This window comes from Ipomoea triloba, chromosome 11 (assembly GCF_003576645.1).
Source record: "Ipomoea triloba cultivar NCNSP0323 chromosome 11, ASM357664v1".
NCBI lineage: Eukaryota > Viridiplantae > Streptophyta > Magnoliopsida > Solanales > Convolvulaceae > Ipomoea > Ipomoea triloba.
This window is the reverse complement of record NC_044926.1, coordinates 13,701,607-13,773,695: the sequence shown is the minus strand read 5'-3', so window position 1 is coordinate 13,773,695 and position 72,089 is coordinate 13,701,607. Positions and strand designations below refer to the sequence as shown.

General features: G+C 35.9%; 3 protein-coding genes across 3 annotated transcripts; 1 reads left to right on the top strand and 2 right to left on the bottom strand.

Annotated features, from left to right (window-relative positions):
* Nucleotides 1–17,497: 17,497 nt before the first annotated feature.
* LOC115996637 (protein high chlorophyll fluorescent 107) lies at nt 17,498–24,226 on the bottom strand. The gene is made up of 9 exons (XM_031235971.1): nt 24,023–24,226; nt 22,041–22,975; nt 21,805–21,948; nt 21,159–21,464; nt 21,001–21,060; nt 20,449–20,694; nt 19,324–19,434; nt 18,625–18,801; nt 17,498–18,069 (listed from the first exon to the last, which is right to left on the bottom strand). Exons 2-9 carry the CDS (start codon nt 22,647–22,649, stop codon nt 17,698–17,700), a joined length of 2,025 nt encoding a protein of 674 aa, XP_031091831.1. The 5' UTR covers nt 22,650–22,975; nt 24,023–24,226; the 3' UTR covers nt 17,498–17,697.
* Nucleotides 24,227–38,195: 13,969 nt separating this feature from the next.
* LOC115996356 (acetyl-CoA acetyltransferase, cytosolic 1-like) lies at nt 38,196–49,213 on the bottom strand. Its single transcript, XM_031235563.1, has 15 exons — nt 49,072–49,213; nt 48,752–48,805; nt 48,236–48,334; nt 47,951–48,124; nt 47,776–47,881; nt 47,194–47,332; nt 46,643–46,720; nt 46,475–46,540; nt 46,029–46,111; nt 39,975–40,074; nt 39,775–39,885; nt 39,639–39,680; nt 39,433–39,519; nt 38,909–38,994; nt 38,196–38,488 (listed from the first exon to the last, which is right to left on the bottom strand). The coding sequence occupies exons 2-15, from the start codon at nt 48,786–48,788 to the stop codon at nt 38,455–38,457; spliced, it is 1,242 nt and encodes a 413-aa protein (XP_031091423.1). The 5' UTR covers nt 48,789–48,805; nt 49,072–49,213; the 3' UTR covers nt 38,196–38,454.
* A 5,034-nt stretch (nt 49,214–54,247) lies between these two features.
* On the top strand, nt 54,248–56,394 carry LOC115997509. The gene is made up of 2 exons (XM_031237075.1): nt 54,248–54,538; nt 55,628–56,394. Exon 2 carries the CDS (start codon nt 55,630–55,632, stop codon nt 56,392–56,394), a length of 765 nt encoding a protein of 254 aa, XP_031092935.1. The 5' UTR covers nt 54,248–54,538; nt 55,628–55,629.
* Nucleotides 56,395–72,089: the final 15,695 nt, after the last annotated feature.

The following is a 72,089-nucleotide window of genomic DNA, read 5'->3' as shown; positions in this document are numbered from 1 at the left end:
ACAGAGAGACACGAAGCCCAAAATGCAAAGTGCCCTTAATATACCATAAGACACGCTTCAACATACCCCAGTGTACCGTGGTTGGAGCATGCATATGTTGACAGAGCTTGTTCACCGTAAAGGACAGATCCGGATGAGTCACAGTGAGATACTGAAGAGCACCCGCGAGGCTGCAGTACTGCGTCGGGTCAGCATAAGGGACAGAAGAATAAGCAGGATCCCGAACTAAAGACACCGGAGTAGAAACAGGTTTACAATCAACCATCCCGGAACGCTTGAGAATATCCGTCATATAGCGTTGCTGAGAGAGAAGTATGCCACCAGAAATAGGAATCGTCTGAATACCGAGAAAGAACGACGGAGCCCCCATATCACGAACCTTGAACTCCACCGCCATCTTTGCAATAAGAGCCGAGACACGACCCGGATCAGACCCCATAATGAGAATATCATCAACGTAGACCAACAGATATAACTGCATAGAACCAGCGGAATAGACAAACAGTGAAACATCCGTTTTCGACGGAACAAACCCAACAGAAACCAGAAAATCATGTAATCTAGTGAACCACGCACGAGGTGCATGTTTCAGGCCATACAAAGAGCGCTGAAGTAAACAAACATGATCCGGCTGAGTCTTGTCTTCGTAGCCTGGGGGTTGACGCATATACACCGTCTCTGCCAAAGCACCATTCAAGAAGGCATTATGTATGTCCAGCTGCCGAATATTCCATCCTCGAGACACAGCCAAAGACAAAAGAAGCCGAACTGTAGTCGGCTTGACCACCGGGCTGAAAGTGTCAAAGAAATCTTGTCCAGCCACCTGATTGAAACCCTTCGCCACAAGACGAGCTTTACAACGCTCGATAGAGCCATCCGCCTTCCTCTTAGCCCGAAACACCCATTTGCACCCCACAACATTCATACCTGGAGCAAATGGAACCAGCCGCCACGTGTGATTGTGAAGAAGCGCATTAAACTCAAGATCCATCGCCTCACGCCACTCGGGCACCTGAACCGCCTGAGAATAGCAGGTAGGCTCAGGTAAACCAACCACCGAAGTCAAAGCAACATGTTGAGTCGGCCCCATGCTACGTAATGCCATAGAGTGAGATCGAGGACCCCGTGTGACGGCTCGGGAACGAGCACGACCAGTCCTAGGCTGAGCAGTAGTCACACCAACCGGCACTGTACCTGAAGACTCACGAACCGGGCTATGGTCCGCAGCAGCCGCACCAACCGACCCATGAACCGGGACAGGATCCCCAGCATCAAGACCCGGAGCTGCCACGGAAACAACCGGAGCAACCCCCCAAGGAACAGAGACTGGCACAAAAGCTTGCAAAGAATCAGAAGCAGCAAAAGGGAAAACAGTCTCATCGAATCGCACATGGCGACAGATAAAAACCTTGTTAGTGCTGAGATCTAAACAACGATAGCCACGGAAAGAGTCAGGATAACCAAGAAAGACACAGGGAGTGGAGCGAAACTGAAGCTTATTACGATTGTAAGGCCGTAAAAGTGGAAAGTAGAGACAGCCAAAAATACGCATGAATGAATAAGAGGGTGGAGACCGATGTAAACGAAAATGTGGCGAGTCATTATTCAACACACGAGTAGGCATACGATTAATCATATAGACAACTGTCTCAAAGGCAAAGTCCCAAAAACGAGAAGGAACAAAAGCCTAGGCCGTTAAAGCCAAACCCGTTTCAACAACATGCCTATGCCTACGTTCAACGCGACCATTCTGCTCATGAGTATACGCATAGGATTGCCTGTGACGAATACCAAGAGCAGACAGAGTCGCGTGAAGTTTCTTATATTTTCCCCCTAAATCAGATTGTAGAGACACAATTTTACGAGAAAACGAGCGTTCAACTAGTGACCGAAACTTGTCAAAAATAGAATACAAATCCGATTTTGCACGCATAGGATAAAGCCAGGTAAATCGCGTGTAATCATCAACAAATAAAACAAAATAACGGAAGCCACCAAAAGAAATTAAAGGCGCAGGGCCCCAAATATCAGTATATATTAATTCCAATACATGAGAGCTAGATTGACCGACACGCGGTAAAGGAAAGCGAGAAGACTTGCCTAATTGACAAGCCGAACAAATACCAGAAAAATCACTAGACCTAAACGAACTAACAGAACACGAAGGTAAAATTTGACGTAAAACACGTAAGTGCGGATGACCAAGCCGCTTGTGCCAAATGTTAGGAGACGCACGCGCAGCCACAAAAGCAGCAGGACCACGACTAGTGACAGGCCAAGAGTATAGACCACCCGAAGTACCCCCTCTAAAAATGGTTTCCTTGGTTGATAGATCCTTCACAAGAAAATATGACGGGTGAAACTCAAAAAATACAGCATTATCACGAGCTAAACGCTGAACAGATAATAACGAAGAGGACAACCCAGGAACATGCAACACAGTAGACAACTTAAGTGACCTAGAATCAGTGGCTAACGAAGCAGAACCAACATTAACTATAGGCATACCTGTGCCATCGCCGACCCGAAGAACATCCGGGCCATCATAACCAGCAGCAGAAGACAAGGCCGAAAGATCCGGAGTTGCATGGTTGGTTGCACCTGTGTCCGGGAACCACTGATGTGAACCAACAGACGACGAGTCAGAAGCAGAATATGCTACGTGAGCCTGCGGGTCCGAGCCAGTATTGTAGCGACGGTAACAGCTCAAGGCTGTATGACCGGGAATGTCACAGATCTGGCACCGCACCTGCGAGCGGGACTGCTGCTGCCCGCGACCGCCGCCCGAGCCGCGACCACCACGGCCTCTGCTCCAGCGTCCACGACCACCGCCAGAGCCACCATAACCACGCTGCGACTGTTGCTGTCCGCGAGAATGCTGCGGCTGGCCGGACTGATAACCACCGCGACCACCACGACGAGCCGCCATTGCCACCGGCAGCTGATCCGTGGCGTCATCGGCGCAGATGAACTCCTGCGACGTCAAATAATCCGAGAGCTCCGTCAAAGAGATCGGCGCCCCTCTCGTCAACGGCGCAACTAGCGGTCTGTACTCAGGCCGCAACCCCCTAAACACATACAGATTCTAATCATTGGGGGAGACCGCATGACCGGCGAGAGCCAGACCTTCAACCAGAATACGAGCACGACCTAAATAATCCGAGATGGAGGAGTCACCTTGGCGTAACGACTGCAACTGGCTGAGAAGACGCAAGATGCGAGCCTTGGTCGACGAGCCGAGAGTCTGCTCGATCGCCAACCAAAGCTGCCGCGAGGTGGAACGACCAATCGCGAGCGGTAGCGTTTCCTCCGACAGAGAGGAGATCAGAAGCGAAAGAACAACCTGATCTTGACGGAGCCAAGCAGCACGAGCAGTAGCCGCCATCGCCGAAGCCGCCTCGCTGTCTGCCGTGGACGCCGCCGCTGGTGCCGCAGCAGTCGGTGAAGCTGTAGCCACCTCCGCTGTCGGACATGGGAATGTACAATCAACAAACCCAAGCAGACTCTGGCCACGCAAAAATGGCGTCAATTGGGTTCTCCAAAACAGGAAATTATCATTCGTCAACTTAATCGAAACATAGTGATGGGCAGACGACAAAGAACCGGTATGAAAAGTGGGAGGAGACACAAAGTCAGAAACAATCCGTTCAGATGAGGCCTGAACAGAACCGTCGTTGTTTCCCTGATTTGCCATAAAAGGAGAGTCTTGGAGACGACTGATACCAGATGAGGATTTGATATATCTGTAATCGTTCAATTGAATAACAAAACAGTACAACACATATAATAAATAACATAAACTAGAGTCCTAATGGAATACAAATAATATGCGAAATAATATATTCCTAACACATATGATACTCCAATATAATGACAATGAAGTAATGGACTTCTAATCCTAAATATATGAACTTCTAGTCTTGCAACAGTGCTTAAATGGCAATGAATTAATAGACTTCTAGTCCCAAAACATCTTCATTATCCTCACTAAATCTAAAATGGTTCCTTATTTTACTTCAAAAGATTGGAAAATCATTAATGTGATAAGTAAATGATACTTCTTCAAATAAAACATCTTTATGACATTCTTTAAGGTAGAATAACTGGTGTATAAAATTCCTTCAAGGAGATACTCGATTTGCAAATCGAGACTATACTTCATTTTCTAAGTCTTTTATTTCAAACTCCGTCTTTAGGCATGGGCTAATATCATCATGCTCTTTAAATATTTTAATAATATTTACATCATCAACATAGATTGAGATAATAAATAAATAATTTCATTAGCAATTCATTAACAAACACATAATCGTACATATTATTTCCATATTCTTTCTTCGGGAGGAAAAACACCGAATCAATAATATTCCGGTCATACAAAGACTTTTGTAATTTAATGATACACGTTGTAATTTTCACTTTCCTCATTTCAAAAGTGTTGAATCCATCGGGGATTTATAAATAAATATTAGCGTCTAATGACACATAAACCTGCGGTCATGACGTTCATCAACTGCATATCTAAATATACAATTCACTTCCAAAGATGTTAGCGAAATGTAACGCCATCTATTGTGGGAGAGTACATTTGATCAAAATCAATTCAGAGTCTCTGAGTAAATCCTTGAGCTACTAGTCTCGCTTTATATCACACCACCACATTATTTTAATTCATCTTTCATACAAACATCCATTTGTAACCTACAAGGTTAACATCTAATGGTGTACGCATTATAAAGACAATATAGTTTTAGCAAGCTGATCTCAGTTCTATATGCCTTAATTGCTCCTTTATACATTAAAATAGTCAAGGCACTACTAGTGCCTAGCTTTGAATCCAGATTATCATAAAATATGAACAATTGTAAATACAAATTGTGTTGTCGACAACTATAATATTTTTGATAAATTTCTCCAATATATATAAAATTTAATGACAATTTCTAATTCAACCAGACTCTAGTCATGATAGGGAATATTTTCCAGGTATACATACCTATACGCACTACATACTTGCTCGGTATTAAGTCTAAGTCACCGTGAGGAATTGTTCCCAACAATGACCGACCTTAAGACTGACCGGCCCGACCTAAGTGTGAAGACCATGCAAATGCTTAACTAGCAGTAGTTTTCGTCTCGCCTAGAAGGATCCGTCATGACCTATTTAGGTCGAGACAACCGATCCGACCAAGTTTAGTTGGAGATTAATAAATCTAGATTCTTGACCTCGATCAAGCCACGCGACTTAGTAGCAAGTTAGGAATGTCGCGACACATGGGCATCACTACACAACCACCAAGCTTAGTGACTGCATGCATAACACATATCAACCATGATGAGAGCCCGACATGTGTTTCCTCCCATCCCCTATAAATAGCGCATTGAATACTGGAAGGGGGGACTTCTAGGCATTTTCACCTAACTCTCATTAGTTCGGGACCCTCTAACCTACTGTCGCCCATTCCGAGCCTAAACACTTAAATCAACAAGCTAACTCATACAACTATACGTACCGAACCCGTATTTGTACGACGACCTTCGTACTCTGGTGTATTTACTCAATCAAGCCATTTCTCAAAGATATTTATATTTGGTCATTCTGCATCCCAGTATTATGATTTTTTGTGCACCTATAAAGTTACTGGGGTTTTTCGCCTTCTAGACGAATGTCTTCATGGCATACTTCTTTAAGCGTTTTAAGAGTGACGAAATTTTCTACTAGGTTTAGCTTTCCATGAATTCTTGTCTTTTATACAAACATGTCTCCGATGCTTCTAACATCAAGGAGTATCTAAGTCCAAGTTGGGGAAGATATATGAGACCTAGTCACTCTTTTTATGATCAGTATATATATTGACAAATTAACTATCTTCAGAACTTCCAATGTAGTCTAACTAGTATGTGGATTTAAATACTAAAGATCTTTTTCATCAATCATTCCATGAAATTTCTCAGCATTATATTAAATTTGGGCTCTTAACTCCCCCTAATGCTGTGAAATGATCTTTATAAAGTGTGTAGTCAGCGTACATAATTATATATTAATCCCTATCATGGTCTAAGGATTTAAATAAATGACGAATGTTGTTAATCAACATATATATACATCTCGTTTACCTTGCTAGCCCATAAAAAGGTACGCTATGGTAGTGATATAAGAAAATAAACTGCGCAATACGAATAAAACGCAGATGGGAAATGTTTGATTTTACACCACGTACTAGGTGTTAGGGTACACCGCGTACTAGGTGTTTGGGGGAATAATTGTGATATGTAGTAGGTCATATTGGGACAAAAACAATTGATACATGCCTCATAAAATATGCAATTGAATAAAGGAGGATACTTTGTGATGAATATAAATCTGACTCACCAAAAAAAAAAAAAAATTGCCAAGGTGACCCACTAACTCATGCCATACTATAAAGTAATCCAGGTCTTTAAAGCTTACCAAAAAAAATGTAGCGTAATATATGAAGTACCCAAAACATATATGCAATCATATAAGAGTGACATACATAATCATATATGAATGCATATATATCAAAAGATATTATAAGGGTACACAACAATCATAGGGAAGCTGGGAAATTTGTCAAATAAAATAAATATTCAAGATCTCCCAAAAGTCCTTATCTTCAACTTTCCAAAGAGTAACATCATTAGTTTCACTCACTAGTTTGCTTCGTGAAAATTGACATGATATAATTTACTCTTTCATTTGCTTTGGGCAAACTGATATGATATAATTTACTCATTTGTAATTATTTGCTTCAATTAAACTGATATGATATCATTCACTTCTATCTTTTAAAATCAATACCATCAAAACTAATCATATCATGTATGGCATAAATAAAAGATCATCTAATAAAAGAGTATACCACTCCTTAAATAACACATAATTGCATTAAGCCATATTCGGATAGTGATTTGACATGTTGACATCTTAAATTTAGTAAAAGGAGGATTATCATAATTTATTCGGATAGTGATTTGACATGTTGACATCTTCTAGGATTGATATAGGATTTATGGAACAAAAATAATTCGATCAATTTTGAATTAACACCCAATCAATTGAATACTAGAGCCGTCAAAACGGGCTTTGCCTGCTCGCCCGTCCCGCCCCACCCCTACTTAGATAGGGGGTGGGTTTCGAAAATAGCAGCCCGCCAAGGAGCGGGCTTTTGTGGCTCGCCCCGCCTAGGCCTGCAGGCTTAGTAGGGCGGGCTTAGCGGGTCGTGGGCTGCCTGCCACTTATTATAGACACACACACACACACACACACACATATATATATATATATATATATTTATTTATTTATTTATTTATTGTCCAAAAAAATTATGTCTAGCGCCATCGAAAAAATAAATTTGGAAAAAAAAAAAGACTTCTTGCACTCCTTTTTGTTTGAATTTTTTTTTTTTTTTGGAGAAACTACACTTATATAACTTGATATCCATAAAAAGTTTGGGTTGAAAACATGTTCCAATAATCACATAAAATTCGGTTAATTTTGTTGGCAGTGTGCTATCCAAAAAAATTATGTCTAAAGCTTTTTAAGGGAAAAATTCGAGAAAATTACTTCTAGACCTTGGATTGATATGGACTTTATCATTATAGTTATGTATTATGTAATGTCAAATGTTTGATGAACTATGTCTTATGTTATTTATGTAACAAGTTATTTTAATTATTTTTAGAGTGTACAAATGGTAAAACTTAACAAAGTAACAAACTAATCAAAACTTAAGAGTTGAAAAAAATGGGTGTGGCGAGGGCCCGCGGGCCAAGGACCGGGCTTTTTTGGCCCGCTTCGCCTAGGCTCGCGGCCTGCCAGGCTTTAGCCCGCCCCACCTCGCCAGCCTGTATTGACAACTGTATTGAATATGGGAGTCATGATTGCATGCATGTGAAAATTTTGGTAAATAAGCATGCAAACTAATAGAAGTAACTCCAAGAAATAAACTTCCTTTGGAAAGTAGAGTTCGGGAAGTGAACATTATTCGGACAATAATGTTCCGGAAAGTAAAATTTTAAGTAGTAAAATCAGCAAAGTAAGTCCCGAAAAGTAAACAAAATAATTAACTTTTTGACAGTTTATTAACTTTTTGGCACAACATTGACTTTTCAAATTGCCATGTAAATCGTTGAAACGTTCCATGAATTGCTTTAAACTAATTTTTGAATTGCCATGGAAAGTCTATCACCACAAATGGCCGAAAAGTAAAAACCATGCATTTACTTTGCATAACATTTACTTTACACATACATGGATACTTTGCGGAATATATATACTTCTCGGCCATGCAATAACTTTTCGAGTATTGCATCCATGAATTAGCTTTCCAAGTGCTTCATCAAGTATGAACTAACTTTTCTAATGCTTCAAGCATGAGCTAACTTCTCATATGCTACAGGCAGTAGCTAACTTCTCGGCCATGAATATATATTCTCATGCATCACTCAAATATTATCTTAACACCGATCATTTCAATATCTCATCGTTTTATTATCATCATTTATCATAGTATTTGCTTCAGGAAAACTAGAATCAACATGTTGACATTCAATCTTTGATGATCAAATGCTTTGGTGTGCGGCACGTAGGAACGAACACCCTTCACACCCACTTCGATAGCAAATCTGCTTCTAGCTAGAATTTTTTTCTCGATGAGCTTGGTTGTCCCTGATTGTTTGAGCACTCTGATCCTTATTATGGGTCTGGAACTCCTCTATATTTATACCACCTCCATAGTAACTTCGACTGCAACCTCAACCCCTTCTAAAGTTTCTTGACTAGGTAATATTATTTGTTTCAAGCACCAATGTAGAACCAATTTGACATGCGTTATGATTCTTATTTGTCAACAACTAGTTGTACTTCTTAGCAACAATGAGTGGTAAAATTAGCTCATAATACACCCCATAATTCTTTGCCATGTACTATGCTAGAGTACAAGGTTACCCGCATGAAAGGTTGCCATAGTCTTTTCAATTAATTCTTTCTCTGAAACTTCCTATTTTCAAAGTTTCAAGTGCGAGACTATTTTATGTATTGTGGAATTATAGTTCGTTACTGGCTTATAATCTTGAAATCAAATGGCAAGTTAGTCAAACTATACCTGAGGAAGAACAATTGATGATTGCTAGTCGAAAACAATCCTTCAAGGAATTTCATAATATAAGAGGGTCATTTTCTTTGAGATACTTACCATTTTTTAAGGTTGTGATTTAAGTGGTGGCAAGGGAAAAATGAGAGCTTGACGCCTTCTGGGCGTCAATACTCTGTGACTTACAAACAATAGTTCCATTTAATTCCTTAAGTGTCAAATATATCTCAACCAAAGTCAAGTTAAATAACCGCTCCCGTCATGAGCAAATTCAGTAAGTTTGCATTTAGCACATAATCTACAAGATCATCACTTTCATGCATACATCATCTCTTTAATTACTTTTCTTGACTCCTTTATTACTTTCTTTGTAACATTCATTATGGAATATAATTTTCCTTTAATCTATAATGTAGCTCTAAGAAGTACTTGTGCACTGAAAGTATAATTGTATTAGAGGACTGTATCCAGGGCCGGTCCAAACATTTTGGAGGCCCTGGGCGAAATTTAAAAAATGGGCCCTTATATGAAAAACTAAAATTTAAATTTAATAATACTAAAAAATAATAATACCAAATAACATGAAATACATTCATTTTCTTTAGATTGTTTCAAATTTTTGTTAGATGATTCTTATTTTTTGAAAAATTTATTTATAGTTCCTCTTTGTGATTCTATTAGTTGCTCTACTTTGGTTTTTTTTTTCCCACTTCCAGATAAATATTTTTTAGGTAATATTATATAAAACAATTTTAAATTTTGTATATAAGAAAAGAACAAAAGCACTTGAATATTTTTAAAAAGTTTTCCTCAGTCTTCTGTTGTATCACAAACAGCTACACAACCATGATTTTTTGTTCTTTTCTTTTACATATTTGTATTACTCGTTAGAAGATTATAGATTTATAGCCCTAAATCCCTAATGTGTGTAGTATGCCTGTGTGCAGTGTTGCCGAGGCAATAATGACAGAACAAATTACAAATAAAATAAAACTTACAAAAAAAAAAAAAACTTACAAAGTTACACGGACAATGGGGCCCAAACCGACAAACAAAAGAACAATTGTTCATCGTTCACGAAGATGCGAAGATGAATTGAATTGGGAAAATTTTTTATGGAAGAAGACAAATGGGAAAATTTTTTATTGAAGAAGGCAAATGGGTTAGCCGGTTAGGGTGTCGATTCTAATAGATAATTAGGTGTCGCGTGTCGATTCTATTTATAAATTTATTTAATTAAGTATCGATTCCAGCTTCTTGCAGTCTCATCTATTCTTAACTTTTTGTTTTCTAATATAACTATAACACTAATTTTTTGTTTTCTAATATAACTATAACACTAATTATAACACTATAATATATATGTGTACATATACATATATATATATATATATGGATGGGCCCTGGGCGGTCGCCCATCCCGCCCGTGCTCAGGACCGGCCCTGACTGTATCCACTACTATATGCATAAAAGTTTTGCATGTTTGTCTTTGCACTTGCTTCATGTTTCATCTTCAATCCTTCACCATATGAGAATAGACAAAAAGAATGAGAACATATTAGTGCAAGTGGAAGACTTCAAGCCTGCAGAAGAGGTTGTTGTTGCTCTCAAGAAATCCACGTATGTTGACACAACTAAATGAAAGACATAAAAAAGAAAGCTGATTATTCTGGTCATCCTAATTACATTTTGTTCTGTTTTGTGATCTCATGGATCTATATACTACTTACAAGCAGTTGATATGCATGCCCCTTTGCCATTTTCACTCTCGAGTTCATGTCAAAATGTTGGTAATGCTGTGAGATCTCATGTGAATTGGCCTAGAAGTTTTATAATAGTGCAATATGAGGCAAATTGCATAGTATATAATAATAAACAATGTGGTTTCTAGAAACAGATAGATTGTGTAAAGTTATATAGTGTAGGAACGCATTTGATTAGAACTTTGTGAGCGATATTTAGACTTGGTGCATGAGATTGGAATTGTTCATTGTATTTTGAAGTATATGGTAAATTCTTTTGTATTTTGAAATACTTTACATATTTGTAGAAGATGATTATGCTAATGAATTGATGTTTTGGTATTTATGGTGTTTGATAAATTGTTTTTTTATTATATTATGGTTAAATTGTCATTAGCCTTGTGCTCAAATGGCTTGTTGTGGCTCTCCCATATGAGAGGTCATGAGATCAAGCCTCAATGGAGGCGATACTAACTCTTTGTTCTCCAAGAGTCTTTGAGAAAGTATGTATATGTAGTTGAGTTCAACAAAAAATTATATTATGGTTAAAATCAAAATAAACTGTTGTCTATGTGCGTGACTTTCAACAACATTCAATAGACAACGGTTTTTAACTGTTATCTATGAGCATAACTTTCAACAATACTCAATAGACAACGGTTTCTTTTTCTAGAATGGTTAAAAACCGTTGTCTTTGCGCGAGACTTACAACAACACCGATTTCAACAACAGAAAATTTACCTCAAAGACCACAGTTTTTAACCGTTGTCTGCATTTTTCTTGTAGTGAATACTGAGCATTATTCCATTTGTAACTACCACAATATTTTCTATATAGGGCACATCTCATTCAACTCAATATGTAAGAGGATCAAGATTTAATCTTGAAGAAGCCCATGTTGCAAGTCTATGTGCATTTTTCTTGTAGTGAATACTGAGCATTATTCCATTTGTAACTACCACAATATTTTCTATATAGGGCACATCTCATTCAACTCAATATGTAAGATTTTCTATATAGGGCACATCTCATTCAACTCAATATGTAAGAGGATCAAGATTTAATCTTGAACATTCAACTCAATATGTAAGAGGATCAAGATTTAATCTTGAAAAAACCCATGCTATAAAAAAAAATGTTCAGCACACGCAAATCCGCAAGGTAAGTTTCAAATTCATTTTGCAGCTTCCATCTGCAAAATACGCTAGGTAATTAACCTTGCGGCATTAACCGAAAGGTTAAAGTTTAGCTTAATGCAAAGAGTCATATGTATAATGGTAAGTCTAGACATATGCGTCGTAGACATAACACCATTAAACAACTTCTCGCAACTGGTGTTGTCTCGATTGACTTCGTGAGGTCAATAGACAATATAGCAGATCCGCTAACCAAAGGGTTAAGCAAAGAAGTTGTCGAGAGGTTGGCACGAGGAATGGGTCTAAAGCCCTTGAGCTAAAACTTCCATAGTGGATACCTGGGTCTAAAGCCCTTGAGCTAAAACTTCCATAGTGGATACCCAACCTAGCTGGCACCTAGGTAAAACTTCCATAGTGGATACCCAACCTAGCTGGCACCTAGGTTCAATGTCCATAGTGGATACCCAACCTAGCTGGCACCTAGGTTCAATGAGACAACTAAATTATGGAATAGCATGTCACTGTGGGGGCCCCGGACTCCTTACCACTCCTCGTTAAAACAGTGACTCCCGATCGAGGCTAGCACATTAGTGCTTTAATGATTTGATTGTTGAATTGACATGTGCCAAGTGTGCAAAGTCAATTAACATGGGTTGAGTTGCGGGAAACTCGAGAAAGAATCACCTATGTGAGAGAGAAGTGTGGATCGCTTCAAAGGAGAATTGAACTGGGCTCAATTCTTTAGAAACTCTTGCAGAACTAGGCAGGTGTCCCACGACCAAAATGGGCACAGTCATGAGAACAGGACGTGGTTGGATGGTTCCTGTGTGAGATTTGTCAATGTCTACACAAACGGCAGTCGGTTCAAAGACATCGCATTATACCGTACAGCCAGTAGAGTATATAGATCTCACGAGGCAAGGTTCAAAGGGTTACACCTACCACTGCTATGCAGGAATCAACCGTTGAACGCAGTTGTTTCCGATTTCAAAATTCCCTTGAAAATCAATTTTCATTCATGTGGGGGATTGTTGGAAAAATAGCACAAAAATGGCATTTAAGTGGCCATTTTGTGGTACAATTTAAAGTGGGGTCCACTACCGATTTGGGTCAGGTCAAAGTGGATTCGGATTCTTCGTAGTGAGACGAAGAGATCCATATATTGTACACTCAAAATGGATAATGGGTGAATGAGAAATTGGTTCTCAAAGTAGACCCATTGGAGATGGAATTTTAAGTGAGGAAAAGCATATTAGCTTTGTCCCACATTGGTTGGGAATGAAGATTTGCCCCACTATAAATACAAGAGCCTTTTTAAGGCTAATTGACTTGTATGGCATAGAGGCTCTCTCTCGCGCGCAGGGGGGAGGGTGCAAATCAAATCTCAAAATGAGTTCGAAAAGGCTTGAACTCGTGTGCGCCGGCACCTGCGGGCACGAATGTTGTCCGGAAAAGTGGCTGGCCTTGCGGGCATAAGTTATGCCAAAATTCCGAACAAGTTTTCCATCTCAGTCCACATAAGTTCGAGACATCAAGACGAACTGACCTCTCGCGAGAGGTAGTTCGATGTCTCGAAGTTCAGCGGAGTCGATCTCTCGAAGGTCGTTCGCGTGCAAGCGCGCGCGTCCGATGTCTCGCGGACCAGTGCGATGTCTCGATGCCGGCACGATGTCTCGAAGCTTGCACTTCTTGACGTCTCGCGGCACGGGTATGTCTCGAGCGATGTCTCGATGGTTCACAGACTGGACCATGTCTCGCACGGCGACTCCAGTAACCTCTCAAACGCGACTTTTCACCTATTGTGTCTGTTCAGAGTTATTTCGTGAATAATGGACTTGGTAGTGCGTGTAAGTGTTGGTTAATGGCAGAATTAAATTTCTGCTAGTGGGATGAGGTTACAAAATGGATTATCAATGCCATGGTTAATGCTATGATCCATTTCCTCCACTATATATTCGTTGTGAGCAGCAGGTTTGGAACACACCAAGAACACACAACAATACACTGTTTTCTCCTCAAAACTCTACTCACATTTCCTTCTAGTCACCTGCGTTGAACCCACGTTCCTAGTTCGCCGGATCCAAGTTTGTGTGCTCAAACGATTGGATCGTAGTACGTTTTATCCTGGGAAACCTAGACCGCAACGCTTCAGCACCCCGGGAAGCGGTAAATAAGGTTTTAAGGATAGTGGTAACACGACTCGTGCTTCCAACCACCCGAGTACGTCCGGATTTCATCCTCAACCGTAGTTCAGGTTTTCAACCTTTTGTAGGTTGTTTTCTCCTGTATTGTTATTATCCTTCGTGGATAATTTTCTATTGTAATTTCCATTATTTCCTTGTATTTTCGAGATCACCTTTGTAACACACACATGTATATATAAATAAGGCTAAAATGTCCTTTAGCACCATGAACTATATCCAATTGTTCATGCCGCATCCTGGACTTTCATATCGTATATATCGAGCCACAAACCAAAAAAAAAAAAAATTCACCTAGAACTTTTAGCAGGTTTCCCTATCTTCCTGCTGACATGGCACAGGTTTCTTACTGATGTGGCATTTCTTTTAACCTTATGTTTCCATGTAAGCATTTACATATTAAAAATTAAAATTAAAAAAAAAAACAAAAAACATAAACAAAAATCGGAGACCAAATTTCACTATTTCGCTCAACCCTATTTCACTTGGCAGCTGTTTAGTAGTTGACAATAAGATACTAAACAAAAAAATTAGCATTTCTATAAATTTAAAAAAAATTGAAAAAATACTAAACAAAAAATTAGCCAAAAAAATATAAATTCTAAAAAAAAAAATTGAAACATTGAAATTGCAAAATTGAAAAAGTATACATTATGAAAATAAAGAGAAGAAAATTCTAGTTATTTTAATATAATATTTTTTTAATTTTTAATATGTAAATGCTTACATGAACAAAATAAGGTTAAAAGAAATGTCACATCAGTGAAAACATGCGCCATGTTAGCAGGAAGACAGGGAAACCTGCTAAAAGTTCTAGGTAAATTTATTTTTTTTGGTTTGTGACTCAATATATACGATATGAAAGTTCAGGGTGCGGCATGAATAATTGGATATAGTTCATGGTGCTAAATGACACTTTAGTCTATAAATAATAAAATAAAAAGTTAATTACCATTTTGGTCCCTCGACTATGGTGAAAGTACTAAATTGGTCATCTAAATTGAAAATTGTTTGTTGAAATGAATGGTTCATATTTTTTTTTTATTTTAGTATTTGTTATTATTTTTTCTAGTTTACCCTCTATTATATCATTTACTTTTTTAAAATGCCCCTACGTTCCAGTGATACATGTTATGGATCTAATTATAATTTTTTTGGTGATTCACTGCAATTTTAGTGCCTTGCATTTTCAGATTATATGTTTAACAATTATGTCAATTTTGATTGGGATGAGGTTCGAACATAAGAACAGAATAATCTGTTACTAAAGTTTACACTTACGGAATGTAGGGGCACTTAAGAAAAGTAATTATATAATAGAGGGTAAAGTAGAAAAAATAATAATAATAAATACTAAAATTAAAATAATATGAACCATTCATTTCAACAAACAATTATACCAACATTTTCTTGTTCCAATTAGGAACCTAACTTTATTGGCTTTTATTATTAAGTTTGTAGATATAGATGTCGTTTTCAGTGTCCATAATATAATATACCTAGAATAATTGGTTGGAGTACATCCTTAATAAATAGGATAGGAATCATAGGATGTCATAGGATTGAAACACTAATAAAGTTCTACGGAGTTATAAAAAAAATGTTTAAAATTAAAAGAAATTATAAAACTAAAAAAAAATATTTTAGGAAAAAGTAAATAAATTTGAGCTATTAGATTCAACTCCAAAAAAATGAAAGTACTGAAGTTAAACAATGTTATATTTTTATATACAACTAAATATGAGTTAATTACCATTTTGGTCCCTCGACTATGGCGATGTACCAAATTGGTCCTCAAAAGAGATGGCCCCTTAACAGCCAAACTAACGGATCACCAAATTGGATATAAAAATCAATAGTTGAGGATTTAATTGATCAAAATTGAAAGTCGATGACCAATTTGGTACTTTCGCCATTATCGAGGGACCAATGCAGTAATTAACTCTAAAATAAAATAAAAAGGGGATAATACTCATCTCGCAGAAACAAGAATGGAAGGATGCAATCCAAACTCATAGCCATACATATAATATTTATACATAAAAAAATTGTATAGTTTTCAAAAATCAAAATGCACAAGAAAAAAGGAACCAATAGTACCATTCACCAAAGATATGATGGCGAGTTGTGCTGATAACGTGTTGTAAATTCAGCCTTCTGATTAGTGCAATACCCCTGTGATCGTTGTACGATAAATGCCGGTAGATTTTTATGGTAGATAATAAAATGTAAAGAAGTAGAGAGAAGAGAAGAACACAAATGTAGAACTCAAGAACTAAAGAACTCAATCATCAACATCCTTTTATTAAGCCTTCAATATGAATATATAATAAGGCAAATGAAAGGTCTTATGATAATGACCATAATAATAATATTTATAACAAAAATCAATATCAAACTCACGAATAAATAAAAGTCTAAAAATCAAATAGCAATCCAATAAACGTATCACCTTAACCCAAAAAANAAAAAAAAAAAAAAAAAAAAAAAGAAGCCTATACACTCACAATAAATATTCAACATAAACTGACAAACTTGTCATCTTTGCTTAACTCAGCCATTCTATTCTTCAACCATCAACGTTGATGTCTCCACCTGAAATCTCAAAACCTAGAATAAAGTAGAACTCAACGTCACTATTTGCATACATAATGATTGGATTTGTAAAGCGCACTCCACTCCTCCATTTGATATACTGTTTTAATATTTTTAATGTTAAACTTTTGTAATTCTACCACTCCGATTACTCCAATATACAAAATGTTTTCTTTTCCACAATGCCTCCATCAATTCAACTTAGGTTTCCCCTCTACTATCTCCATCACAAAGTCCAAATCCAAATACCATAGATTAAAAAAATAATAAAAGAAAAAAAAAACCTTGATTAAAAATTTCTGAAAATCTTGATGTATCCTGAAAGGAGCAAGATCCATTCTCCAATTTGGATTCCCCACTAGCTAGAACCAACAAGAGAAGGGGACGTATTGAAAACCCCATTTGATAGCCTATCAAGCACTAATATTTCAAAAATTGGAGAAAAACAAAGAGAGATAGAACAGAGAAAGCTTCTCTCTCTTCTCTTCTCTTTCTCAAACTCATTGTTTCAATTGCCAAAAGATTTAATTTCTATGGTGTTGCTTAACCTCTAATCACTTTGCCAAGAAATTGAAAAGATAACCAAAGACATAAGAATTTCAAATAGAATATGCTCCTTATCTTGTTAACGTATAATACTGTGTTATAGTGATTTACTATTTATTATTTTTTGTACAATTCAAATGAAAATTTTACCCCATTCACAGTTCGATGAAGATCTAGGAGTCGGTTTCACTCGAATTTTTATACAAAGTTGATGATCTTTTGTTCCCAATGTTCATTACACCACCTTCTTACTATGAAATAATACACATTCAAATATCAATCTGCCTGTTAAATTTACAGAAGTGACCAGTGATTCATATATATCAATCTGCGGACTAACTAAGCAAATAAGAACTCAAAATCAAAGCTTTGGAGATTTCTGGGAATTACTCTCTCTCTTTTGCCAAACCTGCCTTGGAGGTCTGATGTTCTTTGGGTCTTGTCTAAGACACCATCCAAACTGACCCTCGAGTTTCGAGGGCTCCAAAGATAGATTTTCGCGGATGAATTTATCCAAGTTGAAGCCACTGGCAGTATCTAACCTACTGCCATTGGTATCTGCTTCTTCACTGATGGAATTATCATCAGTTCCCTTTACGCTTTTGGAGGAATCTGAGTCCTTGACGAAAGAATTCTGATCCAAGTTGAAGATTCTTTTTAATCTGTCAATAGTTGGATCAATGATGTCTAGGAATCCCATAACCCAGGACTCGTCATCAACCACATCGGTCCGCTGTGCCACAATGAAATCAGGTATAAGTTCGAATTTCAAGGCATATTTTTCTTGCTTCTAATTCTAAAGATGGAATAAACAATGCAAATTTGAGCGAGAGATAGTGTAATGTTCACAATATGCCACGATTAAATGTATATTTATCACCTTTCTCTGTGCATGATAGGGATTTTAGAATCCCGCTGCCCAGCCTAAATGCATATGAGTGAATTATATCACGAGAGCGCGCTGGCTCACAAATCGTGTTGAGTTCTGGAACAAATGTTCATGGCATGTGGCATAATGTTCATCGCATTTGTGCATAGTGTTCAGAGACTAACATATCCCACAAAGCTACCAATCGAGTATTATGAGTTGATGAACATTGAATTGATGTCAAGTGTGCCATGCAACAACCAAAATTCAAAGATCCACATTTTACTAGCATTATCTACCAATGAATGTCGAGTTCAATAATACGAAGAAAAAAGATCATGCAAGATTAGTAAACACCCGGAAGGTCTAAACACCAATTTCAATGAATTAAGATGATCTGTTTCTTTAACTATGTCGTACCTGCTGAAAATAGAGGTTTCGAATTTCCTCTGCACGCACAGAATTTCCTTGCTCTTCCTCTAAAGCAGCCCAAGTCATCCATGTCACATAGCTTTGAGAATTAATGTTCAAAGAAGATCTGAATAGTCTTCGAGCCGCAGAAATGTTACCAACTCTCTGCTCCAAAACACCCCAGGCCTACAAAATTTGATAGCATAGAAAATAGTAATCAGTAAATTCCCAATGTTAAGAGTCCCACTTTGAAAATATAAGAGAGAACATTTGGGTTTATAAGGCCATGAGTTAGACTAACCATTGATTAGATTCAATTTTTTAGTGTGGTTTGGCCGATGTGCATTATAGCCTAACTGAGTGACCTTGGCCCAATCATGGATTATAACATGGTATCAGAGTCTGGTTCAGTCCACTTTGTGTTCACCCAAATGTCTACCTGTGGTATTGATAAACTAGCCATTGATTGGATTCAGTGTTTTAGTGTGGGTTGGCCCATGTGCATTATGGCCAAGGTCACTCAACGAAAGCTTTAATCTAGTCATTCAAGAATCCGATGCGGAAAAGTTAAAAGCATACTTCCTCATCTAGTCTAAATAATACATTCTTCAATGCAAGCACAAGAAAAAAGGAATGCAATATATTACCATTACCAGTGACTCCAAAAGAGTGCCAGAAACCATTCTAAACGATGACAATTCACTTTACCTGAAGGCAGCGAGCAGCATGATCATTTGATGAGTTGATAGACAACACTTTCTGGTATAGTTCCCTTGCAGTGGAAATATTTCCTTCTTTCCACTCCATCCAGCCCCAAGCCTAAGTCATGCAAAATTTAGTTAGGGAGGATATTATAGAGACGTGGGTATTTTATACTGTAACATGGCTGCAAATATGGAGGTGTATAAACTACAAGATTAAGTACTAGGGCAAACAAAATGAGAGATTGATATCAATATGACTTGAGTGAACACAACATGAAATGCACTAAATGGTCAAATTTATATGTTGTTTCATTTTTTGATGTCCAAAGGAAAAGACAATTATTGACAGAATAGAAGCCGAGTCATTATATTATAAAATGATCAAATGTTTTTTTTTTAAATAAATACTAGCATTTTCTGATTATCATAGTATGGTTAACTATCTGCTGATCAGACCTACTAGTTCTAATTTACCATTTTTGCTAAATCTCCTATTTCCTGTGCGTATCAAACTTTAACACTTGAGAGTTCCTCTCATTTCAATTTTAAACAACTCATTTGAATTTTAAACATGGAAAGGTCATGTTAGGGTCAAGACTAAGCCAAAAGCTATAGCTCATAGCGAAGGCGCAACTTTATTTCCTTATACCGACTTGGCCCTTACCGGCCTTTGTCCAACATCCCCCCTCCCAACACCAGCCAGTCTTAACTGCTCTTGCTAGGACTCGAACCCGTGACCTGACTATGATACCACTTGTTAGGATTCACTATGCCAAAAGCTATAGCTCGTAACGAAGGCGCAACTTTATTTCCTTATACTGCCACACATTTTCGAGAACCAGGGTGCTAGACTTGGCCTTTTACCGGCCTCCGCCCAACAATCCCCCTAGCCACATGGTGCTGGACTTGGCCCTTACCGGCCTCCGCCCAACAGGTCAAAAGATATCTTTGGTTTTAGTTCTGTTTTCAGAACCGTTCCTTGTGAGCAATCAATGAAGAAATATAGATTTGCTAAAGAATCTGACTTATTTTCTGTCAGTCAGCAGCTATGATTATGGGTGAGATAACATCAACTACACAATGGGACATAACATAGCATCATCCAAAAGAATTAGAAATAAAAGCTTACACTCCACACTGGCTGGTGCCTTGGATCCAATTCACAAGCTCTTTGGAACAACAGTCTAGCACGATTTGCACTAGAGTATTTGTATTCTAACAAAGCAAGTGACTGAAGGAGAACTGGATCTCTAGGATTTAGAATGTAGCCTATCTGCAGAAGTTTCCGCCCATGGTCAATATTTCCAAAACTGGCTTCAAAAACTCCCCAGACATGCCATGCAAACCTATTTTTTGGACTCGCTTGGACTGCTTTCTGCACATGAGAAAGATGTTTCAAATACATGAAAGAAGTTCAATTAATAAATACCATAAGTGCAAGCAAAAATGAAAGTAACACTATTTTTTTGGGTGTAGTCCAGGGTTTCCACCGTCGGACATAGTGACTAAACCCCTCGCTGAATTGTTGGCACTTCTAAGGGTGGGACAGCTGGCCTGGAGATTTAAGGTTGCTCCATACCCAAGGCCAATGATTGATCCCTTGATGTTTGGTTAAGGATGGAGTCCCTTCCACTCAACCACACCCCCAGTTTATGAAGAACAAGTTGGGATATTTACACACCTCAAAAAGCTTCCTAGCAGCATGGTTATTCTCTAATTCTCCCTCTAGTTGAGCCCAAGCCTAGAAAAAGAGAAAGCAGATCCATCATGTGCACTTCATCAAAATAGTAAGCACAAAGCAAAATCTATGCAAATATGCATATTTCAAATGAAACTTACAAGCCAGCTAGCACAACTCTTTGGGTTACATTTTGTTGCTTGTTTGAATAAATAGCGGGCTTGCTCATATCTCTTTGCCTTAGCTTCAAGCAATGCTAAGGTTTGGTAAATGTACTCATTTCCACCACAATATTTGATGCCTTTGCCAAGAAGATTCCTTGCCTTTTTTATATTTCCCTGTTTCAGCTCTAATATTGCCCATCCATGCCAGGCTGCAATATGCTTCTTATCAGCAACTGTGGCAGCATCAAATAATTCTCTAGCTCTCCTTATATTACCCATTCTATTTTCCAGAACAGCCCAGCACTAGTCCAAAGGAGCAAATTTTGGTGAGCTTCAAATACAAAATATAAATGTTACGAAGACATACTATACCATATTTTTGGTGAATAATATGGCAGCTTCTGTAGTCTCAAGCACTACAATTCACGGTGCCAATGGCTAGTCAACCCCACTGCAGATTTATAAGTCCCATATTTTGAATCTATGGACTCGGGTAGGGTGGGACTTACTATGGGTTGAGCATTTAAATATACTTCGTTTCATCCCAGGAAGGTCTATACTTAGTTTTCTGATGTTTTCTGAATTATTCATAGAAGCAAAGGCAAAAATCAGATGGATTCAACATAGTGTACAATAAACTAACCTGCCAAATGTAGGCGTTTTCTCCTAGTGTAGCTTGGCAACCTTTTTCATAAACTGATCTGGCTTCAATCACTTTTGATTGCTTACTTAATATCCTGCCCAAGGCCACATATGGCCTCCCATCTTCCGGCCAGTAATATATACACTTCATGCACAAAGATTTGAACATCAGGAAGGACTTACAAGATGAAATACTATCTTTTAAAAATACATACAACTAAGAGTACTGGTAATTACTTTTTGAAGTATCTTTTCCGCTTCTGCATACTGGAAATTCCGTGCCAATAGTTTTGCTTTGTACAAGGCCAAGTCCAAATTCACTTTTAGTATCTTCTCTCCAGAAGTTGATTCCACCCTGTCAGGCTCAAAAATTGGCATCTTCCTAGCAAATCTTGAGAGACCAGCATCGATGGAAAATAACGAAGAAGATGACTGCTCCTCAAGGACAATAACACTTTGTTCATTTGAACTCTCGGTATCATTTGCTTGTTCTTGTTCTTGTTCTTCTTCTCCTTCTACAGGAGTCTCCATTACTGGCCTACGAACTACAGGTAACTTTTCCAGGGACTTTTTTGCAATTTTTATCTCTTCAATAATGTCATCATTGTACAATTCATTTTGGCTCCTAGCCTTTGATGAAGATGTTGAGGCTTCGGGTTTTTCTAGGACAAGTGAAGGTGGGAAGGATGATTCATGGGAACATAAGGGAGGAAGGAGAGAATGTGAAGAAGTATAGAAGAATCTAAAGGGAAAAGGAAGGTGAAATTTAATGGCATTTTGATTCTGAGAATAATTAAAGAGATGAAATTTGGAGCTCGAGAACGATGAAAAGCAACAGTGATTCATTTCTTCTCCCTATACAATTTCTATAATTAGATCAAACTCTATTTTTATAAGGCAGCTCCCTAGAAAAGCAAGTTTTTTCTAAGGGAAGAATGATGAGTTATTTCAAATTGTCACCAACCTCGTTCATGTAAGAAGGACGAAATGGCATCTATTTTTTTCCCCTTCAGAGAGACTTTATTTGCAACCCTTTTAACTAAAGAGCATACATAACTGATAGAATGCCAAGAGATGAAAATTTATCTACCATTTGAAAAGATTCTACTATGCAGAGTCTTCAGTAACAAGAACAACACGAAGAGGACTTCTCCAAAGCAAGATTATCCAATCTGTACAAATAAATTAACTTGTTAAAGATCAAGAAAAGCCAGTTTATCTTAAGCTACCTAGGGATACATTTGGCATGAGTAATGGCTAAAGGCTACTAGCTCCTTTATCTATGAATTCACAGGCGGTTACTCTAGTTTGTGTCTTTCACCTCTAACACTTCCTCGGTCTCATCTTTATTTGCCAATTTCACTTTCCTAGGGCCTAACAAGCAATACACTCTAGATAGTTTTTAATATATAAAACATTTGTATTGAATCAAGTCTATCACTATTGAAATTAAGCCAAAATAGTAGTCAAATTGACTAATACAACATTGTTGTGCCCAATAAAAGGAAACAAGGTGAGGGTAACCCCAGCCAAGATGGCAAGAGATCCACACTTATAACTACAAGGTCACGAGTTCGAATCGTTGTCCCTTGATTTGAGTAGGTCAGCTATAGGTAACCTATGCTAGTTTACTTCATTGTGGTCCTTTATTAGCTAGAATCACAAGACAGGGTTTACCTACACCCGAAAGGGCCGTGGGATTTCCCTCGTCATCCAAAAAACAAAAGAAGGCAAAGTAAGCTTCAGACATGGATTCCTCCATTCCCTTTTCTCTACTTTTATGGGGGAACAAGTATTCTTATTTAATTCTGATAACCTAAAATAGACTAATAGTTCATTGACAGAATAACTGGAAGTCATAATAAACCCATAAACCCAAATTGCTCCATAAAGGCACTCAGATATATTGAGATTGAGTTCAACCCAAACCTATCTGTTTATTTAAACAAATTATAATAAATTAAATTCAAATTCAAGAACATTTCAACTTTCATTTTCCCTTTGGCAAGCACTTAAAGCTGAGCTATCAAATTTCTCCCAAATAAATTAATTAATAAATAAAGAACATTTAATTTTCATATACAGATTGACAATCAACAGTATGAAACAGAAAATTAAAACCCAGACAGATTCAACAAAACTATCAAGATTATCAAAAAACACAGGTGAATCACCAGTCCCAGAATAGCTAAAATGAAGTGAGAAGATTCGACACTCACTGTGTTTTAGACTTTTAGCAGTCTCCGAGAAAAGAAGTTCCCGACAAACTGAAACTGCCCATCATACGAATCCTTAACTTCTGCTTTAGAAATCAAAGCGTCTCCAAAAAAATCAAATTTTCGCACAGGTAAACGTGTGCTTTCGCTCTTCTACCACAAATCAATGGCTGTGGTTCGTACGTGCATGCAATTTCTAATTTTTTGTGACTCTGCTCATCTGCTGTTTTTTGTTTTTCTTTTTATTTTTCAATTCTTATTATCTATTATTTATTTTCCATTTTCTAAATATATGAAATCAACATTTTTTTTTCTAACACCAATAGCACTACAAGTACTTTCATAATAAAATTGAGTTAATTCCCTTTTTTATCTTATATTTATAAATGACAGTCTATTTTAATCCTTTTATAATAAAATTTTGAGTTAATTCCCTTTTTTGATCTTATATTTTGAGTTAATCAGAGTATTATTGTGTTACAATCATTTTTGGTCCTCCATTAATAAAATCGTTGAAATGTCATTAAATACAAGACATTATGTTTTTAATATAAAGTGCGTTGACCCGTTATATGTTTTATGTTTATATTTTTTAAAAAGTTCATAATTGAAGATCGAAATGTCATTGTATTTAATGACTTTTAAACTATTTTGTTGATAGAGGACCAAAAATGATCGTGTTGCAATAATACTATGATCAAATAATATTTAAAAAACAAGAGTAAAAAAGAACTGCAACCTATAAATCTAAGACAAAAAATTGAATTAACTCTAAAATTTTCTTTTACTATAAATCATTACAATTTCTTGATTATCTAATTAAAATTGTTTTTATTTATCGAATAAGGTTCTAATGACATGAAGTAAACTCTCTCAAATGGGAAGTTATGAGTTCAAACTTTAGTGGGAACGGTATCTACTCTTTATATTTTAGTAGAAAAGAAGATACTGCATTATAATAGAGTTACTAGTACCCTAAAAAAAACTTATAATGAAATCTCAATTCACATGCTTAAAATTAATATTACTTGATAAAAAAAAATTTATCAAAAGTTTTACTGAATGTTAATGGTACACATTGCTATTAGCTTATTTAAAATTGTTAGTGTAACACGTCAAAATAATATATTGTAAAACATTTATTGTCTATTTAATAAAGTTTCAAAATGGACTTGTAGAGTTATAGATTCAATATAAGAGAGAAAAGTAATTTTATTTTTGTTGCTTTCTGTATAATTATAAATTTTTGTTTTTTTGAAGGACTACTTTGCATGACATCCACAAAACTTGACAACGTGTCATTGAGGCGACTTTAGCCCATTCTGGAAATCCCATCTTTCTCTGTCCATATCTATCGCCTTGGATAAGAATATCTATTCCCCTTAGCACAATAGCACCTCTCAAACTACAGTAAAATATTTTTTTTTATTCCGTATAAGAAAATTCTTTTGATTTTTTTTACAAAAATTCTTTATGTCATGCTCTTAACTTTTACTCTCACTTGTGTTCAAATTTAAATTTGCCAAAGACCTTGTGGTCTAGGGGTACCCGGTGTCCCGATTAACACTCCCACATGAATTAACATTCCCACATGCATAATGGGAGTGGGTTCGCAATTGTTGACTCTTTGTGCTTTAGTAGGTTGAGAAAGTATAACGGAGTCAGTAGTACTCAAATTTAAATTTTTTTACTTTTGGTCCCACGAATATTGTGGCACTAACAATTTTATCCACAACTTTTAAAACTTGCATAATTGGTCCACGAGTATCAATTACTTAGCGTAAATGATTCTTCTGGTGAAATTTCCGTCAACTTTTCACCAGAAAAATTATTTCCCCTTTATAGCAAGGGTATAATGGTCTTTTCCTTTTCGTCAATTTTTAGTTTGCACTTTTGTTCCGACGAGTATTGCGGCGCTAACAATGTTGATCCAAAACTTTAAAGATTTGCATAATTGGTCGACGAGTATCAATTTCTTAGCGCAAATGGTCCTTTCGATGAAATCTTCATCAATTTTTTCACTTGAAAATTTGTTTTCCCTTTATAGTAGCGGTATAATGTTTTTTTCTTTTTAAAACTGTGTTTTCTCTTTCATATGCGAAAACAGTTCTCTATATCTTATCTCGGATTATCCTGTCTTTGGCTTCACCTTGCACAGTCTGATTCTGGTTTGAAAAACATCCACCAAGTATTTTGCGTTGGTGACTTTGATTGCTCCATTGCGGGAAGGCGACGATCGAAGTTTCGATGGTAATTGCTTCCATGGATGAATTTAACTCGTAATGAGTCATGAAACATGCCACTGAAGGGTGGGCCAGCACCTGTTCTTGCGAACAAAATTGCACCATTTTAGCAAGCTCATCGGCTTAAAGGTTAAGCCTTTGCTTGGTGGCCTCATGGATCACAGGAAATGAACGCCGGAGTTCACTGACCCATGAGCTATATCGCTGATTGTTCAAGTACACCACAGAACGAGGTATTCCAATGAAAATTTAACAAAAAGAAAAGACCATTATACTCTTTTTATTAAGGAGAAATAAATTTTTCGGTGAAGATTTGATGGAGATTTCACTGGAAGGACAATTTTCACTAAGAAATTGATACTCGTGGATCAATTATGCATGTTTTGAAAGTTGTGAATCAACATTGCTAATGCCATAATACTCTTGGGGCAAAAAGTGCGATAAACTAAAAATTGACAAAAAAAGACCATTATACCCCTACTATAAATGAAAATAATTTTTCTGGTGTAAAATTGACGAAAATTTCACCAGAAGGACCATTTGTGCTAAGAAATTGATACTCGTGGACCAATTATGCAAGTTTAGAAAGTTGTGGATCAAATTTGTTAGTGCGACAATAGTCATGAGACCAAAAGTGTAAAAAAAAAAAAAAAAACTCGTTCAAATTTGATAGGAGAAAGAAAAAAAAAATTGATAAACATCTTGACCTCCTACTAAATTAAGCAATCATGGCATGCTATGTCATAGGGAGTAGGATCTGGGAGTTCATGTGGAATTACTCTTATATATATAATATATATACTCCCTCTGTTCCGAATTGGTTGTCACATTTGCTTTTTGCATGCTTTTTAAGGAACTAAGTAAATACTATGGAGTATGTGTTTTTCAATTATGCCATCACTTTTACCACTTTTGGAAATAAAAGCAACAAAGAATGCAAAGCCCATAAGAGTAAATTGGAAAAAGTGAAATGATGGTGATGTTCAATTTTGGGAAGAGAACAACATTTTAAGACAAACTAAAGAGGAAAGTAAGACAAATAAATGGGATTGAGGGTGTATTAAGTTTCTCAGCTTACGCTAAACTAATCACAGGGCACTGGATGAGATAACTTACAAGTTGCGTAAGTATTCTTCAATTACCACCCCTACATGCATGTACATCCTACGCACAATGAGTCTTAGCTTCTTTATTCATCAAAATAATAATTAATCCGTGTATTCTGTCCTTCAATTATTACTCTCTTTTTTTTTTACTTTTTAAGTTTTTATATTTAGTTTCAAATTTAATTAAGTTTTATATCTTATTTTTTAAAAAAATATTGACATTAATTTTTAGGATAATATGAAAATTTCACAAATTTAACATTCTAATTATGTTGAAAAAAAAATAATATAGCAAAAAAATCAATTTTTGCATACAAATATCAGACATCAACAAGTTCTTTTGTTTTGGTCACTTTTGGATGTGTATGTTACCTGTTGTATTATATCCTTTTGTACCTAATATTTGTGATTATTCATTTCATAATAGTGAGCTTGAATGTTACTATTAGGACTCTAGACTTATACTTTATCTATAACTCTTCTCTCTACATATTATTTATAACTACTGTACTGCAACATCATTATTATTATTATTATTATTATTATTATTTTTTTGAAAAAAAAAATCTAGTTCACCGTTAATGTCATCTAGTATCAGATTGCATTAGGACTCTTATGGCTTCCAACTTTCCAGTGTTGTTGACAGTGCCCCTTCGGAGAGGTCGATCACGGCTGGCTCGCCATCGCTGGCTACTCCCCCGTCAGTTGCTCCTATGCTATCTTCAGCGCACCACTTTGTCTCGCTGAAGCTTACCTGTCGCAATTACTTATTCTGGCGAACACAACTCATTCCATTCCTTAAAGAACAGAACCTCTTCTGCTATGTTGATGGCTCCCTCCCTTGCCCCTCGGCTACGTTGGTAACGGACGGCTCTTTGGCAACCTCTGCTGCGGTGAATCCGGCTTTCACTGCATGGGTTCAACAAGATCAAGCGATCCTTTCCATGCTCATATCTTCCTTGGTGGAAGAGGTGATGTATTTGGCGGTTTGACGGTCTACGTCTAGGCAAGTTTGGCAGGCGGTGGAGGCAGCATTCGGGTCGTCGACGTAGGCACAGACTCTTAATTTGCTTGCGCAGTTTCAGGCTCTACGTCAAGGTGACAACACCCCTGCTAAGTTTCTTGGTCGTGCTCAGCTTTTGATTGAGGGTTTAGCTCTCGTCGGCCGTCCCGTATCGTTTGACGAACAAAATGTGTACATATGGCATCATCATTAACAGTCGCCGGTGCTCCGATGACAATTCCACAGTTGGTGGACTACCTCCAGGCTCAACAAATTATCCATTTGGATGACTTTGCGGCGGAAACAGTGTCTGGTTCTCCAGCGCTTGCTGCCATGGTGGCTCGACGAGGTGACTGGTTTGCAAATGAAGGAGGTGGTTGCTGGAATGCTCGCGGCGGCCGGAACGGATGTGGTGATCATGGTGGCTCCCCCCCCCCCGCTGCCAGATATGCCGCAACTATGGTCACATGGCCATTTCTTGTTATTGGCGATATTCAGACTCTCCGCCGGCTCCTCAGGCGCATATGGCGCTGGACGGTGATTTTGCTGTTGGTTTGGCTTCTTCGCAGATCTGGTTTCCTAAATCTGGCGTGTCTGCCCATGCCACACCGAACGAGTTATTGTTAAGTTCAACCGAGGAGTACCATGGGTCAAACTCTCTACGAGTGGGCAATGTCACATGTTTGGTTATTTCTAGTGTTGGTCATACTACTATACCCACTCCTACTAAACTGTTAAAAATTTCTGATGTACTGCATATTCCGAAATTATCTGCCTCTCTTTTGTCTATTCAGCGATTTGTTGATGAATTTACACGTTATACCTGGTTGTTTCCTTTACGATTAAAATCTGACATATATAAAATATTTGATCAATTCCGTGCAATCGTTGAACGTTTGTTTTCTTGTTCCATTAAATCAATCTAGTCTGATTTAGGGGGTGAGTATCAAAAACTCCACTCTACTTTTACTACTCTTGGTATTGTGCATCGGCGTTAGTGTACTTATACGTATGAGCAAAATGGGCGGGTTGAGCAGCGTCATCGGCATGTTGTTGAAACTGGCATCGGTCTTCTCGCTCATGGTTCAGTCTCATCAAAATACTGGGATTTTATGTTTGAGACAGTCGTGTATCTCATCAATCATTTACCCCCATCTACTCTCCAGTATGACAGTCCTCATGCGTGGCTGTTTAAGGCGCCGCCTTCTTATAGTTTCTTGCATGTTTTCGGATGTCTCTGTTACCCCATATCTTCGTCCCTATAACAAACACAAGATGAGTTTCCGGTCTGCTCCGTGTGTCTTCTTAGGTTACCCTGTGTCCTTTAGGGGGTACCATTATATGGATCTCACCGCTGGAAAAATTTTCATCTATCGCCATGTTCGCTTCGATAAAGGGGTTTTTCCTTTTGCTGTGTCTTCTTCTGTGCAAGCTCCAGATTGTGCTCCTGATATTGATGATTTTCCGTGGAGCGCTATCCCTTTGGCACCGGTGGTTGGTCCTTCAATTTCTCCCGATTCATGTGTTACTGGCTTTGTGGGGCCTGTTACTCGTGTGCCTCCGGTTAGGCGGCGGAGAGCTGCTGGGCCTCCTAAACCGCGGACGCATCCAATGCTTCTTCGGCATATGCCGCATGGTGATACTCAACTTCAGGCGCTGGTGGCTTCTACAGACTCTAGGGATCCTACTTGTTATTCTCAGGCAGTCCGTCATCAAGAGTGGCATGAAGCCATGGACCAAAAGTACAATGCATTGATGCACAACCACAGTTGGACATTAGTGCCTGAGCGGGCGGGTATGAATGTTATAGGTTGCAAGTGGGTGTTCTGCACCAAACGCAAGGTCGATGGGTCCGTTGAGCGGTACAAGGCGCGTCTGGTTGCTAAGGGTTTCAATCAGGTTCCCGAGGAGGATTTTTTCGATATGTTCAATCCGGTGGTTAAGCCTACGACGGTACATTTGGTACTTTCCTTAGCTTTGTCGTGTGGGTGGACATTGCATCAACTGGACGTCCACAATGCCTTTTTGAATGGACTTCTCTCTGAAATAGTGCTTATGCGTCAGTCTCCTAGTTATTCTTATCCTACCATGCCTGATTGTGTTTGTCATCTTCAGCGGTCTTTGTATGGTTTGAAACAAGCCCCACAGGCTTGGTTCAAATGCTTGCATGATTTTCTTTTATTAGTTGGTTTTAAGTCCTCGAAGACTGATGTTTCATTATTTTATAATTTAGTGGGAGACTCCCGGGTATTTATGCTAGTTTATGTTGATGATATAATTGTGCTTGGTAGTGATGCTGCTTTGATTGAAAAACTACTTTCTCGTTTGTCGTCGGTTTTTAAGATTCGCAATATGGGTTCGCCTCGTTTTTTCTTGGCATTGAGACTGTTTCGGCAAACGGTGGTCTTGTTATTTCCCAGCGCAGGTACATGGGTGACATATTGAAGCAGGCTGGTATGACTAGTTGCAAACCTCTTGCTACTCCTGCGGCAATTTCTCGGTCTGCGCCTTCTACTTAACTCTTTGAGAATCCTACTCAGTATCGTAGTTTGGCGAGGTGTTTTGCAGTATCTCACTGTCACGCGGCCGGACCTGTCCTTCGCAGTTAATCGGCTGTGTCAGTTTATGCACTCTCGCACTTTTGAGCATTGGAGTATTCTCAAGCGGGTCTTGTGGTATGTTTAATCTACGTTGCACTACGGTTTGCGGTTGTCTCCCTCAGAGTCCATGGATCTTCATGCTTTTTCAGACTCAGACTAGGCTGGCTGCTCCATTGTTCAGAAGTCCATTGGTGGGTTCGCGATGTTTTGTGGGTCGAACCTTGTTTCATGGGTGTGTCGAAAACTAAAGACTGTAGCTCGTTCGTCCACTGAGGCCGAGTACAAGGCTCTTGCTAATGTTTCTGCAGAGGTTACTTGGGTTGTTTCGTTGTTGCGTGAAATTGGTTTCCCACCAGGTGCTCCTCCTCGTCTGTGGTGTGATAATCTTGGTGCCACATAACTCTTCTCTCTACATATTATCTATAACTATTGTACTACAACATCATTATTATTATTATTATTATTATTATTATTATTATTATTATTCTGAAATAACAATTCTCTGGTTCACCATTAATCTCATCGTTACCAAGTTAGGTGCAATAACACCACTTGATATTTCATCGTGTAAATCTAGGAATATGATGTTGCTTGTGGTGTTGTAACATTCTTCTTCTACTGAATCCAATACCAATTTTTTCTCCTTGATATTTAGTAGCATTCAGAATTTGTTCAAGACTCTCAGTAAGTGGCCTGGACTCATATTTTTACATCTTTCTTCAATTGTTCTATTTCTTTTAACAATTCTAGCTCTTTTTCTTGAGTTTCTTGAGTTCCAACTGCGTCTCCTTATTCTGAGTTTGTTCGTGTTCCTTTTCACTTTAGAGCACTCAATTGGTTTGAATTAGATCCATATTCGTCCTTATGAGTTATTCCCACTTGGCTTAAATTAGTTGTGTGTAGGCTTCGAAGAGTCCCTACATGCCTCATTCGATATTGAGTTGATAATCTATTTACTGTTATTGATTAATTCAAGGAAAATTACAAAATTGTTGCTCATTCCGTCATCGTCACTTTTTGAGTCATCACTTAGGGTGGAGACAGTGGCGGAGCCAGAAAATTTTTTTCAGTGGGGGCAAAAAATGAAACACTTAAAGGAATATAGACATAAATATTGTTGGATATGGACGAAAAATATAACACATCAATAAAAATATTCATAACAATATATGAAACATGATTAATTTGATAAAATAATTCAAATAGAAAACATTCATAACAATATATGAAACATGATTAATTTGATAAAATAATTCAAATAGAAAACACATTATAAATTAAACATCTCATTATTAAAAAGCTTTGAAGAAGATAATAAGAAGGGAATGAAAACAAGCCTACTGCTTCATAAAAAAGCAACAGGCCTTGAAGAAGCTAACAAGATTCAAACCTTTGCCTTTTTTTTAGTGAAAGTATGGACCAACCAACTCAACCAACTAATCAATTGTTTGTATGTATTTGTTTTCTTATACTTATATCTAAAAATGTACTATATATACATATATACAATAGGGATGTCAATCGGGCCAGCCCTGTCGGTTTCGGGTTAGCCCTGTCGGGTTGTCGGGCTTATTGGATTCGGGTTGTCGATTAATTATTATTTTAATCTCGGATTCGGGTTAGCCCTAACCCTAACCTTCGGGTTGTCGGGCATATCGACGGGTTAGACTATTTGAACTAAAATCGAAAATGAATACTTACATTCAATAAAACGGGTCAAGTCGTCAACCGGATCCGGATTCGTTAGAACGGGTCAACCGGATGAGCATTGAGCACATTAAAATTTAACAAATGCAATTGCAACGGTTCGATTTCGGTTCGAATTTAATTCGGTTCGGTTTAAGACCCCCAAATTTTAATATTTCCTAGGCGACAAGATGGTCAAGGGGTGTCGCGACTTAACGGGGCGTCGTAATAACTATGCATGAAACATCACATAACTCAAATCCAAAATCTAATATCTAAATATTAAAATACCAACATAACAAATTAACAATTTATAGGTGAGTTCATCTTTAGTATTTTTTTTATCACTAGGTACATTTTTAAATAAAATTTTAATAAATATATAAATATAAATATATATTACTCCGTATATATAATTAATATATATATATATTATATTATATATATCCAAACTGGAATTCATTCCAGTGAACTCACTGGAATGAATTCCAGTTTGGATTTATATATATATATATATATATATATATATATATATATATATTTATTTATTTATTTATTTATTTATTTATTAATTATATGTAATATATATTTATATTTATATATTTATTAAAATTTTATTTAAAAATGTATCTAGTGATAAAAAAAAATACTAAAGATGAACTCACCTATAAATTTCAAATATGTTATGTTTCACATAACTTCTATAATAAAGAATAGTTTTAAATTGTTCGGGCTATCGGGCTAGCCCTATCGGGCCATCGGGCTAATCGGTTTCGGGCTCATCGGGCTAATTTTTTTATCAGGCTAACCCGTTCGGGCTATAGCCCTGTCGGTTTCGGGTTTTTTCGGGCTAGCCCATCGGGTTCGGGCCCAATTGGCATAGACGTGACCGCGGTTCGGTTCCGGTTCCGAACCGCCAGTTCGCGGTTCTTGGTTTCTCTAAACCGGAACCGGAACCTTATATTAAGGTTCCGGTTCCGGTTCCTAGAACCGGCGGTTCCGATTCGAACCGCCGGTTCTAACCGGCATTTTTTATTTTTATTTTTTGGTAAATTTGTTGTATTAAATATTAATGTATTATGACTATTATGATATTAATATTATCGCACAAATTTTTAAGTTATCTTATTTTTTAATTTTAACAAATAACAATGAGTCCATTACTATCATTTTCATTTTTCAAATATCATGTTGAGTTATTGACTTGTTGTAACTTGTAACATAATTGTGTATTTGTATGGCCAAGTAGTGAAGTAGGCAAGTAGTAATTAGTAAGTATACAACATACAATTGATATAAGTTCAATAATTGGATTTCATTTCAAATAAGTGAAAAGAATACATTACATTGGTTACAAAATTCAAATCTCATATATTATTGACTACTCAATTCTTAAAATCTAGAATACATTGGTTATAATAATACATTGATTTTCTCTAAACTTTAATGTTAAACAAAAAATAATAATAATAATTTTGGGCTTGCACTTAATTTTACCAAGATTAAGTTGCCTACGTATCTTATTGAAAGTTCAATAAGAATCAAAGCCTACGTAGTTCTTTTACCTTTTTTTTGGAATTAGGACTTTAGGAGTCGGTTTGTTCCCCTTCGGTTGCAGTAGTGGTTGCATCATCGGAAAAGAAATCGTTGATGATGCCTGACTTATCATTCTCTTGTTCTCTAATTTTTGCCAATCCCCAATTGGATGTGCAAACTTGAATTTCAATTGACTGTGGCGTCATTCTTGGACGAGTCTCGTCCAACATGTTTCCATTGCACTAAACTCCTGTTCAACTGCTACTGTAGAAGCAGGAGTTCCAAAAATTTGTTTTGCAATAATAGATAAAATAGGAAAAAAAATTTCGTGGTCTTTCCACCACTGCAAAACATCAAGATTATTATCATTATCTAAAAATATAAACTTAGTATTTAAATATATCTCCGCCTCGGATAATGCTGAAGATGATGAACCAATCCCGCTCCCACTGGTCCGACGACTTTTACCTGCTCTAGCTAACAGGTTAAAGCCTCTACTTCGTAGAGATGATTGTGAGCTTTGTGAAGTACTTCGAGAAGACGTACTAATATTCAACGACGGACCATAAGCCTGTAAATATTCTTCACACAAACTATGAAATAAACTCGTTATTTCATTATGTATAGCATTAACATTAACATAGTTCGGATCATCAGGATCATATAATTCTAAACATTCATAATAAGTTTGTAAAAAAGTACTTAAACCATATAATTTACAACGAGAATCAAAACACATTGCAATTAAATAAATAATAGGAATATTTCTATAATAATCTAAAAACTTTGATCTAATGCATGCAATAGCATCACTCAAAATATCATCATCACGATATTCAAAAAGCTTACCAACAATATTTACAGCATAAATTAAAAATAAGTGTGTAGTAGGATAATACACACCGGACAAAGCCAAAGTGGCATCATTAAACTCTTTTAATAACTCACAAATCCTTTTGCAAGCATCCCAATGTTGCGTAAACAAATGAATATCACTGTTGTTTGCAAAGTACCTAAGCAAAGTATAGGTAGAATTCCAACGAGTTAGAACATCTCGAGGAAATCTTTTTGGAGGCATATTGTTTCTTTTGCAAAACCGACTAAACTCTTTTTGCGCATTGGGATGCTTCCACAAATAAACAACAGCATCTCTAATAGGTTTAATACTACTACTAAGAGAAACTAAACCAGCTTGAACACATAGATTTAAAACATGACAAACACACCTTTGGTGAAAAAATTTACCTCCAAAATACGGTAGACATAATTCCTTAAGCTCAGGGATTGCAGCAGTATTGTTGGATGCATTATCAAAACCAATTGCAAAAATTTTGTTAGTAATTTTATATTCATCAAATATACTTTGTAACTTACTGTAAATATTATGTGCACTATGTTGTTCATCAAAACACCGGAAGGCAAGGATTCTTTTTTGCAACCGTCATTCTTGATCTACCCAATGACAAGTAACGCCCGAATATGAATGTTCTCTCCAATGGTCGCTCCAAATGTCAGCACATATAGTAACACGCCCATTATGTGTTTCCAAGTAAGAAATCAATCTCTTTTTTTCATCTTTATATAATTTATAAAGATGACGTGTAGCCGTTGTACGCGGTAAATCACACATTTGTGGATTTAATGCACCCCTGCAAAATTCTTTAAAGCCAACTTTCTGTCCAAAACTAAACGATAAACTGTCAATAGCAATCATTTCAGCAAACTTGCGTCTAGTTTGCTCATCTGAGTAACGAAATAAAGCACTAGATTTAGTTGTATACCTCCCAATTTGTTGTTGTGTTTGTGTATTTACCTCTTTATCCGGATGTTTTGAAGTTATATGCTTTCGGTACGTCCCGTATCCACCAGATTTGGACCATTGGTACTCCTTGTCACAATAATTACATTTAACTGTAATTCTTCCATCAGGGTGTTCAACTTTTTTCATGTGTACTCTAAAAAGATCGGATTTTTGTTTAGCAGCAGAAGGTTGAATTTCTTTGGGTTCCTCGTCCTCGTCCTCGTTGTGGCCCTGCGAAAAAGTAGCAGTGTTAGAATCAAAAGAAGAATGAAAGGGTTGGGAACCAAAAGAGGCATGTTGAGGTTCATTTATGGTCATTTGAGGGTTTGGATTCATATCTTGGTAGTATGATTGTTGTTGTAAAAATTGGTGGTATTCATGTTCGCTCGGAAATCCATGAACCGAATGTCGGGAAGGTTAAAAAAAAGGCGCTTCGCTTGGAAATCCATGAACCGAGTGCCGGGGAGCTTCAAAAGAAGGATTTTCTCTTGAAAATCCATGAACCGAATGCCGTGGAGATTCTACAGCAGGAGATTTGCCACGATTTCCACGATTACCACGACTACCACTAGCTTGGCCTTCGTAGGAAAATGATGCTCTGCTTGAACTATCCATGTAGAGTGTAGAGATATAAAAAATGTAGAGAAAATTGTAGGCAAGAGAGTAATCAAAGTATTGAGAGGGTGAGAGAGTTGGAGAGTAAGATATTGAAAGAATGAAAGTTGCGTAAAAAAATTGTAGTTGTAGAAATGTAGACTTGTAGGTAAGAGAGTAATCAGAATATTGAGAGAGTGAGAGAGTTAAATATTGAAAGTTGAGTAAAAAAATATTTTTGAAGTCACTAATTTATAGAAGATAGAAGACTTATCAGTTGAAGTCTTGAAGGAGTTGAAGCCTCACTTGAAGGAGTTGAAGTCTTGAATGCCTGATGAAGTGATGAAGATTGAAGAGTACACAAAAAAAATCCGTTCTTACATTCTGACAAAAAAATATCCGTTCTTACAAATACGTTTATATTTTGAAAAAATTTCCGAAATTTACGGATTCAAAGCCTAAATTTTCGGAAGTTTTTGGTTCCCTTTGTGCAGATATACCTCCAAAGTAGCAAAGGGAGCCAATAATTTTAATGAAGTGCCACTTCAAAATTTGCACGTTAGAAAGCATTAAAGGAAGCCAAAGGGCCAAACAAACACCTGCAAAAAAAAGGGGGTGAAAGACAACTTAGACAAGACTCAAGTGAGTCTTTGAAACACTTGAGTCTTTGTAGCCAGTAAGGCTACTGCCAGCAGTAGCCTACTGCTGGCAGTAGCCAGTAAAGCTACTGCTGACTGGCAGTAGCCCAGTAGGCCACGCCTGGTGTGGCCTACATATTAAATTATTTTTTTTTTTAATTTTTTACGGTTCTGGAACCGACGGTTCTGGTTCCAGATTCCGGTTTCTACAGTACCGGTTCGGTTCGAACCAAACCGTGGTCACCCCTAAATTGACATCCCTAATATACATACAAGAGCTACATATGGGGTGGGGGTGGGGTGAATGGGGTGCCCCCACTGCCCCCATACTGGCTCCGCCAGTGGGTGGAGACATATGTTTTATTTTTCCTTCTCAAGGAGGTAGGGCACTTAGGTTGTATATGTCTGTGACCTTTGCGTTTGAAACATTGCACTCCTATATTAAAGATTCTTTTTCGTTTGCTGGAGTTTGTATCTAGTGGATGTATGTCTTTGAATGTTAGAGTTTGGGTTTTTGTGGAAGTTGGAAGTTTATTTCTATTTTTGAACCAATTGAATTTTCTAACAATAAGGCTAAAAATTTTGGTTAGCATGACTATGGATTCCTCCACGTTTCTCAATTCCTCATTCAGTGTATGAATTTGGGTCTTCCTTGATTTTAAACGCCTACTCCTTTTGTAGTATTCTTTTTGCTTTGGAACATGTCAAGTTCATAGGTTTGAGAGCAAGGGGATGAAACCCTTATTTTACTAGGAAATAGATTTTACTATTAAGGAGGTAATCAAAACCATAATAGTGTTCTAAAAACCTGTCAACCAAATAATAACAATAACTTTAATACTCATTCCTGATAGCTAAATATGTCAACCAAACACACCCATAGTTTGAACCTAACCGTGATCCATCCCTAGGTCGATTGTAACAACCATGATAGGAACTAGAAAGGACCGAAAGTTGCAAGAATGTAGAAAAGTAAACAAAAAAGCACATGAGGAATTTTTATTAGTTTCACCTTCTCCCAAATCTTCTAATTGCCAATATCAAGCCTATTCTCTTTATTTGCAACACTTGTTATTTAAATACAGAATTCAGCAACGCTAACAAAAGCTAAATAATAAGAACAATCTAACAGCTGAATCCTTCCTTGTTTGAACCCTTCAAGCTACATTCTTCCTGTATCCCTGGTAAGTTGTGCCAAGGAATGTATCATAAACAGCAGTGCCAGTTTTTACAGCTTTGGTCGTACCATCTTCGCTTCAGGCCTGCAATACGCAAAATACATTGACATGTGAAAAGAGCTCCATCCTCTTAAAGAAGAGGATTGAAAATGCAGACAATGAGTACATAATGCCTAGAAACAGAACTTCAGGCCAAAGTCTATAGGATCTTTTCGTTTACAACACTCCCTATAATTATGGATCATTTCACTTTGTCCATGTGTAACTGGTGTTAGAGGCATGCTTAGAATTGCAAAAAACCAGAATGGGTTGGTCAGGATAACGGAGTTCTCTATTTTGTTATGTGTAATCTATCATTATCGTTGATAAGAACAAGGGAGTTTCTGCAAGTTCTGGCCAACAATTTTTACATCACCAATGACTTTATGCGTGAATTTTTAACTCTAGAATTGTAATTGTATTAAGAAACCAATGCATTGTACGCTAATGGGGGAAAAAACTTACATGAGCTCTACAACAAGGGCAGATGCTCCTCCTCCTCCATTGCAAACTCCGGCAACCCCAACTTTTCCATTCTTTTCCCTCAGCACCTGGAAAATATTACGAGTTATATTGAGAAGCAACACGGGCACTATAAGTCAACTAATTTATCAACAGTCTCCATATAGTAAATTTGCAGATTCTTGTCTTTACGAATTACGACTTTCCCATTCAAACTGTTGTTGTCTTTTCGGGTTGTTTTTAAAAAATGAGGTCAAGTCAACTAGGCAACTACTATGTAGTGTAATGACACTTCTATTACCGTTCCAAATCGTTGGTCATAGAATAGAACCCCATGGTGAGGGCATTGATTCTTTGGGCTAAAAAAGATTGAGAAAGTATAGAATAGATACTACCTTGTAAAGAATCATGAGTATCTCAAAAAAAAAATGAGGTCAGGAAACATCAAGACTAATTGCAAAGGTAAGCAGGAAAAGAACACGAATATTCCAGAATTAGTAGACAGAATTAATAACGCTAATACATACCCCTAACAACGTTACCAAGATCCTAGCCCCACTGCAGCCCAGGGGATGTCCCAAAGACACAGCTCCTCCATGTACATTCAGTTTTCCCTGTAATAAGAACAAAGAAAAGAAGGATCATAATTGGAAGGACCATTCTGAAAGTAGAAGAAATTTTTAATTTGAAGATGATCAAGGGGTAAAGAGTTGAGGGCAGTCTTAAGACTCACAGGATCAAGATTGAGCAGTCTTAGGTTGGCAAGGGCGACAACCTGCAAAGATGGGAATGATGGAAGTCTCAAAAAAATAAAAAATAATTAAAACAAGATACTAATAACAATGATTAGATTAGACATCGATCCTTACAGAAAAAGCCTCATTTATTTCGTAATAATCTACATCAGAAGTCTTCAAACCAGAGTGTCTAATTGCTTTTGGTATCGCAAGTGCTGGAGCAGTTGGAAATAACTCGGGTGCCTATCCCAGTTTCATACCGTCAAAACATAGTACAGTACATAGGCTTTTGAGTCCTAGAAAGACAATTATAAACAAGGTTCATAAACAACCTGAGCAGCATCTGCATATCCTCTGATCTTGGCAATTACTTGCAACCCAAGTTTAAGTGCCTTTTCTCCACTCACCAGCACCAGTGCAGCAGCTCCATCACTTTTAAAGATGAGAGAAGTGTCAATATGAGGATATATTAAAATAATGGTGGCAGAATTTCAGTAGTGCTGTGCAGCAGACAGCAGTAGTGGTGTGCAGACTATTCCTGTGCAGAATAAGTGTATAAACTATTAGTTAGGTGGCAGAATTTCAGGGTGTATAAACTATTAGTTAGGTGGCAGAATTTCAGGATTTGTTTTCTTACATTGAATGTATATATAGGTGTGTATGAACAGAACCTAAAAACAGAAGTTTTCCTTCATTTTCCAGTCCTGGTCACTTGTCTCTAATTTCTATCCTAAAATTCTGTTTTGTCATGGTATCAGAGCCAAAATCCTGAGATAATCCTTGTGCCTTGTTCCTTGTCTTGGTCTAAGATCGTGGTGCTTTTTGTGATCTTGTATCACTCATAGCCAAAATCCTGAGATAATCCTTGTGTCTTGTTCCTTGTCTTGCACTCTTGCTCCAAGATCGTAGTGTTTTCTTTGCATCACTCGTATCCTACTATCCTAGTTTCTTAGACCTATTCTTGTTTCTGATCGAATCATGTCTTTGGAAAGATCTGAAAATTTTATTGTTCGATTGAATGGCAAAAATTATTCTGCCTGGGCATTCCAATTTGAGCTCTTTGTCAAGGGAAAAGAATTATGGAGTCATATAAATGGGAGTGATTCTGCACCTGACAAAGAAAAGGAGAAGGAGAAATATGCAAAATGGGAGGTGAAGGATGCTCAGATTATGTCCTGGATTCTTGGAAGTATGGAACCCTCCATACTTATCATTGTTATCAATCTCAAGCCTTATAAGACCTCTAGAGGAATGTGGGATTACTTGAAGGAAGTTTACAACCAAAACAACTCAGCACGAAGGTTTCAATTGGAGCTCGAGTTGGGACAACTCAGTCAAGGGAGTATGTCAATCCAAGAGTTTTATTCTTCCTTTGAAACTCTTTGGGTTGAATACACTGATATTGTCTATGCAAATGTTCCTCCTGAAGGACTATCTGCTGTACAACATGTCCATGAAACCAGCAAACGTGATCAGTTTTTAATGAAGTTAAGGGGGGAGTTTGAAACAATCAGGTCTAACCTGATGAATAGACAGTTAGTTCCTTCAATGGATATTTGTGTAGGGGAGCTTCTCAGGGAAGAACAACGTCTCACTACACTGGCTGTCTTGGAGCAGAAAGCTCAAAATTCTGCTCCAATTCCTGTTGCCTACGCTGCCCAAAGGAGACCTAACGGAAGCAAAGATATGACTAATGTCCAGTCTTATAGTTGCAAGAATTTTGGTCACTTTGCCACTAATTGTACTAAAAAATTCTGCAATTATTGTAAGAAAGCAGGGCATATCATCAAAGAGTGTTCCATTCGGCCTCCAAAGAAACATGAAACTGCCTACAGTGTCTCAGTTGGTCCCTCTAGTGCCTCCAATGCTGGTCAGTCTACTATTACTCCTGAAATGGTCCAACAAATGATAGTTTCTGCCCTATCAGCCTTTGGTCTTTCAGGTAACAATAATTCTGCATTTCTGCCACCTAACTAATAGTTTATACACCCTGAAATTCTGCCACCTAACTAATAGTTTATACACTTATTCTGCACAGCTCTACTGCAGTCTGCACACCACTACTGCTGTCTGCACAGCACTACTGCTGTCTGCTGCACAACACTACTGAAATTCTGCCACCATTATTTTAATATATCCTCATATTGACTGTAATTGCACGGTTCAATTTTCAAAATCTTGTTGTTTTGTGCAGGATCAACCGGGAAAATGATCGCGAAGGGGCCTAAAGTGGGACGTCTTTTTCCCTTGTTTTTGTCTCCCCCTCCAGTGTCAAATTATGTTGCTTGTAATGCTGTCCAAAGTAATAATCAGGTGTGGCATAGACGTTTAGGACATCCTAATTCTCATGTACTTCAAATCTTGCTTAAATCTGTTTTACTTGGGAATAAAAACCTTTCTTCTAATAATGATGTTGTTGATTGTGCATCCTGTAAACTTGGCAAAAGCAAAACTCTTCCTTTTCCACGACATCAAACCCATACAACCAAACCTTTTGAACTCGTGCATACTGATGTATGGGGTATTGCACCTGTAATCTCTCATGAACATTACAAATACTTTGTTACATTTATTGATGATTTCACTCGTTTTACTTGGGTATATTTTCTCAGGACTAAGAGTGAGGTTTTCTCTATGTTCAAGGTCTTTCTTGCTTTAATTGAAACACAGTTTTCTGCTAAAATCAGAATCTGCAGTCTGATTCGGGTGGGGAATGTATGTCAAGTGAGTTTCAAGTTTTTCTTTAAAGTCAGGGGATCATTTCTCAGCGTTCTTGTCCTTTCACTCCACAACAAAACGGTGTGGCTGAAAGAAAGAACCGCCATCGTCTTGATGTTGTTCGAACTCTTCTAATTGAGTCTTGCGTTCCTCCTCAATTTTGGTGTGAAGCTTTAGCTACTGTAGTTTATTTAATTAATAGATTACCATCCCCCAACTTGAACAATAATTCACCTTATTTTTATTTATTTGGACATGCACCAAATTATTCCAATCTTCATGTTTTTGGATGTGTTTGTTTTGTGCACCTTCCTGCACATGAGAGGAATAAACTTACTGCCCAATCTGTTAAGTGTGCTTTCTTAGGTTATGCTGGAACCCAAAAAGGATTTCTTTGCTATGATCCTCATGCCCGACAAACTCGTGTCTCTAGGAATGTCATTTTTTTTGAAAATCAGTCTTTCTTTAGCACTCAACAGATTTCAGAACTCCCTTCTCTATCTACTTTACCATATTTCTCTGCATCACCAACACCTGTACATCGGTTTAAATCTGATTGTGTTTATCATAGACGCACTTCTCCTGCTTCTGATCCTCTTACAGGTCTCACTTCGGCTCCTTCACATCAACCTGCGACAACTGATTCTGTTCTACCCAGTTCTAGTGATCCCCTTCCTCTTCGTAGAAGCTCTAGACCTCACAAACCCGTTGAAAGGTATGGTTTTTCAAGCCCTGTGGCTATGTCTACTGTGTTATCTTCTATCTCCATCCCCACTTGTTATAAAAAGGCTATGGAACATAAGTGTTGGCAACAAGCAATGGAAGAAGAACTTCAAGCACTTGAAGAAAATCATACTTGGGACATCGTTTCCTGTCCCCCAAGTGTTAAGCCCATTGGTAGCAAGTGGGTCTATACTGTGAAACTCAAGTATGATGGCTCCTTGGATCGATATAAAGCTCGTTTGGTCACTCTTGGAAATAAACAAGAATATGGTCTCGACTACGAAGAAACATTTGCACCAGTTGCTAAGATGACCACGGCGAGAACCATACTTGCTATTGCTTCCTCTCAGTCTTGGGCTTTACATCAGATGGATGTAAAAAATGCCTTCTTGAATGGGGATCTTAAGGAAGAGATTTACATGAAGCTTCCACCCGGGATGTCAATGACAGGTGCACATGAGGTTTGCAAGCTAAGACGTTCCTTGTATGGTTTAAAGCAGGCACCTAGGGCCTGGTTTGAGAAGTTTCGCAACACTCTTCTCACTTTTTCCTTCACACAAAGTCAATATGATTCTTCACTCTTCTTTCACAAGACAACCACCGGTATGATCTTTCTCTTTATATGTTGATGATATTATCATCACCGGTAATTATAATGGGCTGATCACTAAGCTTCAAAATATGCTGTCTTGTACATTTAAAATGAAAGATCTTGGGCATCTAACATATTTTTTTAGGGCTGGAATTTCACTATGGAGATCATGGTTTCCTCCTAAACCAACATAAATATATTCAAGATCTCATTGAGCTGGCTGGTTTACAGGATGCTACTGCTGTTGATACACCAATGGAGGTGAATGTTAAATACCGGAAAGATGAAGGCGACCTTTTGCCCGATCCTTTTTTGTATAGGCAGCTTGTTGGTAGTCTTATCTACCTAACGATTACAAGGCCCAATATCTCCTATGCTGTTCATATAGCTAGCAAATTCATGCACTCACCTCGACATCTTCATCTTGCTGCAGTTCGTCGCATAATTCGATATTTAATTGGGTCACCTACACGTGGGTTATTTTTTCCCAAACAATCTGCTCTTCCTTTGACTGCATATAGTGATGCAGATTGGGCTGGCTGCCCAGATACTAGGAAGTCTATCACTGGATGGTGCGTTTTTCTTGGAGATGCCTTGATTTCTTGGAAGTGTAAGAAGCAAGAGAGTGTTTCTAAATCCTCTACAGAAGCCGAGTATAGAGCAATGTCTGCTGCCTGTTCAGAAATTGTGTGGTTGCGTGGTCTTCTTTCTGAACTTGGATTTCCTCCAAGTGATCCTACTCCACTTCACGGTGATAATACAAGTGCTATTCAAATTGCAGCAAATCCCGTATATCATGAACGCACAAAACACATAGAAGTCAATTGTCATTACATCCGGGAGGCGTTTACACTAGGTGTTATCACTCTGCCTCATCTCACTACTGATCTTCAAGTGGCTGATGTATTTACAAAGGCTTTAACACGCCAAAGGCACAAGTTTCTAAGTAGCAAATTGATGTTGATGGACTTACACACATCAATTTGAGGGGGGATGTCAATATGAGGATATATTAAAATAATGGTGACAGAATTTCAGTAGTGCTGTGCAGCAGACAGCAGTAGTGGTGTGCAGACTGCAGTAGTGCTGTGCAGAATAAGTGTATAAACTATTAGTTAGGTGGCAGAATTTCAGGGCGTATAAACTATTAGTTAGGTGGCAGAATTTCAGGATTTGTTTTCTTACATTGAATGTATATATAGGTGTGTATGAACAGAACCTAAAAACAGAAGTTTTCCTTCATTTTCCAGTCCTGCTCACTTGTCTCTAATTTCTATCATAAAATTCTGTTTTGTCAAGAAGAGCAACAGCCAAAATAAAATAAATGACCACTTCTCCACAATGAAAAATGTGCACAATGGTAAAGCAAAAAGTGTTTTGAAAAAGTTGACAATATGTGAAGAAAGACAGGACCAAGCAGATCAAAGGCAAAGAAAATTCGGAGGTAATGCCAAGGAATAGACTTCTCCACACAGATTGGCTATAGATGTGTTAAGACAAAGGAGGTGGACCAATCAGCTCTTCGGTCTTTCAGATTTTAGGAGTCTTGTCAAATCCAGGATACTAGAGCTTATCTCTGGAATTTTACAGCTTTGTGTGTCCTTAGCCTCAGGGATCTTCCGGATCTTAAGAGAGAAGTCCAAACATACCAGCCTACTTCTAAGGTTCATTGAATTTTGTGTCAAATCCATCAAATCTCCTCCTCTAGGTGAATTTCACCATTTAAAGACTAAAAGCAGATTTCACCAGCAGCCAGTGCCAAAGTGCAAACCCTTTTTTTCTCAAATCTAGCCTAGGATCTATATGCTCATACTACCATGTGCAAATAAAGAATGCTAAAAAAAAGTGCAATTAGGTCCCTGAACTGTCCAAAATTATGCAATTCGACCAAATTTGACTTGTTCCTGAGGTCAACGCTGACGTAGTGGTCATTGTCTTCGTCTCAAGCATAGAGATGAAGTGTTTTCTGTCTCCAGCCTGGAAACCACGTCAATGACCGACAGGTCAATAAATAATTTTGGACAATTAAGGGACCTAAGTGCACCTTTTTTTTTTGAGTTGGATGGCTCAATTGCACTTTTGCATGTAGTTTGGTAGCTAATTTGAACCTTTTTACCATAAAGAATTGTACTGAAAGACCAATAGAGAGCATATATATAAAATAAAGCACCATCCTAATGTAAACCTTACTAATCTATAATAAGGCAAATAATGTTTTTAGAAGAATTGTGGTCCCGTAGGAGATCTTCCCGAAACTCGTATGATTCCAACATGCACTAGTAAACTTAACATGCAAAGCCGGATGATAGGAAACAGAGAAGTAGACATATCTGTGAAGAGAGAGAGAGAGAACCTTATGATAGAAGCATTGCCGGCAGTGACGGTACCTCCTTCTTTAAAACTAGGTCTAAGCTTTCTCAATTTAGAGGCATCAAACTAGCAAGAGGAAAGTGAAGCAGAGACTTCAATAAGCATATCATAAAAACTCAATGTTCAATGGATCACTGAAACAATATCAATTTTAGAAATTGGAGCGAAATATCTACTATGCAATTGGCAACTGTCATTACTAATGAAGCAATCAAAAGTATAAACACTAGAATACCAGATTTATTTAAAAAGAATAATACTCCCATTTAACTGAGCAATTTATGTTGCATCCAAAAGCATGAACGAGGATAGATACATAGATAAGATAAGAAATAAAGAAATTTTGAAAAATAAAAGCTCCATTTTGAATAAAGCTGACAAGAAAGAAAGATATCCATATGTTAATTTCCTTGCTCATCAATTATATACCTGTCTTAAACCATCATCTTTGTCAACAATATTAGGTGGCTTCCCTCTACCACCAGAAATTTCAACCTGCGTGTAAAACACAAATTCATAGAAGTAGAAAATGAATACACTTTCATACCAAATGTTTTTAAAAACAGAACCATAAAGAGAACAAGCTTGAAATCTCACCGGAACTATTTCCCATCCAAATGCACCACTGCTTTGTGCAGCAATTCCTCGCTCAAAGCTTTGAATAGCATAAGAATCCTACAGAATAATAATCCCAAAAATGAAGCCTGAAAGATTACCACAAATCCATGTCCAAGATGCTATTACTGTTGTGGTAACTAGTAAAATTTATAACAACAGTCCCAGAGATATATTCCGACTTTCTGTAATCTGTTTTTCACTTGTATTGCAAATATCCAAGTAAGTAGGGTCTTGTATTGTTGATCCATTGATCCAAACACGAAATATTATGGGCTACTTCCCAACAGATAAAGCAATTGTAAGGTTTTCTATGAAAGTAAAAGGAGTTTGTATTACACCCAAAAGAGAAAGCAAAACAATATGAATGATCACAGAGAACTGTTCCCTCTTTCATAGGTTAAGTAACATCAATAGCATGCTAATGCATGGTTCATAGATTAACTGTAAACATTAAATTTAGAACACAAAGGTGAATTTAGACAGACAGGACTTATTGGGAGATGATGAAGGTTCGGAATAAGAAATACTACCTGCTCTCCCCTTGTGAAACTATACTGATCAGCACACAGTTCGGCACATAACCCCATCCCGAAATCATTGTAAACATCCCATAGTCCATCCTTAATCATGCCATCAATAATAGTATCATGTCCTAACCGAGATCCTTTTCTGTAATGAAAACAAAAATGTTTGACTTTGGTTTTCTTCTATCATAAAACAAACAGCCTTATTCCTTTGTTTAACAAAATTATCCATGTTTCTCCCATACAGATTAAGTGTTCTAATTAAGATAGAATTAAAGGTAAGATAGAATTAAAGGTAGTGGTTTTCTTCTGGAATAAGCATAACCGAAAAGGAAATTGATTAATCTACAAAATAGTTAGTTTTCTGTGTTAGATGAAGAAAATTCAATTTTTAATAAGCCTTCTTCTAGTAGAAAATTCAATCAAGTTTAAAATCTGCACCTGTTGCAGATTGTAGGATGAACCATTTCATTTACCCTTTTGCTCCTTCATGTTACTAAACTACAGAGGTATTATCCTTGTGTTTTCTCCACAAATATAGAGAACAAGTAACTAGCACGGAGTTAAATGATTGATCAGAAGACTAACCTAGATTGTACTAAATATTTCGGTGCATTAGACATGCTTTCCATCCCGCCAGCCACCACAACATCATTGACACCCGATGTAATGCTAAGTGCAGCAATCATTATTGCTGAGATAAACGAAAGCATGTTAGATCACTACAATTAAAGACACCAGTATCTGAGTAGAGAGAACCAACCTTTCAATCCCGATGAGCATACTTTGTTAATAGTTGTGCAAACAACAGGATTAGGTATTCCAGCACCTAAAGCAGCCTGCCTAGCAGGGGCTTGACCTAAATTTGCACTGAGAACATTTCCAAAGAAAACCTCTTGAACAAGTGACGGATCAACATTTGCCCTTTCAAGAGCACCTAGAACAAAGTAGAGATTTGAACAGGGTAAATGTATGAACAGATGCTAACAAGGGAAATAAGAATAAAAGCATGGCTACCAAAGACTACAGGAAAAGGCATAGATCTTACCCTTGATAGCTATAGAACCAAGCTTTGTAGCAGATAAAGATGAGAGGGAACCAAGGAAGCCCCCCATTGGTGTTCGCGCAACACCAACAATGCATACATCTGGAATTTGACATTTAGAACTTGTGTTAAAATTTTGATCTTTTCAATTAGTGAATTCATAAGCAAAGACACCCTCTCCTAAAACTATTTCCTAAACTAAAGGATGAGTAAATTCACAACGAGTGATGTTCCAATGAGAACCCCTGCGAACTTGTGCATGAATGCACACAATCTATTCCAGGCACACAATACACACAATCTATCATGGAGTAGTTTATGTGTATTTGTGTAGTAGATTGTGTGCATCCATGTTAGTCCTCGCGCTCTCACCTAAGGATGGTTATCATTTGATCATTAATCATTGACAACCACAGAAAAACTTTTAAACGTCAAAACTATACTTAAACAATTCATTGGACAGGAACTTGAAAGGAACGTTGTCAAGGGTCATGAGATCCAACAAAGAGAATTTAAAACCTCGAGGCTTAATCGAATCGCCTGCTCTTGATGCCATGAAGTACACCAAATTATCTGAAGGAAGGAACAATAAAAATCTTAAGATAATAACCAAATAGAAAACAGATATACAAGCATAACTCAAAGGGCATGGAATTTGATACAATTAATATCCAAAGCAGAAAGAAACAAGTCCCACAAAAACTTAATACAGCACAAATGATTCAAGAAATAGGCTGCTAGTCCAGAAAACGAATAAAGGGTTGTTTATCTCGATCAGGAAAGTATAAGCAATGCAACAACGAAGAAACTTTTATTAGCAACCCAGAATTTTCAAATACCTCAATCTTGGATAATACAGAGCTGAAATCACCAATTCAATGGAATCAGATATGGGTCCTCCGCGTTTCTGATCAATTAAATAGGATCAGATTCGTGTCACGTTTGAATTCGCTTAAACCCCAGGCAGGCTTAAAGAGGAAAGAGTGGATTAGTGAACGAATCATTACTTCTATATATAGATATATAGAATATAGTTAGGTATCATGCCGGTTCGGTTCCGGTTCCGAACCGGTGATTTTCGAAAATCGGTCAAATCAAAGCTGAACCTTGTATAAAGCTTTCAAGGGTTCCAAAACTAGTGGTTGGAAACGGATTTTTTTATTTGTGTTTGTAAATTTTATTTTGTATTTTTAAAATTGTGTAAATTTTATTTTGTATTTTTAAAATTGTTTAAATTTAATAATTAATTTTTTTAAAATTTCATATTCTAAAATGTTTTTAAAATAGTTATATGAAATATTTAAACTTCAAAGTTAAATTATATTAGAGCATCCTTATCAATGAGGTTTTTTGTGATTTTTGATGAGTTTTTGTAGGAGTGATTAGAAAAGAGAAAATAAGAGGGGAAGAAAAAAAATAAAACAATTATAATTAACAAAAATAAATAAATACTTGTCAGGCATGCTTGCGTATGACGTGCCCGCTGGGCGCAATAGTGACAGCCACGCATGCGTGGCGCGGGGAGCCATTGAATTTTTTGCATTAATATCACTGTTCCAATAACCCTCTTTTGCAGGTGAACCCAATCCCTCTCTCTTCAATTCTCTCACTTCCACTTCAGAATACACTGTTCCAATATCCCCAATTAAACCATTGATATGGTTGCTCTTAAAAAAATTGTTATCATTAAACTTTAAAATGTTATTTAAAGTTTAAACTTTATCAAATAATAAATAATAATTAAATTTTTTTAAAAAAATCCGATTTGGAACCGAAATCCAAATACTATAGAACCAGAACTAGAACCTAAACCCTATGGTTCTGGTTCTTAATCGAAATCGTCCGTACGATTCTGGTTTTGATCCGATTTTAACCGTCCACGGTACGTGGTCGTCTCCGGTCTCGACTTGAGATAAATCTTTAAGTAATTTTAAGTTTACTCTCTTTTATTTTTTACTTCCTAATGAAGTGTCTTATTCTAATTGATTAAAAAACGAATCACTATTTTATTCCATTTCTATTTTTTTTAGTACTACTGACTCTGTTACAATGTAGTATCTGTTCATAGCTACTTTCTCAACCTACTGAAGTACAAAGAGTCAACCGTCGTCTCCACTGAGACTCGAACCCACTCCCTAGCACATGAGAATAAAACAAAAATTATACATTTGACGAGAATTATAATCCATGAGAATACATCTATGATTTTCTTAAATCTTTAATTTAACAAAACTTACAAATTACGTCAGCATGGAGAATCCCGCCTAGACACCCCGTACTCCGTCTGACCGTGTCCGATTGTCCATTTAAGTACAAATGTAAAATTTGTCCAAAATTCTATTGTCCTAGGGCAAATTACGTGATAGCTATATCATTTCAAGACGTGTTGTTCATTAGGTAGGAAATTTCAACTTCTTCACCTAATTAAAAAATGAAAAAATTGTTGGATAAGACTCAAAAGTACACGAATTGTTCATTAAGTAGGAAATTCCAACTTTTTAATTATACTCAAATCACATTTAATCATTAATTAATAATAATTTTTTTAATTAAATGCATGTCTATGTAATTTGTATCACATTTGGATAACGGAACGGTAAAATCTTCTCACAGTTTGGATTCAACAATTTGAACCCTTTCTTCTTCATTAACCATTCAGTCTGACGGTTAGGAGTCACGTCTCGACTCTGACTAGGGTGTTCATTCGGTTAACCAAACCGTTTTAACTGAATTTTTTAAAACTTTAACCTTTAATCGAATCGGACTTTTTATTATCGAATTAATCGAACCGATATTTTTTTCGATTAATCGGTCAAATAATCGATTAACCGAACTTTTTTAAGCTAAAGTTTTAAATCCTAAAAATAATTAATATAATAATAAATCAAATTAAAATAATACATATAATAATAAATCCATAAAAAAATATACAAAAACAATACCATAACAACACTACACATTTATAGGGATTTTACATATTATATATATATATATATATATATATATATAATTTCGGTTAATTGAAGTTTCAAACTGAATTAATCGTTAACCGAAATTTTAAAAAATCTTAAACCATTAATCGAACCGAAAAAATTCGGTTAAAATACAATTAACTGAACTTTGTCGGTTTGGCCGGTTAACCAAAAATTTACTAAAGTTTGCACACCCCAAGCTCTGACTAATTAGGTTTTTAGACTTCTAACTGTTTGAACCTTTTGGATAGCCTTCTTACATCACGATTGATGTTTCATTCATCAAAGACTCCATATAGATGGATTATTCTACCACCATGGTTCTCTTGTTGAGTACTATGAAGGCTTTGCTTACTGCTAAATATCCCATAAATAATCATTCGTCAGCTCTCTCATCGCACTACTAAAAAAATGCACATAAAACACTTATATTTAGCTACTGTTCTTGTTAGAACGGTAGTGTATTCTTAACAAAAAAACGCGCGGTGGCAATTTTGTAAATAAGTAAAAAATATTTAGCTACCGTTAGAAATGGCAACGGGGCGGGGAGGGGCATCCCCGTCCCCGTCCCCGCCACCCCGACCCCATTCCCGTCCCCGTCCCCGTCCCCGCAGGGAATTTGGCGGGGACAGGGAATCCCCATCCCCGGTCAACTCCTAGTCAAATTGTTATTTTAGTACAAATTAAAAAAAAAACAAAAATAACAATTTTAATTAAAATTAGCAATACATATTAACAAAAAAACACATATTATAATTAAAATTAACAATATATACACAGATTATATACATTAAAATTATGGTGCTTTGTCCTTTAGGGTTTAATAAAATGCTTAACAGTTGACACAATCATGTTACGGTAAAACAAGAAGAGGCCAGTAAGGTTGAAACAATTGTCTCATTTTTCACCAAAATTGGAGGGGAATCCCCGTCCCCGTCCCCAATCCCCGCAAAATTTTTCCATCACTGTCCCTGTCGAGGACAGGCCACATTGCTATTCCTGCCTACCGTTGTTTGAAAAAACGGATGCGGATTAAAAACCAAAAAATGCTCTTGATATTCCGCTACCGTTCCTAGATGAAACGGTAGCGGAAAAGGTATTAAAAAATAATTAAATATTTAATAAAAAAATTCTAAATTACATTTTGCTACCGTTTCAAGAAACGGTAGCTAAATATTTACTATAAAAAAACAAAAAAAAAATCCAAATTACTCCCCGACCGATCTGTAGACGTGACCGCGGTTCGGTTCCGGTTCGGTTCCGGTTCCGAACCGCCGGTTCACGGTTCTTGGTTTCATTAAACCGGAACCGGAACCTTAATATAAGGTTCCGGTTCCGGTTCCTAGAACCGGCGGTTCCGGTTCGAACCGCCGGTTCTAACCGGGATTTTTAATTTTTTTTTTTTTTTTTTGTAAATTTGTAGTATTAATTATTAATATTAATGTATATGACTATTATGAAACTTGTAACATAATTGTGTATTTGTATGGCCAAGTAATGAAGTAGGCAAGTAGTAATTAGTAAGTATACAACATACAATGATACAATTGATATAAGATTATAAGTAAGTTCAATAATTGGATTTTATTTCAAATCAGTGAAAAGAATACATTACATTGGTTACAAAATTCAAATCTCATATATTATTGAGTATTGACTACTCAATTCTTAAAATCTAAAATACATTGTTATAATAATACATTGATTTTCTCTAAACTTTAATGATAAACAAAAAAAAAAATAATAATAATTTTGGGCTTGCACTTAATTTTACCAAGATTAAGTTGCCTACGTATCTTATTGAAAGTTCAATAAGAATCAAAGCCTACGTAGTTCTTTTACCTTTTTTTTTTGGAATTAGGACTTTAGGAGTCGGTTTGTTCCCTTCGGTTGCAGTAGTGGTTGCATCATCGGAAAAGAAATCGTTGATGATGCCTGACTTATCATTCTCTTGTTCTCTAATTTTTGCCAATCCCCAATCGGATGTGCAAACTTGAAAAAAAAATGTAGAGAAAATTGTAGGCAAGAGAGTAATCAAAGTATTGAGAGGGTGAGAGAGTTGGAGAATGGAGAGTAAGATATTGAAAGAATGAAATTATGAAAGTTGCGTAAAAAAATTGTAGTTGTAGACTTGTAGGTAAGAGAGTAATCAGAATATTGAGAGAGTGAGAGTGAGAGAGTGAGAGAGTGAGAGAGTTAAATATTGAAAGTTGCGTAAAAAAGTATTTTTGAAGTCACTAATTTATAGAAGATAGAAGACTTATCAGTTGAAGTCTTGAAGAGTTGAAGCCTTGAAGGAGTTGAAGACTTGAAGCCTTGATTCTTGAATGCCTGATGAAGTGATGAAAATTGAAGAGTACACAAAAAAAAATCCGTTCTTACATTCTGACAAAAAAATATCCGTTGTTACAAATACAACGTTTATATTTTAAAAAAATTTCCGAAATTTACGGATTCAAAGCCTAAATTTTCGGAAGTTTTTGGCTCACTTTGTGCAGATATACCTCCAAAGCTGCAAAGGGAGCCAATAAATTTAATGAAGTGCCAGAGATTCTCTGGCACTTCAAAATTTGTTGAGTAGACAAGACTCAAGTGAGTCTTTGAATTTTCAAAGACTCACTTGAGTCTTTGTACTGGCTACTGCCAATGTGCAGTAGCCAGTAAGGCTACTGCCAGTCGGCAGTAGCATTAATAATGCTACTGCCGACTGGCAGTAGCCCAGTAGGCCACACCAGGCGTGGCCTGGTGTGGCCTACTTGTATTTTTTTTTTTTATTAATTACGGTTCTGGAACCGGAACCGTCCGGTTCCGGTTCGGAACCGGCGGTTCCGGTTCCAGAATCGCCGGAACCTTAACCGGAACCGTATAGGTTCCGGTTAAGGACCGGAACCGGAACCGACCGTACGGTTCCGGTTCCGGTTCCGGTTGCTACAGTACCGGTTCGGTTCGAACCGGCCGGTTCGAACCGAACCGTGGTCACCCCTACCGATCTGTGTCGAACGAAAAAGCTCCTCCTCCCTCACCATTACTGCTGCCGCCTCACCATTACTGCCGGCCGCCTCACCACCGCAGATCTGTGTCGCCGTCACCGGCCGCAGCCACACCACCGCTTCCACCGCAGACACACCACCGCGTTCGCCATTGCAGCGCCTTCCACCATCCCGCACGCCATTGCAGCGCTCTCCGTCCTCGCTCAGTCGCTCCTCAGTCCTCACTTCAGCGACTCAGCGACTCAGCGGCGACCGTACGGGACTCAGGCACTCAGCGACTGCAACTCACCTCAGCACCTCAGCGGACCTCACCTCAGCCCTCTACCCTAACTCCTCGGCTCAAGGTAAAATCTTTACATATTAAAATTAAAATTGTGTTTGAAAATTTAAATTTTCTTTAATTGTTCATCATTATTTTATGTAAATTTTGGATAAAGAACCAAAGGAGTTACTGTATTTGTATCATTGTGTTTGAGAAAATTAATTATGGAGTATGCAAATTTTGGAAATTATGGAGTCTGTAATTATGAGAAAATTGTATGTTTTAAGTGTTTAACCTGTACAATTGTATAAACAATTTTGGGCACTGGACAGTGGAAACCAGTGATATTTGTATGTTTAAGTGTTTAACCAGAGCTCTGGTTTAACGAAAAGAAATGCTGTCTGGTGGCAAATATATAAATACATACTTATAGTTGGGCAATTGCTGGCTTAAGGTGTTCTAACTTCTATCAGGGGAAGACTGGATTTCATTATCCAGAAAAGTAAAAACAGGAAATGAGAATGTTTGTTTTACAAACTAATGATGGTTAAAATTTCTTCTACATCATTTTAGAATATGTTTGGTATATGTTTTATATATATTGTTTTATAGAATGTTTTATATTAATTTGTTATTAATATATGATTAATTTACCCCAATTTGTTATTAATATATGTTTTATAGAATGTTTTCAATGAACTTCAAATATTTATATTTGAAGAGAAAAAAAAAACTACAAAAATTAATGCTTTTTTAAATTTTAATAAATTTTAAGAAATTCTTTTAAAAGTTTAATTGAATAAATTAGGTATTTGATTAGGGTTTAGGTATATTACATAATTATGTTTAAGAATTGACCTAGCTACCATTTGTGATTAGTAGTTTGTTTACTTTGATGAATTAGCTATGTAATTTGACAAATTAGGTATTTGATTAGTTAGGTATATTATATAATATGAATTATTTAGTTTGATGATTTAGATTTAATTTGATGATGAGTAGGTATAAAATTTGATGAGTTAGGTATACTTTGATTATAAAGGTATTTTGATTACGAAGTAGGTAATTTGATTTCAATGCAAATAACCTAATATCGTTTATAAATACATCCATCATTGTGTATCCATATCTTCATATATAGTACTTAGAGTACCATTTTATGAATTGACAGATATGGACCGGAGTTGGATGTATGAAAATCGCACTACATTCAAATACGTGCAAGGGGTTCAAGAGTTTATACAATATGCTGAAGAAAATAGGAGTAAAAAGGCGGAAGATTATATTGTGTGTCCTTGTTGCGATTGTAAGAATTTGAGAAGATATCGTAATTCTGATGAAGTCAAGGCTCATTTGATACGGCGTGGTTTTAAAGAAGGGTACAATAGATGGATATGGCATGGTGAAAGCTTACTTCCTAGTACTAATGCAAGTATTCCTAGTACTAGTGCAAGTAAGGAAACTCATATAAATAGTGAAACTCATGCACATAGTGAAACTCAAGCAGATAGTCAAACTCATGAAGATAATGAGAAGAATAACGCATCTCATGTTAGCAATGATGAGGATGATGAAGATAATGACCGGATAGATAAAATGATGCATGATATGCAGGAAGATTTTAGTGAAATACCTCCTGAACTTAAAAGTTTTTTTGAAAATGCTGAAAAACCTTTGTTACCTGGAAGTACTAAATTTACTAAGTTATCTGCCGTGCTTAAATTATATAATTTGAAAGCAAAGAATGGATGGAGTGATAAGGGTTTCACGGAATTATTAGAACTACTAAAAGTCATGCTTCTTGGTGACAATGAACTCCCCAATTCAACTTACGAAGCAAAAAAAATAGTGGGGTTACACAAGTACCATTATCAAAAGATTATTCAACTGCTAAGGATACTAAACCAATTGATGCTACTATGTCTTATATATTATTAATATAAGTATTTTTAACTTCCATTATATTATTTACAAATTTTTATATATGTTTATAATTAATATAGGGCATTTCGCTCTATTCCTACGGATGGACGGAGTAAGTCCTTCAATTGGATACAATGCAAAGTATGTATGAATATTGAATTTAAGCTTTAGTGTGATATTTTAAATTACAAAGAATTGTTTAACTTATTAAAATATATATGTATTTTATAGTGCCCGATACAACCATGATATGTTAAGTGTGGATATTATGTCATGCGATACATGCTTGACATCGTGACAAAATATTCATCTGTTGATCGTTTGGATGCGGTAAGTAAATTTAAATAGAATTGTGTATGGTTAAATTATACTTTATTAATTAACACTTTTAATAATTCTATTAATTAAATTATTCTGTAGGCATTTCAAAGCAATAGTGCGTATTCTATTGACGACATAAATGAGATTCGGGAGCAATGGGCAAAATACTTCTTCTCTCAGTGCGTGTAACTTTTGTTTTATTAATAAAGCTATTATGTTTTAATTTGAAGATAGTATTGTGTTTTGATTATATATATTATTGTATTAAAGTGGGTGTGATGATATGAATTAACTATTATGCTTTGATCATATATTGTGTTAAAGTGTAATGATTTAAAGTATTGTGTTAGTATAAAGTTTGATAATAGTTTAATTTTGTGATGATGTTAGTATTGATGTTAGTTTGAAAGTATTTTGTTAGTATTGATGTTAGTTTAAAAGTATTGTGTTAGTATTGACGTTAGTTTGAAAGCATTGTGTTAGTATTGATGTTAGTTTGAAAGCTTTATGTTAGTATTGATGTTAGTTAGTTTGAAAGTATTGTGTAAAACTGTACTGTTTGATATGGATTTAAGTTGTAACAGGTAGAATTAAAAAAATTAGGGATATTTTTTCCCAAAATGGTCCCTCGACTATTGCTCATTCTCAATTTTGCATTTCGACTTTCAATTGCACCTAATGTGGTCCCTCGACTTTCAAAAACTCACCCAATTTGATCCTCCGTTACATATTCCGTCAAATCAGTGTTAAAATGGAGGGCATTTTCGTCCATTTACCTATTGTTAGCCTAATAAACATTGAGAAATAGTTGAGGGACCATTTTGAGAATAGTCAAGGGACCATTTTGGGAAAAACTATTTTATTTATTTATTTATTTTTTTATTTTCATTTTCTAGACTCTATAAAATTAGAATTTCTATACATTTTTTTCTTACAAATATAAATAGTTAAAATCGTGCAATCCATCCTAAAAATTTTTAACTTTTTTACAAACTTTTTCCCTCTATCTAAATATACAAACTATTCCTATGCAGATTTACAATAAGTTTCGTAAATTTCATAAATACTCATTTTTTAAGCACCGATTAAAATAATTCTTAGTCACATCTGTAGTACTAAATATATTACTTTGGATTTTTTTATAAATAAGATATAATATTATTAAATTCAAATAATTAAAAATAATGTGCCCACAACACAAAAGATTTTATGATTGACTTAAAAATTAACTATAAATTTTATTGTTTAATACAAATTGACAATTATTAAACATTATTTATAACAATTATTGTGTCCCGTGTAATATACTAAAATTATTAGGTAGGATTTTTATAATTAAGGTATAATTTAATTAAATCAAAATTATTAAAAATAATGTGTCCACATTACAAAATAAATTATACTTGCCTTAATAATTAATAGTTGATAAAAAAAATAAGAAGAGGAAAACATATAAAAGATGTCATACAATATCTTAAATAATGTAAATTAATATAAAATTTAATAATTATTTCAAAATCAAATACATAAAATATTGCAGGAAACATTGACGAGATTTTACTTTTCGACTCACCTGAGAAGTTTACTAGAAAAATTTATTACCTTTCGATCCAATATTTTCCCTACATTTTACACTCTTTGGGTGTCTACGCTTGAAAAAAAAATATTATTTTCAATGGTAAAAGTAATATTTAATGTGATACATAGTGATTGATTGTCTATGAACATTAAAAAAAAAAAAGAAGTATATGAGTATTTATGAAATTTACGGAACTTATTGTAAAACTTCATAGGAATAGTTTGTATATTTAGAGGGGAAAAGTCTGTAAAGAAAGTTAAAAATTTTGAGGTTGGATTGCGCGATTTTAACTATTTATATTTGTAAGAAAAAAATATATAGAAATTCTAATTTTATAGAGTCTAAAAAATGAAAATAAACAAAAATGAAATAAATAAAATAGTTTTTCCCAAAATGGTCCCTTGACTATTCTCAAAATGGTCCCTCAACTATTTTTCAATGTTTATTAGGCTAACAATAGGTAAATGGACGAAAATACCCTTCATTTTAACACTGATTTGACGGAATATGTAACGGAGGACCAAATTGGGTGAGTTTTTGAAAGTCGAGGGACCACATTAGGTGCAATTGAAAGTCGAAATGCAAAATTGAGAATGAGCAATAGTCGAGGGACCATTTTGGGAAAAAACTCTTAATTAAAATAAATAGAATATTAAAAAAAATTATAATTCGCTACCGTTCCTAGCTAGGAATGGTAGCGAATTATCACTAATTTTAAAAAAAATAAAAACAAAAATTATCATCCGCTACCGTTCCTAGCTAGGAACGGTAGCGGTTGAGTATAATTTTCGCTACCGTTCCACAACGGTAGCGAAAAGTCAAGGACAATTAGTGACTGTCTCATTCGCCACTGTTGTACAACAGTAGCAAAATGTCATTTACAACAGTAGCGAAAAGGTAATTTTGTACTAGTGTCGAATGCCTTTAGATTCGTCTTTCCGTTGTTGTGAATGAAACATTTGCTATCGAATGTGTGAAAGTATCTCACAACCGGTTTCTTGCCTTTCTATAGTTCGTAGGGTGTCTTCCCATAAACCTTAAAAATAATGGAACGATTTTGGGTGTAACATGTTATGTTAACAGCATCAACCCAAAATCTCTTAGGCAAGTCGTGCAATCATTGACCTTGCAGCTTCTTTGAGAGTTTGATTTCTCCTTTTGGCAACATCATTTTTTGTGGTGTTCTTGCAACTGAAAGTTGATGGAGAATTCCAAATTGTCCACAAAAGTCCTTAATAACTTGATTTATAAACTTTGTACCCTGATTTGATCAAATCTTCACAATGCTTGTCCCATTCTCAATTTGCAACTGTTTTTAACAACTCGGGTAGCATCCTCTCGGTCTCATTCTACTACCACTAAAGTATATTTATTCCACTTTAGCTTACAGGGTCTACAGGCCCAAACAAATCCATATTGAGTAGACTCAAAGGTCTAGAAGTTGACTCCATAGATTTGGATTTAAACGAAAATTTGATTTGCTTTCCCTTTTGACAGGTTTCACAAACCATATCCTTGTTATAAGTCACATTTGGTAGTCCCTTTACCAAATCTCCTCTGCTAGCTTATTTATTGCCTTAAAGTTGAGATGGTCTAGCTTATTATGTCATTCCCAACTAAGGTCAAATTACCTTTAGCTACTAAGCAAACATTCGGTTTGACTGAATCCAAATATACCACATACATATTCTTTTTCCTTCTTGCTGAAAGAACAACTTCTCCAGATTCCTCATTGATAAGCAACATTGATCTTTGGAGAATTCAACTTTGTAGCCCTTGTCGCAGAACTAACTTGTACTGAATAGATTGAACTTTAAGCTTAACGTACGAAAAGCCCTTAACAGTCAGTCCATTCCTCGAAACGTCACCAATCTCACCCCCAAATATAACCTTTGGACCATAGATTTTTTTTATAGTTGCACATGTTTCACATATCACCAACCATGTGCCTTGACTCTTGAGCATCTGCTATCTGCGTACCAAACAGTCATGTTAACCTGAAATAAAAAATTAATTTGATTTAGGTACACATGCCTTCTTGGGTCGTTGTTGATTAGTGAGTTTAGGCATCCATTTATACTTAGGACCCATTAGTCTAAGCCTAGGTCCAATGTAGCCATTAAAAGAATTATAATTATACGGGATATTTTAGTAAACTCTAGGCCTTTTAGGTGCATATATTTTCTGAAATTGGAGTTGAATCACATTGCTACGCACCCTAGAATAGAACTGTTGCCTATGCCTATAGAACCTCTTGAATTGTGCTTTCGACATGGGTTCATGGACCATAAACCAGTCCTCATCAAAATGATATAACCTTTCGGCACCCCTCATTGGTCTTCTAGATGACCTTTGGGGTTTATTGAACCTCTTGGGTTGACCATTAGGATACATATTCGATCTCTTCCTCGAATGGTTATTCCTTGAGTAGTTCTTGGGCTTACCCTTCAAATGGTTGTTCTTGTTAGGCTGACCATTCATCAGTTGACCATTCAGTCTTTCCCTACTAGATTTATTTTGAATAATAGCTTGAGCACCTTTCAGGTTACCTTTCGATGGTTCCAAACCTTTCGAATAGTGTCACCTTTCTGTTGACTATTTGTTTGTGGCGTCTTGCCTTTATCAACTACTTTTATAGGTTCAACCACTATGTCTTGACCCTTAACAAAAATAGATTTTAGACCTTCACTAGTTGAAGGATATGTTGGTTTGGTTAATTTTAGATGTGACATGTGAGTGAGAGTTAGGATAAAAACCAAGTCCAGCCTTGTCGCTAATCGGTTTTTGCTCACCCACCATTTGGTCCATTATTTTGGATGAATTAGTGAAGGTAGCTATGACCTCTCGCAATTTATGCCCTTGCACATCTCTTGCTTTGCACTCTTCCTTCAGTAATAGAACTTGCTTCTCGAACTGGCTAATTGTGCTTATCATTTCAGAATTTTTTGAGCATAATGCTCTTGAAAGATTCGCGTTCGACCAAAAGTCGAGCATTCTCCTCCATTAATTTGGCTTGAGTGCTTTTGACAAATTTGAAGTCCTTCATCAGTTTAATAACCGAATCTATAGGATCTTCACAAGTACTAGAATCAGATTCATATTCAGAAGAAGATTGAGAGTTTACTTCTTCATCCTTAGCCATTTAACACAAGTTGTCTTCTGACCTTCTTGGCTTAACAGATATATAAGTCCATTCTCATCCTGTTTGAAACATTTGTAATTAGATTTTGATGATACCAAAAGATTAGGAATTTTAGTTCCCATCATTTTTTTTTCTAGACTTAGGATTCTCACTCTTCGTTTCAAATAGTCCGAATAACTAATTCGAATGGTTACATTTCCGATAGTTATATCATCTAGAACAGTAACCCGAATGCTTACGTCTCAGACGACCATGAAGAAGTTTTGAAGGATAGAAGATCAGAAGAGTCGAAGATTAGAAGATTGCAAGACTAAAATGTTGCAAAGGCCAAATTGCGGAAGTAGCTACCTTTCGAAGTAAAGTGGAATGAATGATAAAGTCAATCATTTGTAATCGAGAAATAGCAAGTGTTAAGGTTTGAAACGTTAACTAGAATAGTTAACCATTCGAAGAGAACTGCTCGAGACATTCTTTGAGCCAACAGTTCGGAACCTTAAAACACTAACGGGTGTTTGGTTCACGGAATAGGCAGGGAATGGCATAGCATTCCCAGTAATAGCCTATTCCGTTGTTTGGTTCACATTTGTATTCCCAGGAACAATCCTTTCAAGGGTAATAGCTATTACCAGCACCCCCTAGTATTAGTCTATTCCTGACCTCTCAGGATTTATTATATTTTCTTTTTTACCCTTTTTAAAACCTAAAATTTTTTACGCTCATTTTTCTAAAACTCATCGCATTGCATCACCATTCTCTCTCCGTCATCGCACACATCTCCGCCACTGCAAATTGGAATTATTCTTCGAGGTATTTTTCTAATCTTCTCTTTTTTTTTACAAATTATTATTTTAATTTATATAAATATAAATATATAAATATAAATAAATAAATAAATAAATAAATAAATAAATATATATATATATATATATATATATATATATATATATATATATATATATATATATATATATATATATATATATATATATATATATATATATATATATATATATATATATATATATATATACTGCTGTGGCGCGGCGCGGTGCCGCAGCCGCAGTAGTATATTTATTAACAAATATATTGCTGCGGTTGTGGCGCAACAGTATATATATTTGTTAATATATACTGCGGCACCGCGCCGCAGCCCGCAGCAGTGTGTGTGTGTATATATATATATATATATATATATATATATATATATATATATATATATATACACTACTGCGGCTGCGACACCACTCTGCAGATTTTATATATTTATAAAAATTATTAATTTATAAAAATTATTAATTTTTAATTAGATATATATATCTAGGGTTTAGTTTTATATTTTTGTGATGTATATATGTGCTGTTTTATATATTTTTTTATTGTAATTTGTATGTAAATATATGTGTTTTTGATATATTATTTGTGAGTTATTGTTATAGTTTTAAGTATTGTAAGGTTTAAATTGAATTTGCAGTTATGGCTCGTTTGCGTTTAATAACTCGTACTGAAAAAAGGAAAAGATGTGTAGCTGTGTTGCGTATATGGTTGGATATGTGTGCTTCTGTGAGTTCATTATTTATAATGATGATGTCTATCTTGACAATTTTGTGTTCTAATAAAAAAACTTGCAATCTTATATTATTAATACTTTAGGGTCTCGAGAATATATGTTACGAACAGTGTATTCTTGTGATGAAAAATGCATATCTCAACTTAGGATGAATCGACATGCTTTTGTAAAGTTATGTACAATGTTACAAACTATAGGAGGGTTAAGACCAACAAGAAATATGCTTGTTGATGAGCAAGTAGCAATATTTTTACATATTATTGCTCATCATGTAAAAAATAGGATCATTCAAAATAATTTTCAAAGGTCAGGTGAAACTATTAGTCGATACTTTAATATAGTATTAAATGCTGTTTTGAAACTCCGAAATCATTTATTCAAAGATCCTGAACCAGTTCCAGCTACATCAACATATCATAGATTGAAATGGTTTAAGGTACTTAAACTTATCACCCTACACTTGATTAATTCCAAATAACTACAATGTGAATATATATTTAATAATATTTGATATAATTTTTAGAATTGTCTAGGCACTTTAGATGGAACATTCATTACAATAAAAGTGTCATCAGAAGATAAACCTAGATATCGATCTCGAAAGGGTGAAATTGCAACAAAAGTATTAAGTGTATGTACACCTAATATGCAATTTGTCTATGTTCTTCCAGGATGGGAAGGATCTATAGCAGACAGTAGAGTTCTTCAGGATCAATTATCTAGAAGGCATCCACTTAAGGTCCCTAATGATAAGTATTATAATATTGAATTTCAAATATGATGTAATATAATATGCATTCTCATACTATAAAATTATGTTTATAGGTTGTTACTATTTAGTTGATGGGAGGATATGCTAATAGTGAGGGTTTTTGGCACCATTTCGAGGTCAAAGGTACCACTTAAATGAATGGCGTCAAGGTCATTAACCGACAACTCCTCAAGAGTTTTTTAATATGAAACATGCAGCTGCTCGCAATGTCATAGAACGGACTTTTGGTTTATTAAAAATGAGATGGGCTATACTTAGAAGCCCATCATTTTATCCTCTTAGAATACATAACAGAATTATACTTGCATGTTGTTTGCTACATAACTTTATTAGAAATGAGATGAATGTTGATCCTCTGGAAGATGAATTGGTACAAGGTAACGGAATAAATGAAGATGATGATATTACACAAATAAAGCCTTCAGACGTTTGGAATAATTGGAGGACAGAATTAGCAAATGACATGTTCAATGAATGGATAACATCTAGAAATTAAGGACATGTGCATTGATGTTTTTTGTTTTGTTGGGTTTTTGTTTTTGTTTTTGTTTTTTTTTGTTTTTGTTTGTTTGTTTGTTTTTTTTTTTTGTAATGTGGTTTATGAACAATGTTATGTATTTCATAAACGTATTTTATTTGTAGTTAAAAATGTCTCTGAACCTACATCTGCAACCATTGCCTCTCAAGGTGCTAAGCAAACAAAAAGAAAGTGGACACCCAAAGAAAACATTGTATTAGTGTCTTGTTTGACCGAAATGCATAATGTAGGGAAATATAATTCCGATATAGGGTTTAAGACAGGTTATTTATTAGAACTTGAAAGAATGATTTTGGAAAAAATACCAAATTCTACCATAAAAGCTAAGCTACATATTGAGAGTAGAATTAAAATTTTGAAAAAAGAATGGGGCATTATTCATGATATGGTGCAAGGTAAAGACACTAGTGGGTTCGATTGGAATGAGCAAAAGCACATGATTTATGCTGAAGATGCAATTTGGGAGCCATACTTAATTGTAAGTATTTACCATTTGTTTTACTTTCATTTATTTTTGTTAATGTATACGTACTAATAATTTATTTTTATATGTTTATTATAGAGTCATAAAGAAGCTACACCTTTTAGAACAAAAAGCTTTAAGTTTATAATGAGTTATCTGCAATATATTCTAAAGATCGTGTAACTGGAAAAGATGCACAGACATCAGTTGATGTAGTTGAAGAAATACAAGCTGAAGAACAAAATGATATAAGAGTTGATATAGATGATAGTGCATTTGTTGGTTTGGATGATTTTGATTTCATGAGTACACAGGTTGAGCCACAAAATGATGGAAGAAAAAGAAGCAATTCAAATAAGAGAAAAAGGAATAATGATGAAGCTATCGAGATATGTGCTGAGAGTATGCTTAATGATGCAAAACTAATAAGCAATACAATGTCAGAAGTTGGTAAGAACTTGTCTGATGGCCTTCAATATGATCGTGATATGGATATGTTTCAGAAGTTTGATCGTGTATTACAAGAGGTTGATGGTTTGACCTTAGATGAAATGGACCTTGTTTCATTAAAGCTCACTGATCATCCTAATAAAGTGGCTTTTTTTCTCAGTTTTGATCTTGATCGAAGACTATAGTGGATCAGAAGATTTCTTGCTGGCCATTAATCATTATTCATATTTATATTTTATGAACATTGCTACTATCACTGAATTATTTTCAGTATTTTGTTTAAAAAAACTTATGTTATTCTTCTTCTGAATATTAATAAATGTTCTTATAATATTTTGGTTAGCAGTTGATTATGAAAACTATTTGAATTTTAATTCATACATAAATTCCATCATGCATAAACATTCTTGAATAACTGATGATCCAAATCCAACATAGTTTTAAATCACATAAGTCAAAACTCAAAAGGATTCAATAATGAACAGTCTTGAAAGAATATTAGATTCCATTACACATAATAATAATAATAAATTTTGTACAAGGGCATTTATGTCTTTTAAATATATATTCCATTTCTATTCCTTTAACCAACCAAATGCTGGAATACAATTCCCAAGTCTATTCCTTCCGCGAACCAAACGTTGGAATACAATTCATATTCTATTCCTTACCTATTCCATTGCTTATGGAATAGTATTCCTATTCCCTTAAAATTCATTCCGTGAACCAAACGTGCTGTAAGTGCTTTATGGGAGAATGTGACCAAGGCAAAGAGAGTCCTAGGTACACACCCCAAGGTAGATTTTTCCAAAAAAGAAGCCTAGACATTGTGTGCAGAAAAAAGAAGAAGATATGTTTATCACAAATTAAGTTGTCCAATGGCCGGGAAGTCTTACGCATAAAGTTATTATCCAGAAAATCCATTAGTCTTTACTCACTGGGTAATAGACATTTGAAATTGATTTTTCCTCCAACGGACCTTTTTTAAAATGCCTATAAATACCTTCACTCAAGGAGATAGAAGGTGCTAGTCAATTTGAAAATTTTCCAAGTATTCAAGCATTCATAAGTTTCACACTTAGTACCCAGTGAGAGAGAGACTCAAAGCTACAAAGACTTATCCAGAGTTTTGGAAGCTTGTGCTACTCAAATTGTAAAGATCAAGAACATCAAGAACCAAGTCTTCTAGTTGAAGATTGAAGAACTTTTATCTTCAACCCCTTTGCAACTCTACTCGGTAGAAGTAGAAAGAGGTAGAATAAACTCGGTTAAGTTGAAAAACTTAGACGCTCAAGTCCAACGCACCTTAAGTTTCTTAAAAAACGCACCTTAAGTTTTCAACTAAAGAACTTACGCACCTTAAGAACACAAAACCCACGCACCTTAAGAAGGAAAACCACGCACCTTAAGAAAGAAAATCACCCACCTAAATCTTTAAATCGACTCACTTAAGTTTCAACAACTAACGCACCTTAAGCACAGAAACAACGTACCATAAGCACAAAAACCATACACAGAAGGAAAACCACGCACCTTAAAATTTGACCTAGATGCAAAAAGATTAAATTGTCACCTCATATTTTAATCATTGTTATTCCTGGACATTGATTTAGGCAAGATCAATGACTCTCATCTTACCGTATCTCCGCACCTGGCCGCACTAACAACATTTAGACCTAATTATATATATATATATATATATATATATATATATATATATATAGTCGTAAAGTTTGTGTTATTGAAAAGTTGAACACAAGAGAGTCAAACAGCAAACCTGGAACCTTATACAAGCCTATAACATTATAAGATGAAGCTGTTACTCTTTTTATTATTTCTGAACTCTAAAAATAACTCTATTATGCAGATGTCATGATTATGATTGCCTATATTTTGAAATAATTATTGACATTTTCTTTGAAATAATTATAGGGTTAGAAAGTTAAAGGAATGACTTATCATAATGATATTGAATTGCTTGATGAAAGGCTCAAGTTTATACTTCACATATATTATCTCTAATGCATTAGTTTCTTGTGCTGATGAATTTTTCAATGTCCTAGATGAGAGATATAGGTTTGTTTGGTCAATTAATAGGAAAACTCATATAGAAGATGTTGATAATTACGACCAATTGGATTTGCAACTTCCTTCTAGCATGGATACAAAACCATTTGGACAATTGTATGCTTACAATTCTAAAAGACAAGCAATAAGTGAGTTTATATTCTTTCCATGCATTTTTTAATTTCTTTGAACATTTCTTCAAATTTAGGACATATTGTGTCAACCTAATTGTATTATTTTTTGTAGATATCATTGATGTTGTGATTTATAAACTGTTGGAAAATTGCACTAAAAATGACATTTTAAGTGGCCATTTTGTGGTATAAATATATGTGGGTCCACTTCCGATTTTGAGTCGGGTCAAAGTGGATTTGGGTTCTTCATAGTTAGACGAAGAGATTGATATATTATACGCTCAAAATGGATAATGGGTGAATGAGAAATTGATTCTCAAAGTAGACCCATTTGAGATGGAATTCAAGTGTGGAAAAGCTTATGTAGCTTTGTCCCACATTGGTTGGGAATGAACATTTGCCCCACTATATAATCCTTTTATGACTAAGTAACTTATATAGCATAGAGGCTCTATCTCGCGCGCAGGGGGGGGGGGTGCAAATCAAATCACAAACTGAGCCTGAAAAGGCTTGACTCGTGTACGCTGGCACCTGCGGGCACGAATGTCGTCCGAATCTGAAAAATTGGCTGGCCTTGCGGGCTAAGTTATGCCACATTTTCGAACGAGTTTTCCATCTCAGAACCACATGAGATTAGAAATGATCTCTCGTTCGAGACATCAAACGAACTGACCTCTCGAGAGGTAGTCTGATGTCTCAAACCAAGTCGCTCGCGTACGAGTGCGATATCGCGCAGCCCGGGTTCGCGTGCGCGTTCGATGTCTCGCGGACCAATTTGATGTCTCGAAGCAATGTCTCGCTGCCGGTATGATGTCTCGAAGCTAGCACTTCTCGACGTCTCGCGGCACGGACTATGTCTCGAACCTGATGTCTCGAAGGGACGCAGACATGAACGATGTCTCGAACAGCGACTCTGGTGACCTCTCGACTGCGACCTTTCACCTACTGGATCCGTTCGTAGGAATGAATCTTAGTATTACAGAATTAATATGATTAATTCCAATCATTATTTCAGAGTTTATTTCTTAATTTAAATGGATTTGTTGGAGGGAGGTTACGAATGGGAATTAAATGCCAGATTTAATGCTATGATCCTATCCTCCACTATATATTCGTTGGTGAGCAGCTGATTTGGATATACAAGCTACACAGATCACACCTACAAAACACATTCTCCTCAAAACTCTGCTCATCCTTTCCTTCAAGCCATCTGCGTTCATCCCACGGTTTAGTTCGCCGGGCTCCAAGTTTGTGTGCTCAAACGCAGGAGTCGTAGTACGTTTTATCCTGGGAAACCTAGATCGCAACCTTCCAGCACCCCGGGAAGCGGTAAATAAGGTTTTAAGGAAAGTGGCAACGCGACTCGTACTTACAACCGCCCCAAGTTTGTCCAGTTCAACCCGTCATCTTCCAAGGCCACTCAACCTAGCGTGGTTCCTTCTTCATTTGTAACTGTTTAATCCTACGTGGATTATTTCTTCTTTCCTTGTAATTTGTTTTGTTGTTGTTTTCCAATTTCTTTGTATTTCCGATTGTTAGATTCTCTAACATAAACTACCAAGAGAATTTATTGTTACCAACAGGACAGGACAACAAAAAAGCTAATGACTTTGTGATGGTTGATGAAGAGTATGTTTTTCAATTTATTTAACTCCAAAGTTTTTAATTGTCCATTATAGTTTGTGAGGAAGCATGATATTTTTATTGTATATATTGTATGTTTTTATATTATTTTTATACATTCTTTATCAATTTAAATATTATTATCAATTCAAATTGTCTTGATATATTTCTAAGCTCTTTATTGATCTCATAGGCTTAAACCTATCATTTTCACAATGTGAGAAATTTTACCGTTAACCAAGGACTTGAAATTGACAAAGAATTTCAATCATGGGAATATCTAGTTGTTCTTGGAAGAAAGATTATAGTTACCCCATATCAAGGTTTGTATGTATACTTATTAATATTTATTATTTCGATAAGAATATCAGTAACATGATAAAGTCTTAAATCTACTTATTAGAAATGATAAACTTTTGCGGCATATATGAACATTTTTTTTATCAATTAATTAATTGTAATTCATATTTATTATTATCTTCAATCAATATCAATAACAAACTACATGTTTAACATATTAAATAGGAATTTCCTTATCTACAAGAACTAACTCTGGTGTAGAAGTGAATCTGTTTGGCTAAATGCGTCGATAACCTTAAAGAATGGTAAACTAAATTCATCTTTTTTCATTCAAATGTCCCATTTGTTCTGCATCATAAATGATTCTGTGTTGTTTATAGGGAAAAGTCTAATTTTTTTTGCTATTGAAAGATTGATTGCTCAAAAAACACATAACAATGTTGTAAGTGCATTGACAACCCTCTTGATCAATAAATATCACCAATTTCAAATTTGAAAAAGTCATTCCACTAAAGTCACTCTTTAATTGTTTAAATTTTCTTTTCAACTTCTTTACCCACTTTTATTTTTATTTTTATTTTTATTTTTATTTTTATTTTGCTTGTGTTAAAAAATCAAGTCAAAAGTAGTCTGGGTTAAATCGAAGATCACACTCATAGACAACGGAAATCCAACCTACTACATTGGTTGCAACTATTGCGATAAGAAGATTAATAATTGTGATGAAGGTATTCAATTCCGTTGCATGTTTTGTGGTCATGTAAATGCAATTTCTATCAAAAAGTAAAATCATGATTTCTCAACATAGTTATACACATATTTATAGTATTATTATCTCATAGTAATCATGAGTCATATAGATTTATGTGTGTGTGTGTGTGTATTACAGATATAGATTAATTGTTGAGCTATTTGATGGGACAGATAGAATTGAAGGTACAATGTTTAATTGTCATGTGGATAAGTTGTTTTCTTTAACATAAACAAAAAATAGAAATGATGGCTTTGATTTTCAACAATTCTAAAAAAAATTTTATACACTAACTTTTGCAGTTGAACTTAGATGCCAGCCCCAAGACCGGGGAGGAATGCCAACGACCTACACTGTTGCATCTATTTGTCTATACTGTTGCATCTATTTGTGAAGATAATTTAACTTCATCAATTACCAGTAGTAAAAAAAAATCCTTGCCTTTGGAGAATCTGGCAATTCAGTAGAATATAGTTTAATTTGCCTCCCTCAAATGTTGACAATCACTATGCTAGGGAGAAACATTCAAGACTTGAGTGATTCCTGTGATTTTTATTTAGAATAATGCCTTGTCCAAGACTTGAGTGATTTTTTGTGATTTTTATTTATGATGTCTTGATGCTTTTTTTTTTTTTTTTTACTATTGCATAAATCTTTGACCGTGTCTATATAAAAGTTGTCATATATTTTTATATTAATAAAATATAGACACAAACAAAAGTTCTTCATTTTGAGATGTGTGTTATGTCAAATAATTGTTTTATTTAACCTAAATACATATCTCTTATTTGTTGTAATCGATAATAATTTCACTACTCTAAATAGACAAGGTGTAGGAATTGACCTCTACCAACTTGGGTAATAATAATAATAACATTAATAATAAATAAATAATATTTTCAACAACTTATTTTTATTATTATTATTTTTTTCGCAAGAAGGAGAACTTTTATTTAAATAAAATCTAATTTGTAATTTTCCTCCCTCGGGTATAAATAATTGCAGTGACCGATAGTGAAGCATTGTACGATGGATTTACGGTTTGCTCTCCAAGTACACCTATTATTATGTCTAGAAATGGTAATACAACTCAAATTAAATTATTTGTAATAACCTTTACATTTTATTATATACAAATTTTGATTGTTGTTTTAAATTATTGATTTACTCCAATTAATGTGTTAATTGTTATGTACTTATTTGATTTTATTATTTCCCAAAAGTATTGTAGTGGTTAGCAAACCAAATAATATATATGATATTAATATATAAGATTTAATATTACAAATAGGAATGCATTCATAGTTGTGTATTTAGAGTACGAATCATTGTATGAGAATTGTCTAAATACTTATCATTTTTTGTTTTTTAGAAAATGAGTTGGTATTTAGGGACGGTAATTTCAATCCGCCCCACAGATATCCACTAGAGTCCACCCCGCATGGATTGGATTTTTTGGGTGATAGTGGGTGGTGGGTCGGGGTGGGTCTTAAAATGTAAACTCGCGGTGGGTTGGTTGGATTCGAGTTTTATGTACAAAATCCGCCTAGCACCCCACATGATCCACCATGTGTGTATACATATATATAATAGTAAAATAAGTAGTACTAGTATATAGTTAATTATAAAAGGTTCAATAATTTTGGGTAATTTTTTACTATTTTTATATCTAAACTACTAAATTTATTTTTAAAAATTAACAATTTAGTTATTATATTAGAATATTTTTATTATTTTATGTTTTAGTATAACTAATGAATTTTATTGTTTAATTATGTGTAAGTAATTCTGATATTAGTTTTTGAAAAAACTAATAAGTTGATAAGTGGTAGGTATCCGTAGTGGGCACTCGCACCCGATGGGGGTGGGGATGGGTTCTAAAAAAGTACACCCATGCGGGTTGGGGGTGGGGGTGGGGGTGGGTGGAGAAAAAGTAAGGTGGGTCGGGTGATGGATGTAGCCCTCCCCGAGCCGACCCATTGCCATCCCTAATGGTATTGCAA

Coding starts and splice junctions, on each gene's coding strand:
- LOC115996637 (XM_031235971.1), bottom strand. CDS start 22,649: ATGAATCACTGTTGCTTTTCATCGTTCTCGAGCTCCAAATTTCATCTC. Junction 20,695..21,000: donor CTGCTAGGAAGCTTTTTGAG/GTGTGTAAATAT, acceptor TCTCATGTGCAG/AAAGCAGTCCAAGCGAGTCC. Junction 18,070..18,624: donor GAAACCTCTATTTTCAGCAG/GTACGACATAGT, acceptor ATTGTGGCACAG/CGGACCGATGTGGTTGATGA.
- LOC115996356 (XM_031235563.1), bottom strand. CDS start 48,788: ATGGCATCAAGAGCAGGCGATTCGATTAAGCCTCGAG. Junction 48,125..48,235: donor TGGTTCTATAGCTATCAAGG/GTAAGATCTATG, acceptor ACTTTGTTCTAG/GTGCTCTTGAAAGGGCAAAT. Junction 47,882..47,950: donor ATGCTCATCGGGATTGAAAG/GTTGGTTCTCTC, acceptor CGTTTATCTCAG/CAATAATGATTGCTGCACTT.
- LOC115997509 (XM_031237075.1), top strand. CDS start 55,630: ATGGACCGGAGTTGGATGTATGAAAATCGCACTACATTCAAATACGTG.